This window comes from Hyla sarda, chromosome 1 (assembly GCF_029499605.1).
Source record: "Hyla sarda isolate aHylSar1 chromosome 1, aHylSar1.hap1, whole genome shotgun sequence".
In the NCBI taxonomy this organism is placed as follows: Eukaryota; Metazoa; Chordata; class Amphibia; order Anura; family Hylidae; genus Hyla; species Hyla sarda.
Genome location: NC_079189.1, coordinates 119,285,690 through 119,357,778, shown reverse-complemented (window position 1 = coordinate 119,357,778; position 72,089 = coordinate 119,285,690).

Genomic DNA, 72,089 nt, shown 5'->3' with positions numbered 1-72,089 from the left:
TAAGGCACAAACCGAAAGAACGCAAGACATATGTACCTCTTTAAAGTGGTACCTTCAGGTCTCCTGAGCTCCAATTTTTGAGAGAAATGTAGGATGAAAAGTAAGACACTGACCTATAAGTGTTCTTCTTCCCACTACATAGTGATTGGCAGCTCTACCTGTATACAAACTGCAGAAAAAGCTGTCAATTACTTTGTGTCAGCAGAAAAAGTTCAACCCTCATCTAAACAGCTTTGTAAAACTTCCAAAGAAAACGATACAATTGTGGTGTCCCGGGACTGTACATGTACTGTACCTTGAGTTATAAGTCCCCAAAGTCAGAGTTCCTCCATACTGATAGGATGCTCTTAGTGGGATAACCCCTAGTCACCGCTTCCTTCTTTAATTTTATGTGTTTGTAATATATATAATGTATAGTGTAAATATTGCTTCCAAGACCTTAGGTCACATGATTAATAATTATGTTGTTTTGCTAAGGTTAAGGACCTTCCAGGTCAGGTGCTCATATCACATGTTGTACCACAATGCTTTGTATTAGGACTGACAGGTCTGGGTGACCAATAAGCTTGAAGCCCGACCCTTTAGATATAAGGGTGCTGTTATCCAATCCTCACTCTCTTCGGTTCCGGACTAGCAGAGAGAGAGAAGCTCGGTGACTACCTGCAGGACAAATCTAGGCCTGAAGCCTGCTAACTTCAGCTGAATACAAAACCGTGAGTTCAATCTAACTCAATCCTAATCCCACATGACTGCTGGACCTAAACAATTCCCCTAAATCCAGTGGAACAGCATAAAGCAATTACTTCAAGCTTATTCCCTGCAAGGTCCCAACCAAACCTGTGAGGAACCTTAAGTACGGTCCTCTGTAAAGACTGTTACTACGTTTAACCTGCATAAAATCTGCAGTAAAGTTATCTTCAGTTTACTAAGATTCCGGTTGTGGACAATCCTTTATTCCTCCCTATTGTTCCTGGGACGGGTGGCGGTAGGATATATATATATATATATATATATATATATATATATATACATACAGAGAGGAACCCACACCCTGGCGTCACGACAGTTAAGGGTTAATCCAACACCCTTTCATCACTGCACAGCTACACACTACCCACCCTACACCCCCAAGCTACCATGTAGCTTTTTGGCATCTTACGAACAGGACACGGGTGTGTACCTACAGCTGTTGCCACCGTTTAAAGTGTACTGCCCCCATATAAAGGACTGTATTAATGTACTGTGAAAAGTCTCCGCATACTGCAAATAGGTGTGCGCACACAAATAAACGGGACTGTGCTGTGTGTAAGAAGTGCGCACAAAAAGTAAGGGGGGAGGCAAAAATGTATTTGCTGTGAAGATGTGTAAAGTGTGTAGTGAAGCCATGCTATGATCCTCTGGGCCATACAGTACTGCAGGGGTTAGCTGCTTGGCCAAAAAGCGCGCGAAGAAAGCCTGCGCTGCTCCACGACCTGCCCCTTGGCGTGGCTACCAAGTACACGTGTCGCAGCCAAAGGGGAACTTAAAGTCACTGCTGTTGTTTGCCGGGGGAACGGAAGTCGGGGCTGCACCGATGACGTCATTCCGGTCGGCAGCCATTTTGGAGTCTGCACGAGGAAGAGGACAGCACAGACATGGCGGAGAGCAGCGTTCCATGGGGTGAGAGTCCAAAGATGGCGGCGGAGCAGCGGAAAGTTGTGGCGGTCGCAGTCCAACTATTCCAAGAACTTGCCGACCGTCTGCCGCAGTTGTCGCTGAACACGGAGGGGGCCTGTGAACTACCTCCATTGCCCGACGGCGACGACGACTGGCCGGCCACCCCTCCGGGGGAATCTTCAGGGAAATCAAGAGCGGCATCACCGGTGAGACTGTCCCCTCACCACCAGACATGGGGATCCTGGGCCGAGATCCCGACAGAGGAGTCTTCCATGAGTACCCCGACGGAAGCCGCATTTTCATCCTCCTCCAGCCCAGAGCCAGAAGTACCCCTGTCCCAATTAACCCTGCCGGGTGCATAACTGCGCTCATCCCCTCTGCCTAAGTGGGTGTTTGGGGACAAACCGGATCTCATCCAGTTCATGCACAAGACTGTTCTCCGTGAACCCGGGAAGTCACTCCCACTGATTCCCACGGCACCGAAGGAGAGGGCCCGCGGGGAGGCCGAAATGGCTAAGCTTATGGGACAGCTTAAAGTTCGACATCGGGAACTCTATGCCCCTAAATTTGTTCATCTCCCCTATGAAGAAAGGGTCCGCCAGCAGCAAAATACCAAAGATCTGGAGGCCCTCTACATCCGCATGTGGGACCACCCCCGAGAAGGGGAAACCCCATTAGAGCGCCGCTGCGCCACGGTGGCTAAATTCGACAAGGCCAGGGAATATGGTACTCTCCTTGATTGCAGGACAGGGAGCACCATCCTGGTGAACAGAAGGGCCGTCCAAAGGGAGTATCTTCACAAAAAATACCACTCCCTGGAAGTTGGAGAAATAGTAGAATATTCACCGGTCCAGAGTCTAAGGGGTGAGTGGGCTGCAGCAGTCATGAGGCCAAAGAACCCCACGCACACCCCCTTCAAGTATTTCCCCTCTGATGACTGGGAGGCGGATCCACATGGACTAAGGCTGAAGAGGTCCATCTCTATTGCCTCCAACAAAAGAGATTTCCTCCCACAACGACCGGATGTCTCCATGCCTTGTAATGTGCCCAGGCCGGCTCCTACTGAGGAGGCTTGGCCTAAACTGCGGGCACCAACCACAGTGCCGTGGCCTACTCCTACTGAGGCGGTTTGGCCAGACCAGCTGGCACCAACGAGAACAGCAGCTATAGTTGGTTAATTTCATGGTAAACATAAACCCCACGGTGTCTCAGTCTACTCTGTCCAATGTTGCTTGGGACACCACCATCAACCCCGTCAAAGGGTCCTCATCTACTCCTGAGTCTCAGAGGCTCAAGAGTGTCACCAAGAGAGGAGGGCATATCAGGAGGGAGTTTATGTGAAGCCTGCTTTGATTTTTTTTTCTTGTTGTTGATGTTCAACTCTATCTTTATAGACTCATGCAACGTTGAAGAAGGTGCCTAGCAGGACTATGCTATGACAGTTCCAGTTAATAATGCAATATATAAAAATATAAAGTGAGATCCAAATGTCTTAGTATATATATATATTCCTAACAGTTTAGTCAAAGTAGAAAAAGAAAAGTAAATAATAAAAGTCAGTAAATGATAGGATGTATCTCATGTGTAATAATGTCATCCTGTTCGTGAATTCATGGACAATACAATCCTGTTCATGAGTTTACTAGCTTTTCATGTTTGTATACTAAAGTGATATAGTATCATTCTGTTGGTATAAGTATAGAATTTTTTTTTTTGAATATTCAAAGCCTGCAAGGACTTTTATCAAAAGCAAGGACTCTTTTTTTTTTGTCTGCTGATACAGCCTGACTAAAAGGACATTTCCAAATATGCCCATGACTGTTTAAAAACTTTCAGTACTTCGTCCCTCTGTCTCAGGGGACAGTCGTCAAGGTCGACTCATTTCAAGTAACGGGGTTTGTGGTGTCCCGGTACTGTACACGTACTGTACCTTGTGTTATAAGTCCCCAAAGTCAGAGTTCCTTCGTACTGATAGGATGCTCTTAGTGGGATAACCCCTAGTCACCTCTTCCTTCTTTAATTTTATGTGTTTGTAATATATATAATGTTTAGTGTAAATATTGCTTCCAGGACCTTAGGTCACATGATTAATAATTATATTGTTATGCTAAGGTTAAGGACCTTCCAGGTCAGGTGTTCATGTCCCATGTTGTACCACAATGCTTTGTATTAGGACAAGCAGAGAGAGAGGAGTTCTCTTGGGTTCCGAACTAGAAGAGAGAGAGAGGAGTTCCATGTATACCTGCAGGACAAATCTAGGCCTGAAGCCTGCTAACTTCAGCCGAATACAAAACCGTGAGTTCAATCTAACTCAATCCTAATCCTACGTGACTGCTGGACCTAAACAATTCCCCTAAATCCAGTGGAACAGTGTAAAGCAATTACTTCAAGCTTATTCCCTACATGGTCCCAACCAAACCTGTGAGGAACCTAAAGTCCAGTCCTCTGTAAAGACTGTAACTACGTTTAACCTGCATAAAATCTGCAGTAAAGTTATCTTCAGTTTACAAAGATTCCGGTTGTGGACAATCCTTTATTCCTCCCTATCGTTCCTGGGATGGGTGGCGGTAGGATATATATATATATATATACAGAGAGGAACCCGCACCCTGGCGTCACGACAGTTAAGGGTTAATCGAACACCCTTTCGTCACTGCACAGCTATACACTACCTACACCCCCAAGCTACCACACAATCACATAGAAAATCGTCAACACTAGGATAACTAAGACCTCCTTCAGTCTTTAGTGAAAAAAAAACATATTATTACAAATTTTTACTGCCTTGTAATAGCATCAGAGTGTCCTCAGTTTGTTGGTGGAACATGCATAAGTTATATCCATCTGTAACTGCATATAAAAATCATTATGTTAAAGCCTCAATGGTGTGGACCTGCTGTGCCATCTACTGGTTTGACTTTAGCCCAAACTTGGGAGAGGGGTCTTGGTATTTCCCTGGATATGGTTTCAGGATACACAGTTGAACTTCTACTGCAGGAGAGATATCAGGTCACTTGCACAAGAGTGGTCCTATTGGGTGGCTACTGACCTGGCAGGACAGAATGTGTATCCAGTGCCAGGCACTAGGGATACAGGCAGATAAGGAGAGCTGATGCTTAGCAGAGCTGAGTTTGTTGGGTGGTAGAGCATAGTAAACACAGGTGCAGCACACAGGCATGACCGATAGTATGGGTCAGTGCAGTGGAGAATCAGCAAGTTACAAAGAGGTCAGGCAGAGGCAGTATAACAGACTTAAGTAAGTTAGATCAGAGTACTTAGATCAGATCAGACACCTTTGCTATACACAAACTATACAACAGGGAATGTGTGGAGCAAGAGAAGCATGCACTGGCCCTTTAGATTACAGCCAAAGCTAGCATGTTGCCCCCTACAGGGCAGACCAGAAACTGAAACAATGGTTGAAGCAGCAGGAGAGCTTCCAGAGGAGAAAGGCTGGTGCCTACAACAAGAATGTGGAGCAGAGAATGTGCCTTGATGCCGGTGAGTGCCAGGACATATACGGTACACCAATATAACATTGGTGGTGTCCCAAGCAACATTGGACAGGGTAGACTGAGACATTGTGGGGTTTACGTTTACCATGAAATTAATGGCTGCTGTTCTCGTTGGTGCCGGCTGGTCCGGTCAAACCTCCTCAGTAGAAGTAGGCCATGGCACTGTGGTTGGTTCCCACAGGTTAGGCCAAACCTCCTCAGTAGGAGTAGGCCTGGGCACATTACAAGGCATGGAGACATCTATAGCCTGAAATCTTGATTTTATCTAATATTGTTATTCCATGAAAAATGCAATATGGGGAGATTTATCAAAACCTGTCCAGAAGTTGCCCGGTTGCCCACAGCAACCAATCAGATTGCTTCTTTCATTTTGCAGAGGCCTTTTCAAAAATGAAAGAAGAAATGTGATTGGTTGCTATGGGCAACTGGTTAGCCTTTTCTCTGCACTGGTTTTGATAAATCTCCCCTTATATTCTTTACACTTTTCTTCTACTTACGGCTCATTCACATACAGTTCCATATTATTTGTATGTTTATTTATTATTATTACGCGGGTGCCCTATTTATAAATATCAAGCATGGAACTCGAATGGTTGCATTTACAAATACATGTTCTGCTCTGCATTCTTCATGTCTGCTTTTATTCAGTTTTTCCCATAAATAAGTCAGCAAAAAAAAAGAAATGCCTACTCTTAAAACACAAACTGAACAAATATGGATGAAAAATTTACTACTTGTGACAACATATGGAAAAAAAAAAACCTGACCGGAATTATCTGTACTTAGCTCCTATTTGTACTCCTGTGTTTTCCAGAGTTCTAAAATGAAGCATTTAAAAACAGCATCACTTACAGACAGCAATAAAGTAGTTACTGTAGATGGAGATGTATAAAGCAGGCTATGGAGAGTTGGAAAAGATTTCAAAGAGGGAGAAGGCATGGGCTGTAGATAAGGGGAGAACAGATACAAGGCCATTTGCAGATGGAGAATCACACGGACTGTGTAGAGAGAAAGCAAAGCATCCACACTCACTTCTAGACTTCTGAACACACAGATCTCATATAGTGTAAAGTATGTATAATATAGAGGACACAACTATATGAGAAGGTGTGTCTGTAGAAGCAGACTGCAAACTGCCCATCAAGGGACCTGATAATGAATGAAGGAATGAAGCCTGAAAAGTGCAAAAAGTTTAGCTTACAGTAACCACTAGCATATTTGAAGTCTTTTTTTTCCATGTCAAAGCCCATGAGTCTTGTTTCCCCTACCCACACACACAGTGACTGACCATTCTCCCTGCATATAACCTCAAAGAGGACTATCCGTCAATCACTGTGTGTGGGTCAGGTTAAACAGGTCTCACAGGCTCTATCTATGTCCTGGCAGTCCGGGCATGACATAATATAGCATAGATAACTTTATTCAGATGTTCTCAATAGTACAAATATACAGTGTTTGACAGGAGACTGCACATACTCTGAAAAATGCAATAACCTGGACAGAACATTGGAATAAGATTGCAGCGTCTACATTGAAGGATGTGTTCATTAAAATGCTCGAGATTATCAACATTTTTTCATGAAGCTGGCTTATTCAGTAAGTAATTCTTTTCACTACGCATACTGTCGTATCAACATTATGGATATACAGCACAGCTCTGTTATTGCGCATAGAAATGACTAACATGAAAATCTTCACAGTAAGAGGAAGAAATAGACAAAGCACTTGCAGACATAATCTCTCCTTTTTGCAGTTCTCTTGCAACATCCAAATTACAGAGCGACTTCGGTTTAAAATATAGTACGAGAATGTCACAGGGGAGTTTTAAGTAACAAATGTACAGTATAATATAATGTGGTTGCTAGGTGGTTATCAATTGCCTCCAGTAAGTACTATATGTAGTTTATACACCTTGAAGCCACTTTATATTATATTGACCTATTTCTCAGCTAAATTCCCTTACATAGTTTTGTTATAGGAAACTCTCCCTTCCCAAACACACTTCAAAAATAATGAACAATTCTGAAAAAAGAGCAAGGCAGCTAAATGGGAATAAAAATGTTTCCAATTTCACCCTGAAAGAAAATGATAGAAAACAAACAAAGTGGTGTTCTGGCTCAGTTGACTACTCCTATATGTCTACGACAGTATAAAACATTAAAGCAGTGATTGAATTGGTAACAAAGCGTATCATTCTTTTTCTAGTGAAAAGTGATAATAACATGGGAGATATTATTCACCAGTAGATGGTAGACAGCATTACTTAGACTTCATTCACACTACAGAATTTACAAGCAGAAATTCCGGAGTAGCAGACTCCCATTGTCTACAATAGGATTATGCTGCACTGTACACACAGCAGAATTTCCTGAGGAATTTTCCACTACGGACTCCAGGGAAAGAATGATTATTTTTATTCTTTCATAGGAATCTGCTTGGAATTGGGTTATATGAAGACAATGCATGTCCAAGCAGTCCTAGCGCCAACTGATTCAGTCCGCACCTGCTGTGCTCTGAATGTCAATCCGAAATCTCACTGGGCATATATTCCATAGTGTGAACCTGGCCTTACGCTCTAGCATCTACTGATCACTACGAAAGAGGTTCTCTGGTGGAAAACAATATTTTTCATAGAACCTGGCTTCAGAAAGTTAAACAGATTTGTAAATTACTGCTATGAAATAAATCTTAATCCTTCCAGTACTCAGCAGCTGCTGTATACTACAGAGAAAGTTGAGTTGTTCTTTTTTGTCTGACCATAATGCTTTCTGCTGCCACCTCTGTCCGTGTCAGGTACTGTCCAGAGTAGGAGCAAATCCCCATAGCAAACCTCTCCTGCTCAGGACAGTTCCTGACACAGACAGAGGTGTCAGCAGAGAGCACTGTGGTCAAACTGAAAAGAACAACTCAACTTCCCCTGTAGTATACAGCAGCTGTTAAGTATTGAAAGGGTTAAGATTTTTTAATAGAAGTAATTTACAAATCTGTTTAATTTTCTGGCACCAGTTGATTTGAAGAAAAAAAAATCCAGAGTACCCCTTAAAGCACTGCTATGACAAGCCTCTTTGTGTGAAAATCCAGCAGAGATGGTAGGTGCATATGCTAAAGTGTGTGTGTGTGCTTGTCAAACAGTGGGGGAGATTTTTTAAAAACCTGTACAGAGGAAAAGGTGACTAGTTGTCTATAGCAACCAATTAATTCACTTCTTTCATTTTGAAAAGGGCCTTTGAGAAATAAAAGAAGCAATCTGATTGGTTGCTATGGGCAACTGGTCAACTTTTCATCCACAACGATTTTAATAAATTTAGACCAATATGTCAAACATTTTTCTAAATGATAGTACCACCTAATTTGATAAGTGACGGAATCCTCCATAAACAGGGATCTGCAATTGTAGGAGAGACAGAATGCATAGCAAAGTAATGATCAGAAACTTTACGGTGAGCATACTTGTAACAGAAAGCAAGGCAGAGAGAGAGAAAAGAGCCAATAAATAGAGAAAGCAGCAATATTACAGCCAAGAAACAGAAGGAACACAGTGTTGATACAACAAAATTGATTTAATAAAGACTAAATAAATCTAGTTTACTAGTGAGATATTTACTCTAAGATCTGTGATTAGAGAAACACAGCTACAGATTCCTTGTGTCACAAAATAAAGCCAAAGACAAATACTAAGTACAAAGTAGCAAAAAACAACATAAAAAACATAGGCTATGTAAAATTTATATGTTGCAGAAGATTATCTGATATTGGGAAAGTAGAAATTTTAAATAAATAATTCATAAGATTCTCTAAATATACTATATGGTAAAATGGGCAATGTATAAAATGACTTCACTACTTACTATTTGATGTTTTATAACATTAGATTAATGCAATGGCAGTATAATTCCTTATTCTAAACCATTTCTGATTTAGACACATGCAAGTGTCCCATAGTTCCAGCCACAGTGGCAAATATGCTCTTAGAAGCTCTGGGGCATCAATGCAAAATCTTTTTCAGAGTACTGCAATGTGTAGCATTGAGTTTTTGTATTGCTGACCACATACAAACTCTGATGAGGCTTTTGGTGATCACACAGCCAAATCTCAGTAGATTGTCAATTAAAATGCTGGCCTTGAGAATTCTCATGACAAAGTGCTCCTGCTGATCATAGGGAAAGATTACCCTAGATATTAAATCAGCGATATAGTTAAGCCTTCTATAGCCCTAGTACTGCAAAAAACTAAGTCTTCTGAGCACTAATAATGTGTCCTGTCAGTAAACAGAGCCCAATGGTTCTATACGACCATATATTTAAACAGAGGACCTGACATTATGAAATGTGCTTTGAGACTGTACCGGGTATTTTCATTGTGCACTATGTCAGTCAAAAAGTGGAACCACTACAAGAAGCTTCACTTGCCATAAATTAAACCTAATGTATGGAGTTCACTCACATTTTTCAAGTTGACTATATTTACATCATTTTACTAAGAATGGCTTTTGTTACCACATGTTTCTGTCTTCTAAGGATTTTTTTTGGAAGCCAAAAAAAAAACTCATGATTTTTTCATTCCTGTTCCAATATTCCTATTTTCCCTTCTATACAGTCTGGCATTTCATACTGTAATATTATTATTATTATTGCTAATTATTATTACTAATAATTATTAAATCATATCCCTTGTTTTTATAGGAACAACACAGCATTATTCAAAGGGTACAAATACAGACATTACAGAATAACATAGTCACATTAAAGAATAACATACTCATGTCAATCCAAACAAGAGACTCCTATAAATAAGGTAGTGGTGGGGTGACACCCTGGTCAAGGTGTCTCCAACTGTCGGTGTCACTCGCTGTTTCTGAAAGTGACACGGACGATCGGACGCACCTGCAGAATGCACCCATCCCCAACTAAAATTAGTTTAATATAACATACCCGCTGATAGCCGGACTCCGGAGGCCTAAACAGCCAAGGGGTTAACCCAGCGCTGGGCTACATCAACGTTGTCTAACATGATGTGATGTCGGTAGCACAGCATGGGTGGAGTGTGACGGAGTTGCGCTGACTTCCCCTATGTCAGCACAGCAAGGAAGCTTCCTGGGCTCCAGCATGTGTAGCAGTGAGTGAGTCTGAGGGCTGTGTTATGAGGCACAGTATGGTTGAGGCTGGGGGGTGATGAGGAATAGTATGAGGGGGTTGGGGGTTGATGAGGTACAGTATGAAGAGGTTAGGGGGTGATGAGGTACAGCATGGTGGGGGATGGGGATGTAATGAGGCACAGTGGTGGGGGTTTGGGGATGATGGAGGCATAGTATGGTGGGGTTTGAGGGGTTGTTGAGGCACAGTATGGGGGGGTGATGAGGCACAATATGGTGGGGTTTTGGGGGGTGATGAGGCATAGTATGTGGGGGTTGGGGGGTGATGAGGCAAAGTTTATATTGTGAAGTCTAAGGGACAATATTTTAGTTTATATGGGGACACTATTGTATAATTAATTTATGGGGCACAGTTTGTTTTGTATTCCAGAGGTATAATATTTATTTAAGGGACTATATGTGGTGAGACAGTTTTGTAGGCTACAGCATGTTAGGGTATTATATCTACAGTCTGTGGCAGTATCTGAGGATACAGTGTGGGATGGAGTTATATTCAGAGGGTGCAGTGTGTGGTATTATTATATTCAGAGGATAAAGTGTGTGGTATTATTATATTCAGAGGGTGCGGTGTGTGGTAGTATTATATTCAGAGGGTGTGGTGTTTGGTATTATTATATTCAGAGGGTGCAGTGTGTGGTATTATTATATTCAGAGAGTGCAGTGTGTGGTAGTATTATATTCAGAGAGTGCAGTGTGTGGTAGTATTATACTCAGAGGGTGCAGTGTGGGGTATTATTATATTAAGAGGGTGCAGTTTGGGATAGTATTATATTTAGAGGGTGCAGTGTAGCGTATTATTATATTCATAGTGTGCAGTGTGCGCAATTTTTATTAGAGATTAGCAAATTTTTAAAAAAGTTGCCGGCAGCATGAGGAGACCATTCAGTGCCCTAATTACACAGCGTGGAGGTGGTGGCAGCATGAGAAGACCATTTAGTGGTCGCCCCCTCTCATAGACTTGCATAGCAGGGGTGTGGGGTGACGTCACACAGGGGGTGGAGTCGTGACTTCATGATACTCCGGCCCCGTGTTTGCCACCCGGCTGTTTGTGAGCTGGCACTGGGGTGTGCAGCTCAAACAGGTGGGTGGCGAATACAAGATTGCGGGGGTCTTCAGCCACGGTAAGACATCTTATCCCCTATCCCCCTATCCTTTGGATAGAGGATAAAATGTCTCAGGGCCGGAGTACCCCTTTAAGACTTTAACAGGAACAAAATGTTACTCCACTTAGATGTACGCACAGGTTACACTTAATAGAGGACAATACGCTTTTAGTGCTCTGCTCACCCTAACTGGCTGGCTACTATTATGACTGCTTTTCAGTTGTTGTACACACCAGTGCTGCAGCACACAGTCGCTGTTTACTACACCAAAAATTGCACTTTCTCTCTCAATCTCACTCCCTTCCCTATCAGTGCTTCTAGGCTGGATTTGGTCATGAGGCGAATCGCTGCTGTAAAAAATATTTTCTCTGCAACACACTGCTCTCTGTCCCACTCTCTCTGCAATAGAATGTTGATGTGACTGGGAGGTGAATCGCTGCTGTAAAAATGTTTTTCTGTGCAACACACACTGCTCTCTGTCCCTCTCTCTCTGCAATAGAACGCTGATGTTCCTGGTAGGTGAATCACTGCTGTAAAAATGCTTTTTTGTGCAACACACACTGCTGCCTGTCCCTCTCTCTGTGAAATAGAAGGCTGATGTGACTGGCCGCAAGATTGCTGCCGATTATATAGGGCTGTGACATCACAGGGGTGAAGAAAGCAACAGAAACAGGAACCTTCTATGCGGGCACTGCTCTAAGTTCCAATAATACCAACTCGGATGCTGAAGATTATTAAAATAGCCTAGAACATTGTGTTTATTTGTAGGAAAATTTGTAGTAGTATTTGTAGTACAATTCAATTACGCGTTTCAGAGGTTCAGTCCTCCTTCCTCAGATTGGCATATGCCAATCTGAGGAAGGAGGACTGAGCCTCCAAAACGAGTCATTGGATTTTACTACCAATAAACACAGTGCTACTAGGCACTTTTACTATTCTTCAGCATCCGGCTTTATATTTGTGGTGTCCCGATACCGTACATTGTACCGTACCTTTTGTGCTATGTCCCCAAAGTCAGAGTTCCTGCGTACCGGTAGGATCCTCCTAGTGGGATAATCCCTGGTCACCTCTTCCTTCTTTGATTTTGTGCGTTTGGTGTATATGATTTGTATATAATTCATATGTATGCATAGTACTTCCAGGACCTTAGGTCACATGACTACTAAGCCTAATGTTAGGTTAAGCTTAAGGACCTTTCAGGTCACTTGAGTGGGTCACATGATATACCACAATGCTTTGTGAAGGGCCTGACAGTTGGTGGAACCAATAAGCTATGAGCCTTCCCCTTGCCATATTAGGGTGCTGTATCCAATCCTCGCTCTCTTGTACTTCTCTTTCCCTTGGGATATGACAGCGAGCGGAGCTCTGCACAAGTCTAAAGACAAATCTAGGCCTGAAGCCTATTCCTTCAGCATCTCACTAAACTCAATTCAGCTAAATCTACGTGACTACTGAACCTAAAACCAAACCCTAAATTCAGTGGAACAGCGTAAAGCAAACCTCAGAGCTTATTTCCCTACAATGTCCCAACCAACTGTGAGGAACGTAAAGTATGGTCCTCTGTAAAGACTGTTACTACTGTTAACCTGCATAAACGTTGCAGTAAAGCTATTTCCAGTTTACTAAACCTCCAGTTGTGTACAATCCTTTATTCCTCCCTATCGTTCCAGGGACGCGTGGCGGTTGGATATATATATATATATATGTATATATATATATATATATAGAGAGAGAGAGAGAGAGAGAGAGAGAGAGAGAGGAAGCCATACCCTGGCGTCATGACAGTTAAGGGTTAATCCAACACTCTTTCATCACTGCACAGCTACAACATTCCTACCCTACATCCCCACAAGCTCACGACATAGCTTTTTGGTGTCTCACGAACAGGATACGGGTGTGTGCCTACAGCTGTTGCCACCATTAACAGAGTACTCCCCCCATGTTATGAACTGTATTAATGTACTGTGAATCACATTCAAGTGTACGGGACTATGCTTATAATACGGTGTGCAAGAAGTGCGCACAAAAAGTAAGGGGGGAGGCGAAAATGTATTTGCTTATGAGATGTGTAAAGTGCGTAGTGAAGCCATGCTATGATCCTCTGGGCCATACAGTACTGCAGGGGTTAACTGCTTGCCAGAAAAGCGCACAAAGAAAGCCTGCACTGCACCATGACCCGCCCCTGGGCGTGGCTACCAAGTTAATGTGTCGCAGCCAAAGGGGAACTTAAATTCACTGCTGTTGTTTGCCGGGGGAACAGTAAGTCGGGGCTGCACCGATGACGTCCTTCCGGTCGGCAGTCATTTTGGAGAAGCCCAGGATAAAAGGAGCACTGCACAGCAACCTCTTCAGTCTGCACGAGGAAGAAAAGTAGAGTACAGACATGGCGGAAAGCAGTGTTCCTCGTGGCGAAGGTACCAAGATGGCGCCGGAGCAGCGGAAAGTTGTGGCGGTCGCAGTCCAACTGTTCCAAGAATTAGCCGACCATCTGCAGCAGTTGTTGCTGAAAACGGAGGGGGCCTATGACCTGCCCCCGCTGCCTGACGACGACGACTGGCCGGCAACCCTGAGGGAAGCTCAAGAGACATCCGGAGCGGCATCACCGGTGAGATTGTCCCCTCACTACCGGACATGGGGGTCCTGGACCGAGATCCCGAGTCTTCCGTGAGTACCCCGGCGGAAGCCGCATTTTCATCCTCCTCCAGCCCAGAGCCCGAAGTACCCCTGTCCCAGCTAACCATGCCAAGTGCATGACCGCGCTCACCCCCTCTGCCTAAATGGGTATTTGGGGACAAACCAGGGTTGATCAAGTTCATGCACGAGACTGTCCTCCCTGAACCTGGGAAGCCACTCCCACCGGTCCCTACAGCACAAAGGGAGAGGGCCCGCAGGGAGGCCTAGATGGCTAAGCTTATGGAACAGCTTCAAGCTCCACATAGGGCACTCTATGCTCCTAAATAAGGCCATCTGCCTTATAAAGAGAGGGTCCGTCAACAGCAAAACACCAAGGACCTGGAGGCCCTCTACATCGGTATGTGGGACTACGCCCGAGAAGGGGAAACACCGTTAGAGTGCCTCCGCGCTACGGTGGCCAAATTTGACAAGGCCAGGGGATACGGTACTCTTCTTGATTGCAGGACGGGGAGTACCATCCTGGTGAACAGAAGGGCCGTCCATAGGGAGCATCTTCCAAAGAAATACCACTCACTGGAAGTTGGAGAGATTGTTGAATATACACCGGTCTAGAGTTTAAGGGGTGAGAACCCCACACAGATCCCATTCAAGTATTTCCTCGCCAATCACTGGGAGGCGGATCCAAATGGACTGAGGCCGAAGAGGTCCATCCCTATTGCCTCCAACGAAAGAAATTTCCTCCCACAACAACCGGATGTCTCCATGCCTTGTAATGTACCCAGGCCTACTCCATTGAGGAGGTTTGGCCTAAACTGTGGGTACCAACCACAGTGCCGCGGCCTACTCCTACTGAGGAGGTTTGGCCAGACCAACTGGCACCAACGAGAATAACAGCTATCAATTTTATGGTGAATGTAAACCCCACGGTGTCCCAGTCCACCCTGTCTAATGTTGCTTGGGACACCACCATCAACCCCGTAATGGGGTCCTCAGCTCATCCTGACTCCCAGAGGTGCAAGAGTGTCACCCAGAGGGGAGGGCGTGTCAGGAAGGGGTTTATGTTAAGACTGATCTAATGTTTTCTGTTCAGCTTTGTCCCTCCAGACTGCAAAGTTGAAGAAGCACCTAGCAGGACTGTGCTAAGGCTGTTCTAGTTAATTATGCAACCATCAAGCTTGTGCCTGTCCTTTGGACAAGAGACTCCTGGTCATTAGGAGATTCGTAAGTGTGTGCCCGGCTAAATGTACCAATTTTATTGGACTCCTAGCACAGGTTGATCCTTGTGCGTCTGTTTACATGTACATAACTCCAAAGTAATATATTATTTTCTTACATTGCTCCTTTGCACTTCTATCAGGTAAATGCACTTGGAAATTGTACTTGCTAATAAATGTGTGTCCAAATGTTAAACCATGTAAATGGTTGATGTACTGTTACGCCGAGCGCTCCGGGTCCCTGCTCCTCCCCGAAGCGCTCGCAGCGTTTCTCTCTCTGCAGCGCCCCTGTCAGACCCGCTGACCGGGAGCGCTGCACTGACATTGCTGGCGGGGATGCAATTCGCATAGCGGGACGCGCCCGCTCGCGAATCGCATCCCAAGTCACTTACCTGTCCCGGTCCCCTCCTGTCACGACCTGGCGCGTGCCAGCTCTCTAAGATTTAACCCCTTAAGGACGCAGGACGTAAATGTACGTCCTGGTGAGGTGGTACTTAACGCACCAGGACGTACATTTACGTCCTAAGCATAACCGCGGGCATCGGAGCGATGCCCGTGTCATGCGCGGCTGATCCCGGCTGCTGATCGCAGCCAGGGACCCGCCGGCAATGGCCGACACCCACGATCTCGCGGGCGTCCACCATTAACCCCTCAGGTGCCGGGATCAATACAGATCCCGGCATCTGCGGCAGTTCGCGATGTAAATGAACGATCGGATCGCCCGCAGCGCTGCTGCGGGGATCCGATCATTCAGAACGCCGGACGGAGGTCCCCTCTCCTTCCTCCGTCCGGCTCCCGGCGTCTCCTGCTCTGGTCTGTGATCGAGCAGACCAGAGCAGAAGATGAACGATAACACTGATCTGTTCTATGTCCTATACATAGAACAGATCAGTATTAGCAATCATGGTATTGCTATGAATAGTCCCCTATGGGGACTATTCAAGTGTAAAAAAAATGTAAAAAAATGTAAAAGTAAAAGTAAAAATAAAGTGAAAAATCGTACGGTGAACGGCGTGAACGAAAAAAATAAAAAAAAGTCCAAAATTCCTACTTTTTTAATACATTTTATTAAATTTTTTTTAATAAAAAATTTATTAAAAGTTTTTTAGATGCAAATGTGGTATCAAAAAAAAGTACAGATCATGGCGCAAAAAATGAGCCCCCATACCGCCACTTATACGGAAAAATAAAAAAGTTAGAGGTCATCAAAATAAAGGGATTATAAACGTACTAATTTGGTTAAAAAGTTTGTGATATTTTTTAAGCGCAACAATAATATAAAAATATATAATAATGGGTATAATTTTAATCGTATTGACCCTAAGAATAAAGAACACATGTCATTTTTACCATAAATTGTACGGCGTGTAAACAAAACCTTCCAAAATTAGCAAAATTGCGTTTTTCGTTTTAATTTCCCCACAAAAATAGTGTTTTTTGGTTGCGCCATACGTTTTATGATATAATGAGTTATGTCATTACAAAGGACAACTGGTCGCGCAAAAAACAAGCCCTCATACTAGTCTGTGGATGAAAATATAAAAGAGTTATGATTTTTAGAAGGCGAGGAGGAAAAAATGAAAACGTAAAAATTAAATTGTCTGAGTCCTTAAGGCCAAAATGGGCTGAGTCCTTAAGGGGTTAAAGGGCCAGTGCACCAATGATTGGTGCCTGGCCCAATCAGTCCAATTAGCTTCCACCTGCTCCCTCTCCATATAACCTCACTTCCCCTTCCCTTCCTTGCCGGATCTTGTTGCCTTTGTGCCTGGAGAAAGCGTCTATTGTGTTTGCCATTACTGTGTTCCTTACCTCTTGCTATCACCATTTACTACGAACCTTGCCGCCTGCCCCGACCTTCTGCTAAGTCTGACCTTGCCTCTGCCTAGTCCTTCTGTCCCACGCCTTCTCAGCAATCAGCGAGGTTGAGCCGTTGCCGGTGGATACGACCTGGTTGCTACCGCCGCAGCAAGAACATCCTGCTTTGCGGCGGGCTCTGGTGAAAACCAGTAGCAACCTAGAACCGGTCCACCGACACGGTCCACGCCAATCCCTCGCTGACACAGAGGATCCACATCCAGCTAGCCGAATCATAACAGTTGATCCGGCCATTGATCCCGCTGAGGTCCCGCTGCCAGTTGTCGCTGACCTTACCACGGTGGTCGCCCAGCAGTCGCAACAGATTGAGCAACTTGGACAACAGTTCGCCCAACAAGGACAGCAGCTGTCGCAGTTGACCGCCATGCTACAGCAACTTCTGCCACAGCTACAGCAACAACCATCTCCTCCGCCAGCTCCTGTACCTCCTCCGCAGCGAGTGCCCGCTCCTGGCCTCCGCTTGTCCCTGCCGGACAAATTTGATGGGGACTCTAGACTTTGCCGTGGTTTCCTGTCACAATGTTCCCTACATTTGGAGATGTTGTCGGACCATTTTCCTACAGAACGGTCGAAGGTGGCTTTCGTGGTCAGTCTCCTGTCTGGGAAGGCTCTGTCATGGGCCACACCGCTCTGGGACCACAATGATCCTGTCACTGCCTCCGTACAGTCCTTTTTCGCTGAGATTCGAAGTGTCTTCGAGGAACCAGCCCGAGCTTCCTCTGCCGAGACTTCCCTGCTCAACCTGGTCCAGGGTAATTCTTCAGTAGGCGAGTACGCCATCCAATTTCGTACTCTCTCCTCCAAATTATCTTGGAATAACGAGGCCCTCTGCTCGACCTTTAAAAAAGGCCTATCCAGTAACATCAAAGATGTGCTGGCCGCACGAGAAATTCCTGCCAACCTGCATGAACTCATCCATTTGGCCACCCGCATTGACATGCGTTTTTCTGAAAGACACCAGGAGCTCCGCCAGGAAAAAGACCTTGATCTCTGGGCACCTCTCTCACAGTATCCTATGCAATCTACCCCTGTGCCTCCCGCCGAGGAGGCTATGCAAGTGGATCGGTCTCGCCTGACCCATGAAGAGAGGACTCGCCGCAGAGATAAAAATCTATGTTTGTACTGCTCTAGTACCGAACATTTCTTGGTGGATTGCCCTATTCGTCCTCCACGTCTGGGAAACACACGCACCAAGCTCACGTGGGAGTGGCGTCTCTTGGTCTGAAGTATGCTTCTCCACGTCTCACTGTGCCCGTACCGATTTCTCCTTCTGCCAACTCCTCCTTCTCAGCTGTGGCCTTCTTGGACTCTGGTTCTTTGGGAAATTTCATTTTGGCCTCTTTTGTTAATAAGTTCAACATCCCTGTGACCCGTCTCTCCAAGCCGCTCTACATTTCCTCGGTCAACGGAGTGAAATTGGACTGCACTGTGCGTTATCGCACAGAACCCCTGCTCATGAGCATTGGACGGCATCACGAAAAAATTGAACTTTTTGTTTTGCCCAACTGCACCTCTGAAGTCCTCCTTGGTCTGCCATGGCTCCAACGCCACTCTCCTACCCTTGATTGGACCACCGGGGAGATCAAGAGCTGGGGTGCTTCTTGCCACAAAAAATGCCTCACATCTGCTCTCAGTCCTGCCAGTCAAACCCCTATTTCTCCTCCTATACCTGGTCTCCCTAAGGCCTCTCAGGACTATGCCGTGCCTCCTCATAGCCCCCGTCTTGGTAACACTCTGCCCCGTGCCAAGCCTCACCCTCTGCCCCCCTCCCCATTCCCACTCCTTCTGAACTGTCTGCCGTTCATGATCTTACCCAGGACTTCATTGTCCCCCAGAAGGAGACTCTACAATCGCTCCCAATGTCCTCGTCCCATGTGGAGCGACATCCGGACAAAAAGAGGGGGAGACCTAAGGGGGGGGGTACTGTTACGCCGAGCGCTCCGGGTCCCTGCTCCTCCCCGGAGCGCTCGCGGCGTTTCTCTCTCTGCAGCGCCCAGGTATGACCCACTGACCGGGAGCGCTGCACTGACATTGCTGGCGGGGATGCGATTCGCATAGCGGGACGCGCCCGCTCGCGAATCGCATCCCAAGTCACTCACCTGTCCCGGTCCCCGGCTGTCACGTCCTGGCGCACGCGGCTCCGCTCCTCAGGGCGCGCGTGCGCCAGCTCTCTAAGATTTAAAGGGCCAGGGCACCAATGATTGGTGCCTGGCCCAATCAGTCCAATTAGCTTCCACCTGCTCCCTCTCCATATAACCTCACTTCCCCTTCCCTTCCTTGCCGGATCTTGTTGCCTTTGTGCCTGGAGAAAGCGTCTATTGTGTTTGCCATTACTGTGTTCCTTACCTCTTGCTATCACCATTTACTACGAACCTTGCCGCCTGCCCCGACCTTCTGCTACGTCTGACCTTGCCTCTGCCTAGTCCTTCTGTCCCACGCCTTCTCAGCAGTCAGCGAGGTTGAGCCGTTGCCGGTGGATACGACCTGGTTGCTACCGCCGCAGCAAGACCATCCCGCTTTGCGGCGGGCTCTGGTGAAAACCAGTAGCAACCTAGAACCGGTCCACCGACACGGTCCACGCCAATCCCTCGCTGACACAGAGGATCCACATCCAGCTAGCCGAATCATAACATGTACAGGGATTTCAACTCTGTACACGTGTACACAAAATGTTAAAGGTGTTCTAGTAGCTGTATTCAGGTGACTCTCTCAGCTCCACTGAGAGTAACCAGTAATGTCACTCATCGCTAACACCTACTCAGGGTAATCTACCCCTCAGATATCAAGATTGACTTCCCAGTAATTTCATGTACACATGGTACATAACTTCACTTCTTTAGTGTACTTACCTCATGCTCATTGCAGTACACAAAACTAATATCTCACACTTTAAACAACTTAAAAAAAAAATTAAAATAAAAAACTTTAGGAACTGTCACATATCATTACCCAGTCCATACCACTGTTTGTACGCTAATTTGTTCTCTGTTCTCTCTACGTGTTCGGGATGCTCTTCATGGCCAGAAGGTGCTCCTGTAAGACTAAGTGAACACACGTATTCAATAAAGGTAACCTAGGTAAGGTTTATCTTAATGGAGCTCTAGAGATAACTGCGTGTAGCCAATGGACCCTAGTAGCTAGGTATTGGTCAGACAGCCTCAGGCAAGCCAGTACATTATCAGTGTTTGTAACAGGTAACTAATGTGGTATAAATAAAAAGGTAAAGTGAGATTTCTAATGTTTTAGTATGTAATCACTCTCAGTCTGTCGTACATACTTTTAACAGTTCAAGTCAGTCAGGAAAAGAAAAACAAAAGAGAAAGAAAGAAAAATAATGTAAATAGATACTAGGATGTATTTCTTGCATAATAATGTCATCCTGTTCCTAAATTCATGGACAATAAATTTTTGTTCGTGAGTTTATCAGTACCAATGTCTGTACATTAAAGCGCAACTGTCATGGAAATTATACCCCCCAGTCTAATAACATAATAGTATAGATGATGATACGTGTAATGCAGCTGTACTTTTGGCTGCTGTTTATCACTCTTTATCAGCCAGTAAATAGTTTTATCGTGGGGTCAGCAACAGTCGGATAGGCGTGGCTGGGGATCGTAATGCCCCACCTCCGCCACGCCTATCCCCTGTAAGTGAGCGTTGGACCACTGTGTGATTGACACACAGGTCCCCACCCCCCGATGTCCATGATGTACGGGCCGGCGTGACTCCACTGAGCCTATACATATAATGTGCACCTTTTTTGTTATATGAAATACAGTGCCCGTACTCATCTTCTTTCTTCTCATGGTGCCGGAGACACGCTGCTTCTGCTTTCACTATAGGCAGTGAGCTCGCTCCCTGCCTCTAGCACTGCACCTGCGCACTGAGCTGGCGGCAGACAACGGGAGCGAGCTCTCTGCCTATAGTGAAAGCAGAAGCAGCGCGTCTCCTGTTGGTATAAAAATGAAAAAAATAATAATAAGTTTATTCAGAGCTTGCAAGGACATTTTGCATGCGCAAAGACTCTCTTATTGTGTGTTAATACAGCCTGACAAAAGGACATTTTGAAATTATGTCCAGGTCTGTTTCAGAACTTTCAGTACTTCGTCCCTCTGCCTTAGGGGATGGTCGTCGAGGTCGACTTATCTCAAGTAAAGGGGTTTGTGGTGTCCCGATACCGTACATTGTACCGTACCTTTTGTGCTAAGTCCCCAAAGTCAGAGTTCCTGCATACTGGTAGGATCCCCCTAGTGGGATAACCCCTGGTAACCTCTTCCTTCTTTGAATTTGTGTGTTTGGTGTATATGATTTTTATATAATGTATATATATATATATATATATATATATATATATATATATAGTACTTCCAGGACCTTAGGTCACATGACTACTAAGCCTATTGTTAGGTTAAGTTTAAGGACCTTTCAGGTCATGTGAGTGGGTCACATGATGTACCACAATGCTTTGTGAAGGGACTGACAGTTGGTGGAACCAATAAGCTATGAGCCTGTCCCTTGCCATATAAGGGCACTATATCCAATCCTCTTGTAGTTCTCTTTCCCTTGGGATATGACAGCGAGCGGAGCTCTGCGCAAGTCTAAAGACAAATCTAGGCCTGAAGCCTATTCCTTCAGCATCTTACTAACCGTGAGACTACTAAACTCAATTCAGCTAAATCTACGTGACTACTGAACCTAAAACCAAACCCTAAATTCAGTGGAACAGCGTAAAGCAAGCCTCAGAGATTATTTCCCTTCAAGGTCCCAACCAGAGTTGCCAGCAGCATGAGTAGGCACTAGGTCTTATCAATCCCTAAGATTAAAAGATGAATTTAGAAATTTAAACAGAAGATTTTGCATAGCAGGTGGAACCTATGATAAAATTTGAATTTCCCAGACCCAGGCCAAGCAGCGGCATCAGTAAACCATATATTGCCTGAATGACACAGCCTGGAGTTGGCTGATGCACGAGTACACACCAGGGCTTCACAATCCCCCCCAAAAAACACCACAATTTTTGAAATTTTTGAAAAAGATTTTGGATAGCGGGTGCTACCTATGAGAAAATTTGAAATTCCCAGACCCAGGCCCAGCAGTGCCATCAGTAAACCATATATTGCCTGAATAACACAGCCTGGAGTTGGCTGATGCACGAGTACACACCAGGGCTTCACAATCCCCCCCAAAAAACACAACAATTTTAGAAATTTTTAAAAAAGATTTTGGATAGTGGGTGCTACCTATGAGAAAATTTGAAATTCCCAGACCCAGGGCCAGCAGCGCCATCAGTAAACCATATATTGCCTGAATGACACAGCCTGGAGTTGGCTGATGCATGAGGAGACCATTGAAATGTCTGATTTTTTTATTTGAAATTTAAATCAAACTTTGAGTGTCCCGGACCCCAGCGTGTGGGTAGGAAGGACCAAATCCAACAAGCCCCCACAGCAGCATCAGTAAACCATATATTGCAAGAATGACACAGCCTGGAGTTGGCTGATACACGAGTACACAGCAGGGCTTTACAATCCCCACCAACAAACACAATATTTTTAGATATTTTTGAAAAAGATTTTGGATAGCGGGTGCTACCTATGAGAAAATTTGAAATTCCCAGACCCAGGCCCAGCAGTGCGATCAGTAAACCATATATTGCCTGAATGACACAGCCTGGAATTGGCTGATGCATGAGGAGACCATTGAAATGTCTGATTTTTTAATTTGAAATTTAAATAAAACTTTCAGTGTCCTGGACCCCAGCGTGTGGGTACAAAGGACCAAATCCAACAAACCCCCACAGGGCTCATGTGGCCGTGAGATGTAGGCACAATGTCTCCATTGCCCTGACAGGCCCTTTTTTTTTTTTTTTTTTTGTACCTTTGTTTAAGAACAAGTGCATATCCAAGAGTCCAGAAGACTCTAAAATCCAGGACAGTGGACCACAAAAAGACATTCTTCTATAAAGTAATGTTTTCTGAAATAAAGAAGCAGAGTTCATCCATCTCCGTATTATTTTTAACAATTTTAATTAAAAAAAATCACACACAACAAGCGTTCAATGGTGTAATGGTTATTATTCTGGAAAATTCAAGTTTAATAATAAGAAAATTATCAGAACATTTGAAAAAAACAGAACCCAAGAGTGTTTAATAACCCCATACATTGTACCATAAATGTTGAAATTTTAATTAAGCATGTTTGTATCTATTTCACAAATCCTAAAATTAAAGGCCCAAGCCCAGAAGCATCATGAAAGCAAGTAGTTCCTGAAAGACACAGGAGCAGTCAGGAGGAGTCAGCAGTACCCAAGAGGCTTTCATAACCCCTTACATTGCACGATAAATCGCGAGATCGAGCAATAACAGGTGTGTGATGCCCTCAGATGTCCTGGGCTGCACACGCGCTACACTGATTGGACCATGTGCCTCTCCGTCACTGACAAGTGTGGATAACCCGCTAAACCCTGTTCATGATAGGGATCGGGGATTTCAATTATTTGCCATGAAAGTTGAATTCCAACTAAGTGCGGGTTCATTAAATCCCTGCCCTTTGTACACACCGCCTGTCTCTACTACCAATTAGATGGTTAAGTGAGGTGCTCGGATCAGCCCCCGCGGTGTAGGCGATGGCCCTGGTAGAGCACCGAGAATTTAAAGGTCATTGTTGAAATTAGCATTAAGCATGTATTAGCTTCTGATAAACTTCCAAAAATTAAAGGCCCAAGGCCAGAAGCATCAGTGAGGGAAGAAGTTCCTGAAAGACACAGGATGAGTCAGGAGCAAGCATTTGCAGTACCCAAGAGGGTTTCATAACCCCTTTACTAAAGATCAATGTTGAAATTTGCATTAAGCATGTATTTAGCTACTGCTAAACATCCAAAAACTAAAGGCCCAAGGCCAGAAGCGTCAGTGAGGCAATTAGTTCCTGAAAGACACAGGATGAGTCAGGAGCAGGCATTCACAGTACCCAAGAGGGTTTCATAACCCCTTACATGTAAAGTTCAATGTTGACATTTGCATTAAGCATGTATTTAGCTACTGCTAAACATCCAAAAATGAAAGGCCCAAGGCCCGAAGCCTCTGTGAGGCAAGTAGTTCCTGAAAGACACAGGATGATCCAGGAGCAGGCATTCGCAGTACCCAAGAGGATTTCATTACCCCTTACGTTTAAAGATCAATGTGGACATTTGCAACAAGCATGTATTTAGCTACTGCTAAACATAAAAAAAATTAAAGGCCCAAGGACAGAAGCGTCAGTGAGGCAAGTAGTTCCTGAAAGACACAGGATGAGTCAGGAGCAGGCATTCGCAGTACCCAAGAGGGTTTCATAACCCCTTACATGTAAAGATCAATGTTGAAATTTGCATTATGCATGTATTTAGCTACTGCTAAACATCCAAGAATTAAAGGCCCAAGGCCAGAAGCGTCAGTGAGGCAAGTAGTTCCTGAAAGACACAGGGTGAGCCAGGAGCAGGCATTCGCAGTACCCAAGAGGGTTTCATAACCCCTTACATGTAAAGATCAATGTTGAAGTTTGCATTAAGCATAAATTTATCTACTGCTAAACATCCAAAAATTAAAGGCCCAAGGCCAGAAGCGTCAGTGAGGCAAGTAGTTCCTGAAAGACACAGGATGAGTCAGGAGAAGGCATTTGCAGTACCAAAGAGGGTTTCATAACCCTAATTGATAACCCAAGAGGGTTTCATAACCATAATTGGGAAGTGTTGGTGTAGCAGCATGGTCAATCTACTCTGAGGCATATGGCATTGGTGGCTGGAAATCCATGCTGATCCATCCCTGATTCATCTTGCAAACGTCAGTCTCTCTACATTTTTAGTGGACAGACGAGTTCGCCTTGGGGTGTCTATGGCCCCGACCGCACTAAACACCCGCTCTGCTGGCACACTACTGGCCGGGCAGGACAGCTTTTCCAGGGCAAACTCTGCTAGTTGCGGCCATGAATCAAGTTTTGCTGCTCAGAAGTCCAGAGGATCTTCAATGTTTGTTGGCATGGCCATGTCAAGGTATGCCACCACATGCTGGTTCAGGTCCTGCTCCATGTCTTCCTGCTGCTGATGAGTTGCTTCACTATGCGGGTGAAGAAAACTACTCATCAGCGACTGTAGACTCAGGCTGCTGCTGATTGAGCTGGTACTGATCCTGCCACCCCTCCCCTCCCCAGCAGCCATGGCAGTGGAAGGTGAGTGCAGAGGGCCACCTGAGTCAGACCTGCGAGTAGATGGACCATGTCGCTGATAGGCATTGGCCAACTGTCTAGGTAAGATATTTCTGTAGTAGGTCAGTTTGTTCTCCCTCTCAGTGGGTGTAAAAAAGGCCCCCATTCTGGAACGGAGCCCCCATTCTGGAACGGTCCAATAAGGTGGAGATCCAGAAGTCATCCCGCTGATGAATTTTGACAATTCGGGGGTCACTACGCAAGCAACTGAGCATGCATCGTGCCATTTGCACCAGTGACTCGGAGGGACTACCTGCCTCCATCTCCACTGCATACTGCCATGGTGTGTTTGGGTCCTCTGTCTCGCCTTCCTCATAACCCTCCAGCTCCTCTGGCTGCTCCTGCTCCTCCTCTCCTGTCCGATGACTAGAAACATCGGCCATCTCATCCAACCTAAACTGTGCTCCACTCTGCCCCTCATCCTCCTCCTTCAGTTCAGCCCCCACAGGGCTCATGTAGCCTTGAGATGTAGGCGCAACGTCTCCATTGCTGTGACCAGCCATCGTTTCAATCATTTGTTGTAGGAAATGTAGGAGTGGCGTAATCCAGGTGACTTACAAATAATGTGGCTTCCTCAAAGGGCCTCAGCAAACGGCAGGTGTCACGTATGAGCTGCCACTGATTCACATTGAAGTTACAAAGGGGAGTACTCCTATCTGCTTGGATCATCAAGAAATCGGTGATGGCTTTTTTTTTGTTTGTATAGTCTGTCCAACATATGGAGGGTGGAATTCCAACGTGTGGCAATGTCACAAATAAGACTATGTTGTGGGATACCGTTGTGACGCTGCAGCTCAAGGAAGGTGTGCTTTGGCGGTGTACGAGTGGCTGAAGTACATGCACAGTTTCCTTGCCATTTTCAGGATGTTTTTCAAATGGGGTGAAGACTTGAGGAAGGGCTTGACAACCAGATTCAACACGTGTGTCATGCAGAGCGCATGTTTCACACTTCCTTGTCGCAGCGTGGAAACGATGTTCTTCCCGTTGTCGGTCACCATGGTTCACATTTCCAGATTTCGTAGAGTAAGCCATACTCGGATTTCTTTACGAACGAATATTAGCAGTTCTTCCCCTGTGTGACTCCGTTCGCCAAGGCAAACCATGTGAAGAACAGCTTGACACCGTCGTGCCCTACACACATGGTACAATGAAGGGCCACCGAGATTTCTACATGCAGTGGAGGCCGAGGACACGGAGGAGGATGAGGAGGTAGAGTCGCACACTGACACAGGACCAACTGCCTGAGAGTTTTTTTGTAAAACACCAGCCGGTGAATACTATTGCTTGGACTTTCACAGTATGTAGGCCCTTGACAGATTAACAGGTGCAAAATTGTACAATACTTGGATGTACATATGCGGTATGCACTGATGAGGGCAGAAATATGTGCAACTATACGCAGAAAAAAATCGGTATTTTTGTAAAACATCAGCCGGTGAATACTATTGTTTGGACTTTTACAGTATGTAGGCCATTGACGGATTAACAGGTACAGAATGGTACAATACTTGGATGGATGTATGCAGCATGCACTGATGAGGGCAGTTAAATGCTCAACTATACGCAGAAAAAAATCAGTATTTTTGTAAAACACCAGCCGGTGAATACTATTGTTTGGACTTTGACGGTTTGGAGAACCTTGACAGATTAATAGGTACTAAAAGGTACAATACTTGGATGTACCTATGCAGTATGCACTGATGAGGGCAGTAATATGCCTAACTATATGCAGAAAAAAATCTGTATTTTTGTAAAACACCAGCCGGTGAATACTATTGTTTGGACTTTCACAGTATGTAGGCCCTTGACAGATTAACAGGTACAAAATGGTACAATACTTGGATGGATGCATGCGGTATGAAGTGATGAGGGCAGTAATATGCGCAACCATACGCAGAAAAAAATCTGTATTTTTGTAAAACACCAGCTGGTGAATACTATTGTTTTGACTTTCACAGTATGTAGGCCCTTGACAGATTAACAGGTACAATAAAGTACAATACTTGGATGTACGTATGCGGTATGCACTGATGAGGGCAGAAATATGCGCAACAATACGCAGTAAAAAAATCTGTATTTTTTTAAAACACCAGCCGGTGAATACTATTGTTTGGACTTTAACGGTATGTAGGCCCTTGACAGATTAACAGGTACAAAATGGTATAATACTTGGATGTACGTATGCGGTATGAAGTGATGAGGGCAGTAATATGCGCAACCATACGCAGAAAAAAATCTGTATTTTTGAAAAACACCAGCAGGTGAATACTTATGCCAGGAGTCAGGACTTTCCCTTTATCTAGACTTGTTACAGATACAGAATAGTAGACTGCTTTGATGTAGGCATGTGGTATCCACGTATGAGGGCAGACAAATGCACTACAGTCTGCTGAAAAATAGCTTATTTGTGAACATCAGCAGGAACCAACAGTGCAGCACCACAAAAAAAAAAAAAAAGAAACAGGGATTACATTCTAAATTGCACTCTGTCACACAATTCTGAGCAGCAGATGATTTGTGGAACAAAAAAACACTGAATTGCAATGAAAAATTAGGAGATACGATGGTTCATAAAGTTCAGGCAGCTTGTTGATCTGTATGAGGCAGCTGACAGCTATCTGCCCCTCTCTGATGCAATGCTCAATAACGTGAATATGAGATTTATATATCAAAGATCCTTCTCAGTGAGAACACCAAAGCACTGCACTGCTGTCTTTCCCCAATGCTGATGTAACTAGCAGTTGCAGTGGTACGCTGTGGTATAAGCTTTTCACACACACGCAGTCCCGTCCTCTCTATCTCTGAGTGCATGCATGAAATGAAGAGAGGCCAGATGGCTGACGATTATATAGGGCTGTGACATCACAGGGGTCAATTAATGCTGATAGGCTGCATCTCACATGTGATTCAGGGTCATCCCGCCTACCTTAATTCCCGCCAGTTTCCTGCCCTCCCATAATCCCCTGCCCCATGCACTGACATGTGGATCCGCCATTTTAGGTCTCCTTTAGCCTGAAACGCTGAAAAATGGAGTTTAATGAAGCAATTTGCGCAATCGAATGGTGGCAATATTCGCATTCTTTGCAAATAAAATTTTTCATGAAAATCGTAACGAATTCGGGTTTGTCAGCTTCGATTCGCTCATCTCTAAATACAATGCCCATGTTTTAGTACATCCTCCCATCCAGAACCCTGAAGAAAAGAATAGAAGGGCATTTCTATAACATAAAACGCGGATACAAAAATCACATTATAAACAGTACCACAACTGTCACCTAAGAGGTACCACCTTTGCGTCTCTCCGAACAGTAAATCCAGACTGGAGGGGTAGCAATTTCATCGCCAAAATGTCTAGAGCAGAGTCCAAAATGATATATCAAATGGAAACGTTGGCTCTGAAAGGTCTCAATGCAGAACTTGAAATTTTGGGTTTATATGGCAGGAGACAGACCTCCCCAGCACAAGGAGTTAGAGCCAGACTGTAATCAGTGCCTAAACCACTCCTGCACGCAAGTCTACCCTCCTCTATTTATTCCCGCTCTTTAAAAGAGTTCTACAAAAGTTCCCATAAGGACCCCCAAAAATAATTCACACAAAACTTTCTTGTATCTCTGGCATATATCTAGTGCAGACATCATTCCAACACTATAGTCTATTTACTGTTTTTATTTTTTATTTACTTTTTTAAATTTTTATTTTTAATTTCAATTTTTATTTCCAATATACTCTATATTCTACAACCTTATATCCATCGCACTCCTCCAAAATGAGTATTATACTACTCATTTATTTACAATGCAACAGACACAGAAAAAACTAGTGGCACCAGTACCTTATTATGCAGCTCCACGAGATGGACCATATAGGTGTGTGGGAAACCAGCCAGAAATAGTCAGAAAACGGTGGTGCTAGGACAATGAAAACTTAGTAAATACAATGCAGTAATAAGAAAAACTGGTGTCTTGCACTCACAGTATAGATTCTGGATCTTCATCTCCCATCTCGGGCTGCTAAACCGACATCAGAGATAAAGTGGCGTGGGGCGCCGGTTTTTCTTATTACTACTCATTTCTTTACCGTATCTACTGTATATGTGTTTAATATATTAGACCGTACACCAATAATTTGAACACACATTATAATCTGTATCACAAACCACATTAGTAGTTTTTCTTCATGCCAATTATATTTTGTCCCATTTTGCTTACTTTATTTTTATTTATTATATTTCTTTTTAATATAATGATCATTATAAGACCTCAGAGTATCCATGTTAAATTTCTACTTATTGTATTTAATTTATCCATTTTCATACTGCATCTCATATTATCATGTGTATATACAAAGTTCAATCTCCCTGGGCCATTTCTGTTTTTTTGGTCCAGTTCGGATTTTTTGTAGAGCTTGATTAGCAATCAATCACACACTTGCAGACTGAGAATGGGCTTTCAAACTATATCCGCAACTAATGAAAAAGAAACTAAGGAAGTCTCGAAACGCATCTAGCCAGGTTACTCAGTATTTCACCATATCAGGAGTACATAGCCACTTATAGCTATGAAGAATTTCCATTTAAGTCGGAGAGCGATCATCATCTGTAAACGTCATGATCTACTTCCAGCGACAGACCTCCACCACCTGACCTCTCCCTCGCTAGGCCCACCATAATCTTACCCCCACCAGCTGGACAGTGAGGAGGAGACCGGCTTGAGCTTACGATGGTTAAATGTGAGAGCTATGTGGGATCTCCATTGGGTGAGCAGCGCGAACAGTGCACACCTATTACATTAACTGTATGCATAGCATAACTTTTATTCCACACTTGTAAAGATCAATGCATCTGGTGAACAGCGCAAGAATAACTGTATGTACAGCATAACTTTTCTTCCATATGCACAAGGAAGCTTTCTCTCCATACTCATAAGGAACGGCGCATAGCGCCGATGCAATAATCTCTACAGGAGACAGGAATTTACTGTCCTTTTACTCCACAGCATTTCTGGAGTTGGCATACAATTCCATATGACTTTCTTTATTAGTGTTCACATATGTCATTAAGCAATGGAAGCCATCTTCCATTTTTGCAGACACCAGGACTTATATCGTGTCAGCAAATTGTTTACCCAGAAGGAGCTATATTTTATAAGTTATAATTATCATCCTGAATGTTGGAACAACAAAAGAGGTTTATATACTACATATTTTTACATATTTTACCTGTATATTTAAATATGCTAACCCCCAGTAGCCACATATAACGACAAAACAAATGTCGTACACATGGTATACTAACAACTCCACAATATATACTCATTCCGGCAAACACGTACAACTCCACAGTATACGGGCTCATAGCCAGCGGTGTGCACATTTTGCACTATATCTTGTAGATTTTATTTTAAAACTTTTATATTACAGTGCTATGTGGGTGATCTGCATCGGCCCTGCAGACACCACACATAAATCACTGATGTATGTGCAGTTTTTTATGAAATATAAATAATTTTAAACTAATTTCTTTAGCACTCATTGCCCTAACCATTCTCGCACACATTTGCATACATTTACAGGATTTGGCTTGAGAATAGTAATACCCTTTTTTTTCTCCTACAATTCATGAGGTTGTTTTAAGTACACTACTTTATACCTGCACTCGCTAAAAACCTGCTTTCAATATCTGTTGAGTCACACCCTTTCCCCGTTTATAGTTTATATTCTTAGCTGGATGGATGACCAATGCAGGAACCGTACCATCAGGGAGGCATCTGTATAGCATCTGGAGAGCCTAGCTGCTGCATTTAGGATGGACCAGAGAGGGAAAAGTTTAGAGAAGGAAAGACAAGGTAGTAACGAGCTACAGTAAACAAGGGAGAATTAGATTAACCAGGGGTTTTTCTGTTTTTGCACTTTCATTTTTTCCTCCTTACCTTTAAAAATCATAACTCTTTAAATTTTGCACCTAAAAATCCATATGATGGCTTTTTTTTTGTGCCACCAATTCTAATTTGTAATGACATCAGTCATTTTACCCAAAAATCTACGATGAAATGGAAAGAAAAACACTGTGCGACAAAATTGAAGAAAAAACACAATTGTGTAACTTTTGGGGGCTTATGTTTCTACGCAGTACATCTTTCTGTCAAAATGACACCTTTTCATTATTCTTTAGGTCCATACAATAAAAATAATACCCTACTTATGTAGGTTTGATTTTGTCGTACGTCTGGAAAAAATCATAACTACCGTATATACTCGAGTATAAGCCGAGTTTTTCAGCACGATTTTTCGTGCTGAAAACCCCCCCCTCGGCTTATACTCGAGTGAACTCTCCGCCCTCAGTGGTCTTCAACCTGCGGACCTCCAGATGTTTCAAAACTACAACTCCCAGCAAGCCCAGGCAGCCATCGGCTGTCCTGGCTTGCTGGGAGTTGTAGTTTTGAAACCTCTGGAGGTCCGCAGGTTGAAGACCACTGCAGCCTTCGACATCATCCAGCCCCCCTCTCACCCCCTTTAGTTCTGTACTCACCTCCGCTCGGCGGGACGTTAGGGTGCGCTGGTCCGGTGCTGCAGGAGTGTCCGGTGGGGAGTTCGTCCAGTGGGACAGTGGTTCCAGGCTGCCATCTTCACCAGGGGGCCTCTTCTCCGCACTTCGGGCCCGGAATAGAGGCGTTGCCTTGACGACGACGCAGTTGGACGTTGGCAATGAACGTCCCTCTGCGACGTCGTCAAGGCAACATGACTATTCCGGGGCCGGGCCCGAAGCACGGAGAAGAGGCCCCCCGATGAAGATGGCAGCCCGGAACCACTATCCCACCGGACGACCTCCCCACCGGACAGTCCTGCAGCACCGGACCAGCGCACCCTAACGTCCCGCCGAGCGGAGGTGAGTACAGAACTAAAGGGGGTGAGAGGGGGGGCTGGATGATGTCGAAGGCCGCAGTGGTCTTCAACCTGCGGACCTCCAGAGGTTTCAAAATTACAACTCCCAGCAAGCCCGGACAGCCGATGGCTGCCCGGGCTTGCTGGGAGTTGTAGTTTTGAAACATCTGGAGGTCCGCAGGTTGAAGACCACTGTATCAGACATTGACAAGCGGTGATGATGAAGGTGGGGGGGGGGGCTGATGACATGTGGTGATGATGACATGTGGTGATGATGAAGGGGGGGTGTGGTACGATGACAAGGGGATGATGAAGGGGGGTGTGGGATTATGACAAGGGGATGATGAAGGGGGGTGGGGATGATGACAAGGGGATGATGACAAGGGATGATGACAAGGAGATGATGAAGGGGGGTGTGGGATGATGACAAGGGGATGATGAAGGGGGGGGTGATGACAGGCGGTGATGATGAGGGGGGGGATGATGACAGGCGGTGATGATGAAGGGGGGATGATGACAGGCGGTGATGATGAAGGGGGGATGATGACAGGGTGATGATGATGAGGGTGTTAATGACGGGGGTCTGGATGATGACAGGGGGGATGATGTATTTCCCACCCTAGGCTTATACTCGAGTCAATAACTTTTCCTGGGATTTTGGGGTGAAATTAGGGGCCTCGGCTTATATTCGGGTCGGCTTATACTCGAGTATATACGGTACATTGATCGATGATTCTGCTGCTTGACTACTCATGAGTGCTTCTCAGGCACTGAGCAGTCATTCGGCGATCGGACACCAGGAAGCAGGTAAGGGGACCCTCCTTGTGTCCTACAGCTGTTCGGGATTTCACGACTTTACTGCGGTGGTCCTGAACAGCCCACTGAGCTAGCTGGGGGTAGTTTAGTTTCACTTTAGACGCCGCAATCAACTTTGAACGCTGCATCTAAAGGGTTAATAGCGTGCGGCACCACGATCAGTGCTGCATACTATTAGCCACAGGTCCCGGCCGGGCCCGACCCACTATGACGCAAAGCCTCGCCGTTGCCCCGCAGTATAGAAAGGGAGTGGACTCAGGGCATACAGGTACACCCTGTGTCCTTAAGGGGTTAAGAACAACAATAAGAGTTTAAAGAGTACATATTATCAACTAAACTTTCCCTCATCCCCCTCCCCATCTTTCCCTATCTCTTACTATATATATCCTAGTGTTTATTTCAATGGTAAACCCCCTATAAATACCTTTTTATCTTCATCTTCGGTAGCTCAATTAGGAGCTTGTGAGAGGGGAGGAAGTGGGCGTTCCAGGCAGGCCCGACGCCATGTGAAGCCTTTGCCGGTCTGGCGGCTTCCTCCTTTCTTCCTTCTATCTAAACAATCCTTCTATCTTCATGAGCTGCGCTCCACTGAATCTCGGGCAGCACGCACCGGCTCTCCTGGTCAGCATGAGGAGCCTGAAGACGCCGCTGGCCAGCAGAGTCAGGAGCGCCCCCTGCGTGGATGCGGGCACAGCGATCACTCCCGCATGTCTGATTGACAGGCGGGGAGCTGCGCTGAGTGTGAGATTTTGGACTCAGCCGCCAGGGTGGCGTGAGTCCGAAATCACTAAAAAAGGGACTCCAAGGGAGACCCCTAGTGGCAAGAATCTCAAACACAATAAAACACTATAAAGTATACATTTTTTTTATAATAGAACCCAATTACAAAATATATATATATATATATATATATATATATATATATATGAATATTAAACTATAACATATAAAAAAATTGATGAGAGGTACTCTTTAAAGGACAAGTATCATGGTAAAAAAATTGAAAATGCCCTAAGTTACCGGATATGTTTTAGATTGTGGTGGGTCCGAGCACTGTGGCCTCTCGCGATCTCCAGTTTGAAGCCAAGGCTCTCCTTCACAGTGGCGCGTCATGACCCCCGCTCAAAGCGGGGCTGCCATGCTTCCTCTATATAGCTCTATGGGAGAGCCAAAGATTGCCAAGTGGCTCTCCCATAGAGCTATATGAAGGGGATGTGGCGGCCCCCGCTTCGGGCAGGGGTCGTGACGCACCACTATGAAGGAGAGCTGGGGTTCCAAACCGGAGATTACGGGGGGGGGGGGGGGGCACAGGGCTCAGACCCTCGCGATTTAAAACGTATCCCCTGTCCTTCAAAGAGGGGATACGTTTTTTTTATTTTTTTTACCATGAAACTTGTCCTTTAAGAAAATGGGGGATTCTGGAGATGTTTTTGCAGTGCAGGTGGCATGAGCTTATTTGTAATTGAATATAGGGAGGGAAGGACAGAGTCTAGCATGACCTCAAGAAAGCAAGTGTGTTGCCGAGGAGGTATGATAGTACCACATATTAAGATTAAAAAGCAGGTTTAGGCAGGATAATATACAGAGGAAACACAAGAACTTTAGTTTTAGAAATATTTAGTTTCAGATGTACAGAGGACATTTTGTTTGAGACTGGCATGGCCCACTTGTATCCCCCTACCCAGTTTGACTGATACCTGATAAAAAAAAGTAAATGGGCTGGGATCTTGTTGTTCTGGGTAACACTGCCTTGGCACTTTACCCTCATTTCCATGATAGCAAAAAAAAGGCTTATATGTCTGGAGGGGAGTACTGAAATAAATCAGGTATACCCCATAAATTATGACTTGCCCTATCTAGTTAGTGACAAGGAATTTGGTTTTCTCCTATGCCACAAATGGTGCATGTCTTCAATAAACTTAATGTACTGCCATGACCTTTTGATAGACATTTTTCTTGTCCATATCTTTTATCTGCAATTTGGAATTCTCATGAATTTCCCTTAGTTAAGCTCCCCATACAGATTTCTGTAAAAAGCATACGTGTAGTTCAGTTAATAATGGTGTTACTGGAAACCAACAGGTATTTAAAAAGGATATGAATAAGGAGACAGTAATAAAGCGTTTGGTTCAGAGAGATCATATTCCAGATCATACATCAGACATAATTAGTTTAATGGCACAAGCCTGGGAGAAATTGTTAACAAGGTTATTAATAAAGTGCATAAGAAGCTCAAGAATGGTTCACTTTGTTCAAAACATTTCTGAATATGCTTTACAGTATAACAATTTTTATAATCCTACAACCAATCGCCAATACAATCTATGCTACCCACATAAATATATATTCCTACAAAAAATGGTAGACTGAAAAACCTATACAGAAAAGATATCTTTTTTTGAAGATCACAGAAAAGACAATAAAAGCACATTAAAAAGCACAGAACGACGCAGAAAGAAGTACCCACAGGTAAGTGGCAAAAAAATGCTGGGCAGAGAAAAGAAAATTTTCTCCCGGGATGCCAGATAAATTATAAAAGATGTAATATAAATCTTACAGGCACAAAAAAGGTAAGTACCATTAGGGGGTATTTATTGCAACAAGGTCCCAGCAAAGAAAGTGCTGCAGTGCATGTGAACATCACAGTAAAGAACATTTATCATACCTCAGGACCTATTGCACATACCCTAGGGCCCTAAACCGGTCTCTATGCTATGTGTACTACATAGCATAGAGAGATGTATTAACAAGTGGAAAACTGGCAAAAATTACCCCTGCTCAAACAAAACAGCCCCCCCCCCCAGAGTTGCACCAAATACCTGTGGGTCACACAGAACCTTTCCCTAAAACGCGTTTGGCGTTACGCTTGATCACAGGGTCACGGTGTCAAGTGAGGTGACTGTACCTGGAATATAGAGGGGTCCGTATTGCTTTACACTATAACAAGTACGTTTACTGGATGAGGCCACTATCATGAAACAATATTGTAATGAAGGGGCCTGCAATAATTTTAAGGTAGAGAATACATATGAAATATCCACATCAAGACCAGGGCCCTAGCAGAACATTTCCCAAAGCATCACATTGGCTCTGCTGGCTTCCTTATTACCATAGTACATACTGGTGCAAGCCCTCCCCAGGCAAGTGATGCACATGCACATTTATCAGACCAGCCCACCTTCTTCAATTACTCTATGGTCTAGTTCTGATCTCATGCTCACATTGTAGGTGCTATTGGTGGTAGACAAGGTTATCATGGGCTTCCTGACTGGCCTGTAGCTTCACTGCCCCATATGTAACCATAAGGAAGAAGAAGAAAAAAAACAACTTACAAAAAAGCACAGAGGAACACATTAATCCTGTTCTCTGGTGAAGCCTGCAGTCTAACCAATCCATAGTCCATCAACACCAGAAGGTTAGTAAAAAAAAAAATAGCTACCTATTAAATATATTAGCTCGCAGATGCATATCTATATAACAGCAAATACATGTTTCAAGACAATTGCAGGTTCCAAATCAATGCACTTTTATAACAATGCACAATGTACATCAAATAGCATAGCATCACTTAGCATAGCATCCCATAGCATATCATAGCATCACATAGCGTAAGCACTAGACTCCACTCAACCTATACCTAACAGCAGTCATTACAAAACAAAACCCACATAATAAAATAACAGTAAAGGTGCATGCACACCACGATTTGTACATCTGGCAGCCAGATGCCTCAGGAGACTTTCAAAACTCCTTCCTACCTTATCCCTGACGGATCAGTACCCTACCTGATTTCTTTCAATGAGCCAAACTGAGTCAGCCAGAAAATCCAGTTGGCCATTTTCAGACTATATCCAGCTCTTTACTCACACTAAAAACAATAGAAGATTACGGTTTTCAGTCTGGGTCAAAAGACAGATGTGACTGCTGGATGCATAAATGCATGGGTGCCCAAATCGTGGTGTACATGCACCCTTACATGGACATAGAAAGGCCAAGAAAGGTATCAGATATACTCACTTTTTCAATAAGTTTCCTAATAATAATATTAATATTATTATTGTTATTATTATGATTATTGTTATTATTATTACAAATAATAATAATAATAATAATAATAATAATTTACATACCGTAAATACATTCCCATGCCTTACCAGTATTATGTTGTTTCCCATATTGTATGTGGAAGGGATGATTGGTGAAGAATAAAGTAATGTTTTGAATGTGTTCATGGTAGATGTTTATGTAAATGCATGAATAAATCCAATATGTTTAAATCTGTAAATACGGCAATACAACCCATGCATTTACCAGGATGTTTTTAATATCATTTGCAATACATTGGTTCACAACCCGCAAACTAAGAATCGCTGAGCATGTTATAACCTATTCTTATTTTGTTAATATAATCTATATTTGGGGTGCCTTGGTTCATGGGGGAGAAACATGGGAGTGTCATGAGTGTTCTCCAGGTAATATGTATTAAGTTATACACCCAAAGAGTCCTTAAATATGCATAGACATGCATTTTTGATCTAGGTTTTACTTATATTGTAACACCTGCACTTCGGCCGGACACGCCTGCCATGAGCACTCTTTGCTTATGTACCCGCTGCCGGCGGGGCTGGGATTCACATTGCGGGATGCGCCCGCATGTGAATCCCAGCCCGTCACTAACCTCCCTCATCTTCCACCTCTCCGTGCTCTCGCAGCTCTGGCTCATGTGGCCCCGCCTGCTATGGCACACACACTGGAGCTCTTTTACTTAAAGGGCCAGTGCTCTATTAATCAAGTGTCTACACCTGTCCCCTGTCCTTAAATATCAGCTCCTCAGTTTCCCTGCCGGATCTTTGGTTACCTTGTCTCGTAGTGAAAGTCCTGTGTCTCTGTTACCCTGTACCGGTTCCTTGCAACTTTACCTACTGCCATCTTGCATGTCCTGCCAGTCTCCTTCTGTGCCACGCCACCTCCCAGTTACCTGTGTGGATGAGTCGTGCCAGGGGTAGCGACCTGGGTGCCACCTGCATCAGCAAGACCATCCCGCTTTGCGGCGGGCTCTGGTGAAAACCAACGGCACCTTAGATTCTGCTCCCTGGCACGGCTCACGTCATCATCCACACAGGCCCAGAGGATCCACCACCTGCCGTGACCAGTTACATATATTAGATGTGACTTACTGTGTATATTCTTTACTTAACCTTTTCTGGATGCAGGGTGTATAGATACGCCCTGCATTCCGAGTCCTTAAGGACGCAGGGCGTATCCATACGCCCGTGGGAATTCCGGTCCCCACCGCTAGCCGGTTGGGGACCGGAGCCGGATGCCTGCTGAAATCGTTCAGCAGGCATCGCGGCATATCGCCCAGGGGGGTCATTATGTCCCCCCATGTCGGCGAGGGCCACAGATCGCTGGACAATTCAGCCCAGCGATCTGCGGCGATTCTGGGTCAATCGGGTCTCCAGTGACCCGGTTACCCGGAATTACTGTCTGCAGCCATAGCCAGCAGGGGTGAGGTGGCTGCCACCTCACGATCGCCCTGATTCGTCGGCCGACCAATCAGGGCACCTGCTGCGGGTGTCACTCCCGCATCCCGCTCCGCCCCTCTTCCGGAGGACGTGAGCGGGTGCGGGACGTGGACCCCGGCAGCTGGGGACCCCGATCCCCGGCGTCCCTGTTGGGATCGGGGCCCCAGGAGCGGCGGCGGAGGGACTTATAGTTTTGCAACAGCTGGAGGCACATTTTTTCTATGGAAAAGTGTACCTTCTTCTGTTGTATAACTACAACTCCCAGCTTGCACAAACAGCTAAAGTACATGCTGGGATTTGTAGTGGTGCATCTGCTGGTTGCATAACTACAACTTCCAGCATGCCCGTTGGCTGTCGGTGACTGCTGAAAGTTGTAGTTTTGCAACAGCTGAAGGCTGTTGTGCAACTCAGTTTTTTCTTTACCTAACTCAGTGTTTCACGACCGGTGTGCCTCCAGATGTTTCAAACTACAACTCCCAGCATGCACCGTATATGCTGGGAGTTGTAGTTTTGCAACAGCTGGAGGCACACTGGTTGTGAAACACTGAATTAGGTCACAAACTCAGTGATACATACCAGTGTGCCTACAGCTGTTGCAAAACTAAAACTCTCAGCATGTACAGTCTGTCAACGCATACTGGGAGTTGTAGTTTTGCAACAGCTGGATGTTCCCCCCCTCCCCAATGTGAACGTACAGGGTACACTCACATGGGCGGAGGTTTACAGTAAGTATCTGGCTGCAAGTTTGAGCTGCAGCAAATTTTCTGCCGCAGCTCAAACTGCCAGCGAGAAACTACTGTGAACCCCCGCCCGTGTCACTGTACCCTAAAAACACTACACTATACTAACACAAAATAAAATAAAAAGTAAAAAACACTACATATACACATACCCCTACACAGCCCCCCTCCCCAATAAAAATGAAAAACGTCTAGTACGCCACCCGTTTCCAAAACGGAGCCTCCAGCTGTTGCAAAACAACTACTCCCAGTATTACCAGACAGCCACTGACTGTCCAGGCATGCTAGAAGTTTTACAACAGCTGGAGGCACCCTGTTTGTGAATCACTGGCGTAGAATACCCCTATGTCCACCACTATGCAAGTCCCTAATTTAGGCCTCAAATGGGCATGGCACTCTCACTTTGGAGCCCTGTTGTATTTCAAGGCAACAGTTTAGGGTCACATATGGGGTATCGCCGTACTCGGGAGAAATTGTGTTACAAATTTTGGGGGGTATTTTCATCTTTTACCCTTTTTAAAAATGTAATTTTTTTTTTTTTTTTTACATATGCAAAAGTCGTGAAACACCTGTGGGGTATAAAGGTTCACTTAACCCCTTGTTACGTTCCCCGAGGGGTCTAGTTTCCAAAATAGTATGCCATGTGTTTTTATTTATTTTTTTGCTCTCCTGGCACCATAGGGGCTTCCTAAATGCAGCATGCCCCCAGAGCAAAATTTGCTTTCAAAAAGCCAAATGTGACTACTCCTCTTCTGAGACCTGTAGTGCGCCAGCAGAGCACTTTTCACCCCCATATGGGGTGTTTTCTGAATCGGGAGATATTGGGCTTCAAATTTTGGGGGGTATTTTCTGCCATTACCCTTTTTAAAAATGTAAAATTTTTGGGAAAACAAGCATTTTAGGTAATTTTTTTTTTTTTTTTACATTTGCAAAAGTCATGAAACACCTGTGGGGTATTAAGGCTCACTTTATCCCTTGTTATGTTCCCCAGGGGTCTAGTTTCCAAAATGGTATGCCATGTGTTTTTTTTTTTTTGCTGTTTTGACATGCTAGGGGCTTCCTAAAGGTGACATGCCCCCCAAGAACCATTTCAGAAACATTTTCTCACCAAAATCCCCCTGCAACTTTTTCCCTTCTGAGCCCTCTTCTGTGCCTGCCGAACACTTTACATAGACATATAAGGTATGTGCTTACTCGTGAGAACATGCTAGTGTAAAAAATGAAGATTGTGAATTTTCTCCTTCACTTTGCTGCTATTTCTGTGAAACACCTAAAGGGTTAAAACACTGACTGAATGTCATTTTGAATACTTTGAGGGGGTGCAGTTTTTATAATGGGGTCATTTATGGGGTATTTCTAATATGAAGACCCTTCAAATCCACTTCAAAACTGAACTGGTCCCTGAAAAATATTGAGTTTGAAAATTTTGTGAAAAAATGGAAAATTGCTGCTGAACTTTGAAGCCCTCTGGTGTCTTCCAAAAGTAAAAACTCATAAATTTTATGATGCAAACATAAAGTAGACATATTGTATATGTGAACAAAAAAAATTATTTTGAATATCCATTTTCCTTACAAGTAGAGAGCTTCAAAGTTAGAAAAATGCTAAATTTTCATTTTTTTCATCAAATTTTGGGATTTTTCACCAAGAAAGGATACAACTTACCATAAAATTTTACCACTATGTTAAAGTAGAATTTGTCACAAAAAAAAAAAAAAAAAAAACAATCTCGGAATCAGAATGATAAGTAAAAGCATTCCAGAGTTATTAATGTTTAAAGTGACAGTGGTCAGAATTGCAAAAAACGGCCGAGTCCTTAAGGTGAAAAAGGGCTAAGTCCTTAAGGGGTTAAGCTATATATGTGGTTTCCTAGCACAGGATGTCATCCTGTCAGCTAAAGATTGTCTCGGGCATCACTGTTGTCTTGGGCTCACTGCTCCATAGTCTAGTTTGTTATCCTGTAATGTATTCCTATCATGGTATGCCTTAATGATGTACTGTCTTTTTAAGGGATTGCTGCAGAGTTACCCAGGTGACCCTGATGCCCCAATGGGAGCCCCCAACATTATAGTGTAGGGAGGAGGAGTTTATAAGTTCTAAGAGTTAGTAGTCTAGCCTTAGTCTGAGCTTAGTCTCAGTCTAGTGGGGAGCAGTTCAGAATACAGTGTGGAGAAGTGTGTGAAGAAGTCAGAGGTGGCCTAAGGAAGAAAAATCTAAAATCTGCAGCCATGCCAATCTCTGGAAAACTCCAATGCTCAAGTGAACATCAAAGCCTGGCGGTCAGCACAACATTTTATGGAAAAATGATCTTCAGTCAATCAACACCAAGTCTCTAAATTCAGTGTGGGCTGTCATTTATCTAAAATCTGCATTCTTCAGCAACTACAAGTCCCAGCAAGGTGATGTTCTTTCATATATAGCATTCATTCAGCAATTAATACTATAATAGTTTATTTGTGGTATCTGGCCAGATGGGCTAGCCTTTATTACCAAAGGGATCTTATTTTCTTCAACAGTAACCCCTGAAATGTAGGTTTAGACTTAACAAGTCAGATCATTAGGTGGTCATTGACAGAAAATGACTGGTTGGCAATCAGAAGCTGATAAAGGTAACACAGCAACCAAAGGTTAGAATAAGAAGGTCAGCGTGGAATGACAGATCCAGATGCCATAATAGAGGCAGAATCAAAAGCGAAAATACAAGACCAAACTAGGACACAATAGACGGCAAGGGCCAGGAGCACTGGTATTGAATGTGTCTTGCTATTCCAATCCATATCTATAGGACAGACATAGATAGCCAAGCACTATTTTTCCTGTGTATATCTGTCCCAAGAACATTGAAACGAGTTGCGTGACCCCAGCTTGATTCTCTAAAATGGGGGGCTTGGAAACCTTGCTTTAGTGATCTTGAGGTCCCTGCGGTCATACATTGATGTTTTTCATGAAAAAACACCTTCAAATTCTAACGTCTGGGTTAAACCATTTACAGCAGCAGGCTTTACAAGCTGTAAGTTATTGTGAAAAGGTAAATATGAAGCAGGAAATGTTGAAAACAAGCTGTTTCGGGGACATGAGACTCAGATTGATGCATGCTGCACTAAAGCAACATGTTCAGTAGAAGGCAAATCAATTGCCACAATAAGGATTATAGATTTCTTGAAAGTGTGTTGAGAATACATTGACCTTTTCATTCCCTGTGCGCTCATGTTGAAAAAAATATTACTTTAACTAAAGTAGTTTCTGAATTTCAAAAGACATTTTTAATGTATTGTTTTAATTCAAATGTGTATTTGCATTAGTCGAGTGTAATATTCATCCAAGTTTCTGAACTCAGTAAACTGCATGAATATTAGTTTGGAGAATTCCAAAGCGGCTGTGTAATGTTATGCAAGAGATTATTCTCCTATTTCATTTAAAGAAGACCTGATATGTGCTCCTAAAAAACTGGGTTTTAACAAGTCTAGTATATTTTATACTATTGAAGCATGCTAAAATAGTTATGCCCCTTCTGGTGGGGTCTAAATAAGAATATATAGAATTTTTCTCAATGCCAGAAACAATTCAAGAAAGAATGAGACACTGCATAAGTCTCTCCTATTGGCATAGGTAGTGCACATAAAGCCTTCAATAGAGGAATTGCTAACAAAACACCCTCCTTTGAAAATAAAGGGAGCATGTATGTATATAGAAACTTAAATGGGCACAGTCAGATATAAAAACCTTTTTATATGTTGTACATCTTGGCAAAACAATATTTTTGTAATATACATCTATAAAAAAAAAAAAAAAAAAAAAAAAAAAATATATATATATATATATATATATATATATATATATATATATTACATTTTATTAATAAAAACTGCCTCAGAAAATCCCGCCACTAGGGGCCCCCATACCTCCTGGGACACTCATGGGTCCTACTGCAGCATGAGCATGACCAAGGGTCATGGACACAAGATGGCTGATTGATAAGGCTGAAGGAGAAATACAGCCAGCAGCAACACTACTGTAACACAGAGTTTTACCAAACATGTGCCTCCAGCTGTTGCAAAACTACAACTCCAAGCATGCCTGGACAGTCAAAGGATGCCTGGGCATGATGGGAGTTGTAGTTTTGCAAAAGCTTTGTCCCAGCATTACAGGACTGCCAAAGGAAGACACACATTAATGACATAGGAAGATGTTATACACTCACAATATTGGCCCATATTTATCAATCAGCCTGAAACCCTAATTGTCTGTTTTTCTTATAGCAACCAATAACAGCTCAACTTCCACTTTAGCAAAGCTTGTTAAGATATGAAAGTTGAGCTGTGATTGGTTGCTGTGGGAAAAACCAAACAATTAGGATTTCACACTGATTGATAAATCTCCCTCATTGTCTTTGGTGGTAGAGTACTGGCAATCCCCCATAATCTTTGTGTGTGTGTCTGTGTGTGTTTGTGTGTGTGTTTGTGTGTGTCTGTGTGTATATCATGAAACCAGAGAGGAAAGGCTCCTCCAAGAGCAGTGAGTCAGCAGAGTGAGGGGGGGAGTAATCACAGTGCAGGCAAGAGAAGGACACGCCCCCTCCCTTTGACACAATTGAAAAAACATTGAGCAGGTTGAATATGCTACTTTTTAGTGAATTATAGGTGATATAGACAAAAAAATTACATGCTCAGTAAAAAAGAAAAATAACTGGGAAAAAAAAAACAATGGATATTAAGAGACATAAACAGGTGTTTTAACAGATAAAAATGGATGTTAACGGTCCGCTATTTTATATGTAGGTTTATAAAATCATTTACCATTTTACTTCTGTTGACATCAGTTTCATATCCATTATGAGCGACCTCCATTATTTGTCGATAACGGACATATCATAAAGGATTTCAACAATGCTGATGTGAATATAGACTAAATTATAATTGGATAGATCTAAATTAGCCCTTAAAGGGGTACTCCGGCACTTAGACATCTTATCCCCTATCCCAAGATTAGGGGATAAGATGCCTGATCGCAGGGGTCCTGCCGCTTGGGACCTCCATGATCTTGCACACCGCACCCCGTTAAAATCAGTCCCCGGAGTGTGTTCGTCCATAGGCTTGCATTGAGGGGGTGGAGCCTTAATGTCACAACGGTCCAGCCCCTTGATCGACAGTTATCGTGCGTGTTCGCTCCGGGGACTGATTTTAACGGGGTGCTGCGTGCAAGATCACGGGGGTCCCCAGCGGCGGGACCCCCGGGATCAGGCATCTTATCTCCTATCCTTTGGATAGGGGAAAAGATGTCTAAGCGCCGAAGTACCCCTTTAAAAGAGGCATATGTAATGTATTATTATATGGACAACAGAGCAATTTTGGCCAGGAGAACTAAAAAGCAGCTTGCCAAATCTCAATTGTAATTCATCAATTGTCTTTTGAAAGGTTAATTATGTCATCCAAATGAATGAAAAATAAATAAACATTTTTTTAACCATTAGTCTGCTAACTTTGCAACATATTCAAGTACCCTCCAGAGATATGTATAGGAAAGAATAGTTACTCTACCAAAGCCAAGCATAGACCTGAAGTTACCTAGCACCTTTAGATCTACAATATATAGGTCTTAAATAGCAATATTAACTTATAGTATAAGCAATTCCTAGCAACAAGATTAAGTAAAATCCAGTATAATTCAAAAAGATCAAGTAAGGTTTGTTAATGGCAGACAACTCCAGTACCAGCCCAGAACCCCGATAGTATTTGTGTATTTTATAGAAGAAATCTGTTTCGTTTAGCTTATATGGCTTAATTCAGTCTGCTATCATGGCACTTCAGCAAAGGTGCTAGTGTCCAATGCAATGTTCTAATTATTCTTTATTGGGACATGACAAGGCTGCACATTGTCCCATTTTTATTTTTCCAGATAATGGAAGCCTTGGTCACTTTTATGGGTCCTCTACTGGATTCTTGGGAATCTTGATTGGCCCATATAGACTAAAGATTGGACTATATAAAGATTACAGGATCTTAACTTTCTAAGAAGTTTTCCACGATAAATAAATCATTAAATAAATAAAAACTTAGCTGATTTCTTAAAAAAAAAAAAAAAAAAAATAGAACCATATCTGAAAATGTGTATGGTATTGCAGCTCAGTTCCATTTAATTGATTGGACCTTGGACAGGTGTGGTGTGTTTTACGGGGGAAAAATATCTGTTTTTCTGTTCCTGAATGTCCCCTTTAACTTGTCTAGCTACCCACATACCCAAAGTGCTTCATCTGCTAAAATAAGGGAAAGATAAGACACAACAATGTCTTATGTTATAGAGTTAAATATCAATGTCACTGTTAAGGACATTTGGGGCCATTTTTCATTGTAGGTGTGGGTGAAACATTTTTTACAGTTTTTTGTGTGCTGGGAATATATAAGTGCACTAAATTTATTAAATAAACGCAGATCATTTGATAAATTTTGTGCAGATACACATTTCCTTCAGTTTCTCTGGTTTATTTGTTGCACTCAATTTTGCCTTTTTTCCTGCTGCTTAAAAATTTGCGACTTTTCTACACATACACCAAAGAGCTATGCTAGGTCTTGGCTGGTATTTTTGCGACTTTTTGGAAGTGTTTGTGCAAAAATGTGCGACTTTTCACAAAAGTGGCAGTTGATAAATACATGATCACTGCATAGTAAAAAAGATAAATGGTGTACTGCAAGTCAACATTAAGAAAAATATTTTTTTCAAAAGTCGCAAAAGTCACACTCATTAAATATTAAAACTTTAGTGTAATTTTATGGAACGTTTGACATATTATGCAGACATGTGAAAAGTTTTTATTGGCCTTAGTGCTGAGACTCCAACTGATCGCTAGATATCACCTAGTGAAGCGCATGGAATCTATGACTAAGGCGCTATTGCTGAAATGTGTCAGTTCCAATACCATTGATACTAAGTGGATGTAAGCCTTTTCATGTTAATGCAGTAAAGTAGAAGTGTCAAAGAATCCCTTCTGTGCTGGACTTTCCAGTTATTCATAGTATTTACAGCTGACAATCATTCATACATTCACCCAGAATTACCTTTGGCTGCAGTGAGACCCAGTTCTATATTAATTCAAGGCAAGGTATCCATTTGTGCTTTGGGTTGTCATTAAAGGGGTTGTCCAGCGAAAACTAACTTATCCTCTATCCCCAGGATAGGGGATGAGTAGCTTACACACGATCCCTGTAACAGGACCCAAAATACAGTACTCGGGCTGAAGAGACCCGAGTACAGCACTAAGGCATCTTTGGTGCTCCCATAAAAATTAATGAGTGGGTGCAATCTACAGAATGCCCTTCTCATTGAGAGCAGTGGTCCATTACAACCACTGGGACCCCCATGATCAGCTACTTATCCCCTATCCTGTGGATAAGGGATACGTTGGTATTTGCTGGATAACCAATTTAGAAAGGTCAAATAAAAAATAAAAAAATTGGTTTGCGGTGAACAAGCAATTAAATAAGCCTCAAAATGAATATAAAACAGGCTAACAGGTTTAAAGTTCTGTATTACACTGCTAGGGTCACCTAGGAATGTATCCAATGAGTTTTTAAAGGGGTGCTTTACTGAAAAAAAAAATTTTTAAATCAACAGGTGCCAGAAAGTTACAAACAGATTTGTAAATTACTTCTATTAAAAAATCTTAATCCTTCCAGTACTTATCAGCTGCTGCATAATCCACAAGATGTCTCTGCTGACATCTCTGTCCATGTCAGGAACTGTCCAGAGCAAGATAGGTTTGCTATGGGGATTTTCTCCTACTCTGGACAGTTCCTAAAATGGACAGAGGTGTCAGCAGAGAGCACTATGGTCAGACAGAAAGGAAATTCAAAAAGAAAAGAATTTCCTGTGGAGCATACAGCAGCTGATAAGTACTGGAAGGATTAAGATTTTTTAATAGAAGTAATTTACAAATCTGTTTAATGTTTTGGCACCAGTTGATTTAAAAAAAAAAAATCCCAGCGGAGTACCCCTTTTAATTGGTTTTAAAGCTAATTTAAGGCAACATTTAGTAATCCAAGGTAATCCAACTAACATCTTGTTTATAAATGCACTTCATTAGGGGATTTTGTATGCATTTTAAGACTAAAATAAGGTGCATAAAATATTCATTTTGTTGACAGATGCCTGCTGGTATTATAATGCACATGGAGGCATCAGAAAACACAATGGATTTTTTTCAAGTGCTCCAAAAATTATCCCTTATTGCGTGTTGCAACAGTATTGGTGTCCCAAAATAGTAAAGGAGAAATTACTTTAGTAAAATAGAAAAAAAAAAAAAAAAAAAAAAAAAAAAACAAGTATCTTGAAAAAGAAAAGGAGAAATCACTTTTGTGAACATTGAAAAGCTGAAAAAAAAATCCATTTTTGGGGATCATAGCAGGTTATGTATGTGTAGGCCTAGATGGCAAGAGTAGTACATCCCTTTGGTGATGATTCATGCCAGGGCGTAATTTTGAATGTACTCCAAGTGAAGATGCTGCTTCGGCCTCTTGCAGGAGTCTAAAGACTTAGATGCAAAAAGGATGCAGTAGGGATGGGAAAAAATGCATTTAACAAAAGAAAAAAAAAATGATAACAACATTTTAATACATTTTTAATAAAGTGTGTATGTGTGTTTCACTTTTTTTTCTCTATGTTTTACATTTTTTTTAGGTAGTACTACTACTCCCAGCATGGAACAGACTGTTTCATGATGTGAGTATTAGTACCTGTACTAATAGACATATCGCCCCCGGGTGTCACTCCTGACACCTGATGCAATCATCCATAATATAGCAGAGATGCGGAGCGGCTCAATACAGCACTCGCATCTTTACTCTGTACTCCAGCCTGTGATGTGAATAGAAAATCACATCACTCATTCATATTTTCCACCCGGAGTGGGGATTGGCCAGATGGTTGCAGCCAATCCCCCCTCTCAGAGGGAAATATGAATCAGTGATGTTCTATTCATATCACTGGCCTGTACAGAGTATAGTGCAGAGATGTGAGCGCTGTATGGAGCTGCTCTGCATCTCTGCAATAGATAGGACGATCGCATGGGGTGTCAGGAGTGAGACCTGCTGTAATCTGTCCTTAACTGCAGGTACTACTACTCCCAACATGGAGCACACTTTGCTCCATGCTGGGAGCTATAGTGCCTGCATTAATAGACAGATCACCGCGACACCTGTTGCGGTGAACCATCTGGCCAATCACAGCTCTCTGCAGGAAATATGAATAGGTGTATATATACGCCAGTGCAGGGGACCATAGAAGAGCGGCCACCCGCATCTATACAATACACAACAGACCCCAGGCTGATCTGTCAGTTAGTACAGGTACTACCAGTGGTATACTAAGGGGGGGGAAAGGGAGGGGGGTTACTCTACATATACCTATGGGGAAGGGGAGGGGGGGTTACTCTACATATACCAATGGGGAAGGGGAGGGGGGGTTTCTCTACTTATACCTATGGGGAAGGGGAGGGGGGGTTACTCTACATATATCTATGGGAAAGGGGGGGGGGTTACTCTACATATACCTATGGGGAAAGGGAGGGGGGGTTACTCTACATATACCAATGGGGGAGGGGAGGGGGGTTACTCTACATAAATAAAGGGGGGGGTGTAATTAAGGGTGTGTGTGTGTGGGGGGGGGAGGGTGCCAAACAAAGGGTCCGCCCCGGGTGCCAAATGCTCTAGGTACGCCCCTGGGTACTACTATTCCCATCATAGAACAGTGTGTTCCATGCTTTGAGTAGTAGTACTACCTAAAAAATGTAAAAAAAAAAGAATAAAAATAGAAAAACACACACACTACATTTTTATTATTATCGGCTATATTTTTTGTGCCCTGCCCACACACAAAAATTGATCCCTGTTTAAAAATTTATAAAAATGTTGTTACAAAAAAGAAAAATTTTGTTAAGTACAATTTTTTCCATCAATATTGTATTTTTTTTTATTATTATTTTTTTTAAAGATACCCTACTAAATTTTATTAAAAAAAGGTATCTCCATCACTTTTTTCGATAGCTAAAGTCCAAAAAAGAATAAAATACGCCAGCAAAAATGCCAAAGTTAAAACCCACATGGCATTTTTCTTTTTTTGTTTTTTTACTCCCATAGACTTCTATGGGAGAAAAACGCAACAATTTCAAGGAAAAAAACGCCAAAGGCTCAAATTGCTGCAATTTTGCAAAACCTAAAGGAGCTGAAAAAGAGTGAAAAAAAACGCCAAAAGGATGTAAAAAAAACGCAAACTGAGAAACGCAAAGTGGAAAAAGAATTTTGCGTTTGCGAAAAAACGCCATGCGGCAGAATTGGTGTTTTTCTTGGCGTTTTCCCCCCAAAAAAGTGGAATTCCAGCCATAGTGGTAATTCCTAAACCTAATAAGGACCCATGCATATTTTTTATTATAGACCCATATCCGTATTCATCCATATTAATATTAACACTTATCTCTATCTTGGTCCACACAGTCAACTCATGTCTGCCACATCTTATTTAAGCGCATACTTTGTAGCCACATCAAATCCAATTCTGTTTCTAATTCCATACATACAAATTAGACATTTTGTGCTAGTAAAAGATTAACCCCTTCCCGACCTATGACATACCTGTACGTCATGGGTGGCAAGGTGTTCCCGACCCATGACATACAGGTACGTCATGAACATTTTCGCATCCCGCAGCGCCTGGAAAGATGGTGGCTATCACTGATAGCCAGCCATCTTACCATACCAAGTGTCCCTGACCCGTCCCCCGGCGTCACTTACCTGTCCGAGCGTTGTCCCGAGCGGTCCCGGCGCGAGCGACGTCCTCCAGGCGGTCCCGGCGGCGCTGTGTCCCGGAGGTGAGTTTCCGGCAGCAGTGCGGCATCTTCATTGGAAGCAGTGAGATCGCCGTAAAGCGATCTCACTGCTGCCTCTAGGAGTTTCAAAACTGAAACTCCCAGCATGCCCAGACAGCCTTCGGCTATCTGGGCATGCTGGGAGTTGTAGTTTTGCAACATCTGGAGGTCCTCAGTTTGTATAATGGTCTCCAATCTGTGCTCTTCCAGATGTTGCAAAACTACAAATCTCAGCATGCTCAGTCTGTCCAGGGATGCTGGGAGTTGTAGTTCTCTAACATCTGGAAGAGCACAGATTGGAGACCATTATACAGTGGTCTCCAAACTGTGGACCTCCAGATGTTGCAAAACTACAACTCCCAGCATGCCCAGACTGCCCAAGCATGCTGGAAGTTGTAGTTCGGCAACATCTGATCCTTCAGATATTGCCGAACTACAACTTCCAGCATGCCTGGGCAGTCTGGGCATGCTGGGAGTTGTAGTTTTGCAACAACTGGAGGCACACTAGTTGGGAAACATTGTCCGTTTCCTACCTCAGTGCCTCCAGCTGTTGCAATTGTTGCAAAACTATAACTCTCAGCATGCACTGACAGACCATGCATGCTGGGAGTTGTAGTTTTGCAACAGCTGGAGGCACACTGGTTTGGAAACACTAAGTTTGGTTGCAAAACACTTGAAAGTTTATTACTTAACTTAGTGTTTCCAAACCAGTGTTCCTCCAGCTGTTGCAAAACTACAACTCCCAGCATGCACGGACAGCCAAAGGGCATGCTCGGAGTTTGCAACAGCTGGATGTTTGCCCCCTCCCCCCAATGTGAATGTACAGGGTACACTCACATGGGCGGAGGTTTACAGTGAGTGCTGCAAGTTTGAGGTGGTGCAAATTTTGCGCTGCAGCTCAAACTTCCAGCGGCAAACTTGCTGTGAACCTCTGCCCATGTGACTATACCCTAAAAACACTACACTACACTAACACTAACACTAACCTAAAATAAAAAGTGAAAAACACTACATATGCACATATCCCTACACAGCCCCCCCTCCCCAAAAAAATGAAAAACGTCTGGTACGCTACTGTTTCCAAAACGGAGCCTCCAGCTGTTGCAAAATAATAACTCCCAGTATTGCCGGACAGCCATTGACTGTCCAGGCATGCTGGGAGTTTTGCAACAGCTGGAGGCACCTTGTTTGGGAATTATTGGCATAGAATACCCCTATGTCCACCCCTATGCAAATCCCTAATTCAGGCCTCAAATGCGCATGGCGCTCTCTCACTTTGGAGCCCTGTCGTATTTTAGGGCAACAGCCTTACAAAATTTGCGGGGCTTTTTCTTCTTTAACCCCTTATGAAAAGGAGAAGTTGGGGTCTACACCAGCATGTTAGTGTAAAAAAATAAATTTTTTACACTGACATGCTGGTGTTGCCCTATACTTTTTATTTTCACAAGAGGTAAAAGGGAAAAAAGACCCTCTTAATTTGTAATGCAATTTCTCCCGACTACGGAGATACCCCGTATGTGAGTGCAAACTGCTTTGGGGGCACACAACAAGGCCCAGAAGGGAGAGTGCACCATGTACATTTGAGGCGATTTGCACAGGGGTGGCTGATTGTTACAGCAGTTCTGACAAACGCAAAACAATAAATATCCATATGTGACCCCATTTTGGAAACTACACCCCTCACGGAATGTAATAAGGGGTGCAGTGAGCATTTACACCCCACTGGTGTATGACAGATTTTTGGAACAGTGGTCTGTGAAAATGAAAAATACATTTTTTGATTTGCACAGTCCACTGTTTCAAATATCTGTCAAACGCCAGTGGGGTGTAAATGCTCACTGCACCCCTTATTAAATTCCATGAGGGGTATAGTTTCCAAAATGGGGTCACATGTGGGGGGGGTCCACTGTTCTGGCACCATAGGGGCTTCCTAAATGGGACATGCCCCCCAAAAACCCTTTCAGAAAAACTCACTCTCCAAAATCCCATTGTCGCTCCTTCCCTTCTGAGCCCTCTACTGCGCCTGCCGAATACTTTACATACGCATATGAGGTATTTCCTTACTCTAGAGAAATTGGGTTACAAATTTTAGGGTGATTTCTCTCCTTTTACCCCTTGTAAAAATTCAAAAATTGGGTCTACAAGAAAATGCGAGTGTAAAAAATGAAGATTTAGAATTTTCTCCTTCACTTTGCTGCTATTCCTGTGAAACACCTAAAGGGTTAAAACACTTACTGAATGTCATTTTGAATACTTTGAGGGGTGCAGTTTTTATAATGGGGTCATTTATGGGGTATTTCTAATATGAAGACCCTTAAAATCCACTTCCAACCTGAACTGGGCCCTGAAAAATTACGATTTTGAAAATCTTGAATAAAATTGGAAAATTGCTGCGGAACTTTGAAGCCCTCTGGTGTCTTTCAAAAGTAAAAACTTGTCAATTTGTTTATGCAAACACAAAGTAGACATATTGTATATGTGAATCAATATGTAATTTATTTGGAATATCCATTTTCCTTTCAAGCAGAGACTTTCAAAGTTAGAAAAATGCTAAATTTTCAAAATTTTCATGACATTTTTAGATTTTTTTACCAAGAAAGGATGCAAATATCAGTGAAATTTTACCAATAACATAAAGTAGAATATGTCACAAAAAAACAATCTCGGAATCAGAATGATAAGTAAAAGCATTCCAGAGTTATTAATGTTTAAAGTGACAGTGGTCAGATTTTCAAAAAATGCCCAGGTCATGAAGGTGAAAATGGGCTGGGTCATGAAGGGGTTAAAGGGGTATTACGGTGGAAAACTTTTTCTTTTTTAATCAACTGGTGGCAGAAAGTTTAGCAGATTTGTCTATTACTTCTATTAAAAAATCTTAATTCTTCCAGTACTTATTAGCTGCTGAATGCTACAGAAGAAATTATTTTCTTTTTGGAACACAGAGCTCTCTGCTGACCTCATGACCACAGTGCTCTCTGCTTTTTAGGAATTGACCAGAGAAGCATATGTTTTCTATGGGGATTTTCTCCTACTCTGAACAGTTCTTAAAATGACAGAGATGTCAGCAGAGAACACTGTGGACATGATGTCAGCAGAGAGCACTGTGTTCCAAAAAGAAAAGAATTTATTCTGTAGCATTCAGCAGCTAATAAGTACTGGAAGAATTAAGATTTTTTATAGAAGTCATTTACAAATCTGTTTAACTTTCTGGCCCCAGTTGATAAAAAAAAAAAAAGTTTTCCACCGGAGTACCCCTTTAAACATTATAATAAATAATAAAACTGAAATTGTAACCTAAAATGCCCATGTAAACTATTGTGCTCTAAGGGCGTCACAATATTTTTGTTGTACAGAGAATCTAACAGTGAAATATTAGGCTCTATTATTGTTCTGGATTATATCAAAAAGTGCTAAATTAAGATGGGGTTAAAAGACAAATTTATGCAGGATTTTCATATCATATCTGTTTCTGTTTTCATAATGCTGTTTGATGAAATAAGTTACAGCCATGCAGAACAATGGAATAACTGCAGTAGAATGTGTTTCAGGGTATGCGTGTCCTGATTTCAGAGAAGACATAAATATCTCAGCATAATTATTAGAATCTCTATCATCTATCAGACAGATGGGAAAGGCTTTTGTGCTAGATAACTGACCCTCTGATGCACTGTTTTTCTTTTTTTTTTCTTTAAATAGAGTTATATCCATACATTCCGCATACCCATATACTATAGCAGTAATGCAACAGCACATTGCAATGCAAGTTTTATTTCTTACCAGATAAGAACAGCTTGTGATTCTTATCTTAAAAGGGGATGTTGAGTGAAAGTTACATTTTTTTAAATGGCTGATGTGGGTCACTGCTTTGGCCCCTATTGTCTGTGTATGGAAAAAGGAGGAGACAATGCTAATCATCAGAGACTTGGGTTCTGTCAGAAAGGCAGCTGCGGGGGATAGGACAGATGAATATAAGTTATTTTTTTGAAGGCTCTGTGTTCATTAGGATGGGCACTGTTGCCATTGTTTACATAGCTCCATACACCTGCTCTCCGTACATGTACATGCAACCTTGTTCCAGTCAAATGAGAGTTGTCCCTGATGAATCTGATATTGATGGCCTATTCTAAGAGAGAACAATCAATATTGTAATAAACCTCTTTAACCACTTAAGCACTTAGGAGGTACCTGTACGTCCTGAGTACCACTAATGGGGTTTAAACCGTTCTCACTAGTGGAGAACGGGTTAAAACCCACGGGTCCCGGTTGCTACAGGAAGCCAGGACCCACGGCTAATGCCGGCCACCGCCGATTGGGCAGATGCCTGGCATTAACCCTTTAGACACTGCGATCACGGTGTCTAAAGTGAAAGTAAAACTATCCCAGCAGCTCAGTGGAGCAGATCGGGACTATTGCGATAGAATCGCAATGTCCCTATCAGCTTGCTGGATGACGGGAGGGTCCTCACCTGCCTCCTGGTCATCTGATCGACGATCTACTGCTCCATGCCTGCTCAGCAGGCTGGAGCAGCAGAGCGCCGATAACACTGATCAATGCAATGCTCTGGCATAGCATTGATAAGTGTATGCAATCAAAAGATTGCATGGTATGGCCTCCTAAGGGCTAAAAAAATAAAGTAAGTAAAAAGTGGTAAAAAAAATAAGAGAATAAAAGTGAATAAGCCCCCCTAATAAGCCCCCCAATAAACGTTTAAATCACCCCCTTTTCCCATTTTTAAATAAAATAATGTAATGAAAAAAAAAACATATGTGAAACTGCTGCATGCATAAATGTCAGAACTATTAAAATATAAGGTTAGCTAAACCGCACGGTCAATGGCGTATACATAGAAACAGTCCAAAATTGTGCATTTTTGGTCACTTCATATACCATAACCATATTAATAAAAAGCTATCAAAAAGTCCCATCAAAACAAAAAGGGAACCGATAAAAACTGCAGACAATGGCACAAAACCTGAGCCCTCATATAGCCCCGTACGTGGAAAAATAAAAGTTATAGGGGTCAGAATTTGACAATTTCTTTTGTTTCGCCGCAGATTATGTTTTAAAATAAGTAATGTCAATGCAAAGTACAATTGGTGACTCAAAAAAACAAGCCTTATATGGGTCTGTAGGTGCTAAATTTAACACGTTATGATTTTTAGAAGATGAGGAGGAAAAAACTAAAGTGCAAGTACGAAAATTGTTTTGAGTCCTTAAGGTGAAAAGTGGTCCTTAAGGGGTTAAACATTTCTGTGTTAAATATTAAAGAAATGAAAAAAAAAATAAATAGAGTTTTGCTAAAGCCCCTCCTTCATTATAACATCAGGTAGGCCCATATATTTTTATATATATTTATTTTTTCGTCAGGAGATCATTTTATGCTCTAAATGTAATGTATCTAGCCGATCTAAAAAGAAAGGTTTGGTGAAGGAAGTCAATTTTTTCTCTGTTGGGTCAAACCCTATATTTGTTAACCTGGTGAACTAAGCTTAATACACAGAAGATAAGTATAAGCTATTTTAGATGGGGAAACTAGAAATTTCTGAATAACACAAAAAACTTGTTGAGATCCAACATGATGGCTTCTTCTTTACCCCAACATCTATATCTTTAGGGGGAAGTCAGTAGATCCTCATTAACATTACATTGTCCGAACCAGCTTACGTTTAGAGCTTTTTCAGATTTTATTTTATATGTATGTTTGTATATTTTTCTTTAATGTAATTTACATATTCAATATCATATGGTATAATAGGTACTCCATCTGTAGATGAAGACATCTTTCCCATTGAAGTGGTTATCACACGGCCACTATGTGATAGACAAGATCTTGTGTTACTTTAAGTGGAAAATGTTTCCACAAAATGTTAAAATTCAACACTTAACACCCTCAGCTGCATGTATTGATTCAATTGACGTCTGACTTTCATCTGCATAAGTATACATCAATGACATGCAGCATCAATACATTTCTGATGACACAGCAATACTTGTGCCTTCTTTTAATAACCATTATTAAATCTAACAATATAGCACAGACAACAATATAGCAGTTGACATTTTGACATTTCTTCTATTTCTGTAATCTTTAGTGGTAATTGTACTACATTGATAATCATCTACATTGCAAAAAGATTAAGTTTATTCTAAGTACAGAAGCACATGTGTTTTCATGTGTTAACAGCGATTCAGTTACTTACAACCAAATCCCAATTGAGAAACTATAGTAAGTCTAAAATTTGGATAGTTTAGAAGAAAAGAAGGTAGTTGTTTAATTGTTGAAACTAGACAAGTTTAAAGGGGTACTCCACTGGCCAGCATTCGGAACTTAACGTTCCAAACACTGTTTTCGTGCTGCGGGGGTCGGCCACGCCCTTCGTGATGTCACGGCCATGCCCCTCAATGCAAGTCTATGGGAGGGGGCGTGGCGACTGTTACACCCCCTCCCATAAACTTGCATTGAGGGGGTGGCCAGGACGTCATGAGGGACATGGCCGACCCCCGCAGCGCCAAAACAGTATTCGGAACATTCAGTTCCAAACGCTGGCCAGTGGAGTACCTCTTTAAAGAGGTTTCCAGGCTTAAAACTATTGATGGCTTATCCACGGGATAGGCCAACAAAAGTTTATTGACAGTGTACAGGAAATAAACAGCGTACAAGAGCCAAAAGGATTTGCTTCTTATACTGTTTGTAGTGGTGGTGAAGAGTAACTTCACAGAAGCTCCCATTAAAATGAATAGGAGCTACTCTAAAGCACCCAGCATCACTACTACAAATAATATGTGGAGCAGAGGCTTCTGGCTAGCATACAGTTTATCTTTGGCACTGGAAGCCAAGTGTTCTCACCCCGCCCATCAACTATTGATGGCCTATCCTGTTGATAAGCCATCAACAGTTTTAAGCCTAAAAACATTTTAATGCTAAATGTTTAAAGTGTACCTGTCAATAAAAAGAAAACTTCTAATAGGCCATAGGGACATGCAATAAGTTTTGATCAGTTGCAACCATGTGCATTTCTCATCACTCTGTGTCTCTGCTCTGTGCAAGCTCCATAGACTTACATCATGAGTCCATACCTCAGTCCCTAGCATCAACCAACGTGTAGCCATTCCATTGCTACTCCCGCCATATTCTCTGTATTTTCATGTCTATTATCATTATAACTATTAAATATGAAAACAGATATACAGGGATGAGATTGTCTCCACTTTTAATTGTTGAAAAACAACAAAACATTAATGGATCTCTAAACAAAATAAAATAAATGCACAGGGGGCATTGCTAGACGCGCTGGAGAAAAGTCGCAACCTGTGAGAGCTCCCGCCGGACCGGAGGAGTAGCAGGCATTTTGTCTGGTCATGGGAGGCAGATCAAGAAATAAAAAGAAGCACCAGGCTCCCCAGACTTTAAAGGGCGTACACTTGGCCATATATCCCGCTTCTTCCGTCCACTCACAGCCGAACATACAGCTCTGTGCGCAACGTGGCCTGCTGCCACAGCCTCAGTGGAGTCATCCCATGTGACTAGTGCCGCGGCCTCTCCAGTTACCCAGCTCATGGCCGACACCGCTGCACGAGCCGTGACCTCTCTGCCATCGGACCTAAACCTGTGGTCGACCACGGTGTTAGGTCTGGTGGAAAACCACACATGGGGCAAAAATGAGCCTACTGGAGTCAGCATTTCACTCCGGTCGGCTCATTTAAATGAATTACATACGGGTGGCATGCACCCGGTTTTAGCTTCCTCCAGCTGTATGCGGTCCCATATGGCTGAAAATGTGATGTGAATCCAGCCTTATCCCTGACATTTTGGGTGCATTCCGACGCTATGAAGCTACCCTCTATAATCTACACAAACCATCTTCCCTTTCATCGCCAAATTCTTCTCAGCCCTCACTGACACAATATATTGCAGAAACGGCTTTGCCATGCCTCTCTCCCGAGACCATTACTTCCCTAGAGGCTCGGTTCTCCCCTGAGGAATTAGAGATTGCCATCTCTTCCATGCCTGCTGGCAAAAGCCCAGGACCTGATGGCTACTCTGCTAAATTTTAAAAAGTCCTCAGGTCTGAACTGATTCCACCCCTTCTCACCGCTTTTAATGACATGTCAGATAGTTCTCCCCTACCCCAATCCTTTCGACATGCATTTATTACTGTAATCCCAAAGCCTGGGAAAGACCCGCTTCTCTGCCCTAGCTACCGACCAATATCTTTAATCAATACCGACACCAAGCTCTTTACCAAACTTATTGCAAATAGACTAACCCAACACATGACATCCCTCGTCCACCCAGATCCACTTGGTTTTATCCGCAGCCGGTAAGCTAGAGAAAATACCTTTCGTGCTTTCTCAACGGTGCATTATGCCCGTCGACATCACATCCCACTCTTCCTGCTCTCCCTGGATGTGGAGAAGGCTTTTGATTGGGTGAACTGGGAATTTTTAGCTGCCACTCTGAAACAAATTGACATTGGCCCTCGGATGTTTCAAAATACAGTGACCCCCCGACATGCGATGGCCCCGAGATATGAACAAATCGACATAAAATTGCCTCTCAGAGGCCATCGCATGTCGATGTCAGCATCGACATACGATGCTTTTTTATGTCGGGGCCATCGCATTAAGTGCTATCCGGCAGCGCAAAATGCTTAAGCTGCTGCCGGATAGCAGCTTAATGTTCCCCTTGTGGTGCGGTAAGTATTACTTACCCCCTCCACGATGCTCCGGGGTGCCCTTCAGATCCAGCGCTGGTCCTCCGGTGTCTTCTCGGCCCTCTCCGGTGACGTCAATACGAAGCTGCGTACGCCGTCCCGTCATCCAATAGGAGCGGCGTATGCAGCGGCGTATTGATGTCGCTACATAGGCCCAGTAAGGCCTTGCAGAAGACAGCGGAGGACCGGAGAAGACAGCAGAGGACCGGAGAAGACCAGGAGAGCCCAGCAGAGGACCGGAGAAGACCAGGAGAGCCCAGTGGAGGCCCGGGGACACCATCAGGAGCAGCGGGACGCGGTCCGGAGCGGCAGGGACAGGTGAGTACAGCTTCCTATACTTGACATTGCATTAATCCCTCAACATACGATGGATTCGTCAAACGATGGGTCGTTTGGAACGAATTACCATCGTATGTTGAGGGACCACTGTATAATGACATTGCATTTGAATCCCCAAGCCCAAATTCGTATAAACGGTCAGTTGTCTTCCCCCTTCGACATATGCAATGGTACGAGGCAGGGATTTCCCCTGTCCCCTCTTCTCTATGTTCTCTGCATGGAACATCTGCTCATTGCTCTCCGTCAGAATCCTGACATCAAGGGGCTCTTTGTATCTCTCCATCATTAAAAATGCTCTGCATTCACAGATTATGTTATTTTGTACTTCTCCTCGCCCATCACTATTCTCCCTTCACTGCTGTCTACTACTACTACCATACCATCGAAGTCCAAACAATAGTATCCACTGGCTGGTATTTTACAAAAATACAGATTTTTTTCTGCATATAGTTAGGCATATTACTGTCCTCATCAGTGCATACCGCATATGTACATCCAAGTACTGTACCATTTAGTACCTGTTAACCTGTCAAGGTGCTCCATACCGTCAAAGTCAAAACAATAGTATCCACCGGCTGGTGTTTTACAAAAATACAGATTTTTTTCTGCATATAGTTAGGCATATTACTGCCCTCATCAGTGCATACTGCATAGGTACATCCAAGTATTGTACCTTTTAGTACCTATTAATCTGTCAAGGTTCTCCAAACCGTCAAAGTCCAAACAATAGTATTCACCGGCTGGTGTTTTACAAAAATACAGAGTTTTTTCTGCGTATAGTTACGCATATTACTGCCCTCATCAGTGCATACCGCATAGGTACATCCAAGTATTGTACCATTTAGTACCTGTTAAGCTGTCAAAGTGCTCCATACCATCACAGTCCAAACAATAGTATTCACCGGCTGGTGTTTTACAAAAATACCGATTTTTTTCTGCGTATAGTTAGGCATATTACTGCCCTCATCAGTGCATACCGCATAGGTACATCCAAGTATTGTACCATTTAGTACCTGTTAATCTGTCAAGGGCCTACATACTGTGAAAGGACAGATGTAAGTTATCACCTGCTGCTGTTCTAGACAAATACTGTTTAAAGAGTAGTGTAGCGTATTGTAATACCCTCATAAATACACTAAGTATTTCAGGCAGAGAAGTGCCAGGACGTGCACAGAGGAGTGGCAGAGGCCTAAATACTTCAGGCAGAGTTGGCAGCAGACTTGGGGCGAGTGGCAGCAGGAGTCGCAGCGAGAGGCCTGAGCTCCCGTTATCAGCAAGCGGTTGTGTCTCCACCAGCAACCTATCTGCTGTCGTCAATTGGTTAACACGCTCATCCACATCATCACAAGTGACATCTGACACCCCCAGTCAACAGTCGGTGGGTTCCTCAGATACAACCCTCAGTTGGCATGGCCCAGGAGCAGTCCCTGTCCTCCAATTGCCTTTGTCCTATGCTGTTCCCTCTCCTAAAGAAGTATCTTATGCTGTGGGTTCAGCTCCACTATTTACTGAGGACGATCTAATAGAGGACAGTCAGCAGCTAATGGACAGCCAAGAAGGGGAGGAGACATGCGCCGCTTGCTCCGCTAGGTGGCCAAGTAGTGATGCGGAGAGTGACGTGGGTGGCGGTGTTGCAAGGGTTTAGGGTCCTGAAACAGACGATGGTTGCACACACCTGTGGATGATGATGAAGCCGACCGCAATTGGGAGCCGGGTGCAGAAGGGGCTTCATCATCATCAGGAGAAGAGAATTGCAGGTTGCCCTTGAGGCAGCAAGGCGGTAGCACGGTTGACAGTCAGCGTGGTGGCAGTAGTGGAAATTCAGGAGCCAAACGTCTCCCCCGGGGGAGACCACCTGCTTCGGGGCAGCCTACCTTTCCGGGAGGTAGTGGAACAGGGGTTCCTGGAGACGGCACCAGTAGCAGTCAATTAGTGCGGACTGCGGGTGGGAAAATCAGCAACTCGGTGGTGTGGAAGTTTTTCATAAGGCATTCGGAGGAGGTTCAAGTAGCCACATGCAAGATCTGTCGGCAGAAGGTGAAGCGTGGCCAGGGTCCCAATGTCGGCACCACGGCACTGCGTCAACACATGCCTTGCCACCATAAAGCGGCCTGGGAGAACCGTGGCTTCGACGTAGTGGTCCAGCCTGCTGCATCACCCAGTGGTCAACTGCTCCCTCCTTCATTCAGCCAAGGCTCCACCACCTCAGCCGAAGGGAGCTGTGTGTCAAACCCTCCTTCTGTCGCTCCTGCTTCTCCCGCTTTTAGTCAGCCATTCCGCCAACAATCCATCGGCGAAGCCATGACCATGAGACAACAGTATGCACCCACTCATCCATCGGCGCAGAAGTTGAATGTGCTCCTGTCCAAGTTGCTGGTGTTGCAGTCCCTCCTTTTTCAAGTGGTGGACTCTGCACCTTTCAGAGAATTGATGGCTTGTGCCGAGCCGAGGTGGAGAGTCCCAAGCCATCATTTCTTTGCGAAGAAGGCAGTACCAGCCCTGCATAAGTTTGTCCAAGAGAAGGTGGGCCAGTCCTTGAGCCCGTCGGTGTGTTCAAAAGTGCACGGCATCGCTGACGTGTGGAGCTGTAACTACGAGCAGGGACAATACTTGTCTTTTACGGCCCACTGGGTAAATGTGGTTCCTGCACAGCTACAACAGCAACTTGGACAGATCACACTGCTTCCTCCTCCATGTTCTCGCTCCCAGACAGTTGGTCCTGTTACAGTGTGTGATGCCGCCTCCTCATCCTCCACCATGTCTAAATCTCGGTGGCCCTTCATCGTACCATGTGTGTAGGGCACGGCGTTGTCAAGCTGTTCTTCACATGGTTTGCCTTGGCGAACGGAGTCACACAGGGGAGGAACTGCTAAAGTTCATTCGTAAAGAAATCCGAATATGGCTTACTTCACGAAATCTGAAATGGGAACCATGGTGACCGACAACGGGAAGAACATCGTGTCCGCACTGCGACAAGGAACTACGTAGTCACATCATCGGCCACATGGTCAAACCAATCGCAGGTCTGACTCGGGGGGCCCTCTGCGCTCACCTTCCACTGCCATGGCTGCTGGGGAGGGGTGGCAGAAGCAGTACCAGCTCAATCAGCAGCAGCCTGAGTCTACAGTCGCCAGTCGCTGATGAGTAGCTTTCTTCACCCGCATAGTGAAGCAACTCATCAGCAGCAGGTAGACATGGAGCATTACCTGAACTAGCCGGTGGTGGCATACCTTGACATGGCCATGCCAACAACCATTGAAGATCCGCTGGACTTCTGGGCAGCCAAACTTGATTTATGGCCACAACTAGCAGAGTTTGCCCTGGAAAAGCTGTCCTGCCCGGCCAGTAGTGTGCCATCAGAGCGGGTGTTTAGTGCAGCCGGGGCCATAGTCATCCCAAGGCGAACTCATCTGTCCACTAAAAATGTGGAGAGACTGACGTTTGTGAAGATGAATCAGGGATGGATCAGCCAGGATTTCCAGCCACCAATGCCAGAGTAGATTGACCATGATACTACACCAACATTTCCCAATTATGGTTGGTTATGAAACCCTCTTGGGTTATCAATTAGGGTTATGAAACCCTCTTTGGTACTGCAATTGCCTGCTCCTGGCTCATCCTGTGTCTTTCAGGAACTACTTGCCTCACTGATGCTTCTGGCCTTGGGCCTTTAATTTTTTGAAGTTTAGCAGTAGCTAAATACATGCTTAATGCAAATGTCAACATTGATCTTTAAATGTAAGGGGTTATGAAACCCTCTTGGGTACTGCGAATGCCTGCTCCGGACCTATTCTGTGTCTTTCAGGAACTACTTGCCTCCCTGATGCCTCATGCCTTGGACCTTCAATTTTTGGATGTTTAGCAGTTGCTAAATACATGCTTAATGCAAATTTCAACATTGATCTTTAAATATAAGGGGTTGGTTATGAAACCCTCTTGGGTACTGCTCCTGACTGCTCCTGACTCATTCTGTGTCTTTCGAGAACTACTTGCCTCCCTGATGCCTCAGGCCTTGGGCCTTTAATTTTTGGATGTTTAGCAGTAGCTAAATACATGCTTAATGCAAATTTCAACATTGATCTTTAAATGTAAGGGGTTGGTTATGAAACCCTCTTGGGTACTGTGAATGACTGCTCCTGACTCATCCTGTGTCTTTCAGGAACTACTTGCCTCCCTGATGCCTCAGGCCTTGGGCCTTCAATATTTGGAAGTTTAGCAGTAGCTAATACATGCTTAATGCAAATTTCAAGAATGATCTTTAAATTCTCGGCGCTCTGCTAGGGCCTTCTCCTATCCTGCCGGGGCCGATCCGAGGACCTCACTAAACCATCCAGAGACATGCGGTGTGTACAAAGGGCAGGGACTTAATGAACCTGAGCTTATGACCCACGCTTAGTTGTGATTCTTCTTTCCTGGCAAATAATTGTAATCCCTGATCCCTATTGCGAACGGGGTCCAGCGGGTTACCCACACCTGTCAGTGAAAGATAGACACACGCTTGTCCGTTCAGTGTAGCGCGCGTGCAGCCCCGGACATCTGAGGGCATAACACACCTGTTATTGCTCGATCTCGCGAGTGATCATGCAATGTATGGGGTTATTAAAGCCTCTTGGGTACTGCTGATGCCTACTCCTGACTGCTCCTGTGTCTTTCAGGAACTACTTGACTTCATGATGCTTCTGGGCTTGGGCCTTTAATTTTAGGATTTTTGAAATACATGCATACAAGCTTAATTTAAATTTCAACATTTATGGTGCAATGTATGGGGTTATTAAACACTCTTGGGTAGTGTTTTTTTAAAATTTTCTGATGATTATCACAGTAATAAACTTGAATTTTTCACAATAATAACCATTACACCATTGAACAATTGTTGCGTGTGATTTTTTAAGTAACATTTTCAAAAAAAATATGCAGATGGATGAACTCTGCTTCTTTATTTCATAAAAAATTATTTTATAGAAGAATGTCTTTTGGTGGTCCACCGTCCTGCATTATAGAGTCTTCTGGACTCTTGGATATGCGCTTGTTCTTAAACAAAGGTACAAAAAACAAAAATGGCCGGTCAGGGCTATGGAGACGTTGCGCCTACATCTTACGGCCACATGAGCCCTGTGGGTGCTTGTGAGATTAGGTCCTTTGAACCCACACGGCAGGGTCTAGGAAACAAATTTTGATTTAAATTTCAAATAAAAAAATCACACATTTCAATGGTCTCCTCATGCTGCAGCCAACTCCAGGCTGCGTCATTCTGGTAATATATAGAGAGCACTCGCTGTCCTAAATTTTCATTAAAATTTTTTGTCAAAAATGTTTGTCTTTTTTTTAGGGATTGTGAAGCTTTGGTGCGTACTCATGCATCAGCCAACTCCAGCCTGTGTCATTCAGGCAATATATTGTTTACTGATGGTGCTGCTGGGCCTGGGTCTGGGAATTAAAAAATTTCTCATTGGTAGCAGCCGCTATCCAAAAGTCTTCTTCATAAGTTTCTACAATTGTTGTTTTTTTGGAGGGATTGTGAAGCCCTAGTGTGTACTCATGCATCAGCCAACTCCCGGCTGTGTCATTAAGGCAATATATAGGTAGCACCTGCTGTCCTAAATATTCTTAATTTTTTTTTTTTTAAATGGTTGTTTTTTCTTTGGGATTCTGAAGCCCTGGTGTGTACCCAATGCTGCTTCCTGCTACACTCTGTTATCCCGTTGGTCTTGTGACAGTGTGCTACTCCGCCTCCACATCCTCCACTGTGTCTTAAGCCTCCACTTCCCAGACAAGTCTCAGTGGCCCTTTAGCATACCATGTGTGCAGGTCACGGTGGTGTCACGCTGTTCTTCACATGGTTTGCCTTGGCGAGAAGTCTTGGAAACAATGGCCGGTCAGAGCAATGGAGACGTTGCGCCTAAATCTCATGGCCACATGAGCCCTGTGGGGGCTTGTTGGATTTGGTCCTTCGTACCCACATGCTGGGGTCCGGGACACGCAAAGGTTGTTTTAAATTTCAAATCAAAAAATGATGTTGCTGCTGGACCTGGGTCTGGGAATTTAAAATTTTCTCATAGGTAGCACCCGCTATCCAAAATCTTTTTCCAAAATTTCTAAAATTGTGGTGTTTATTGGGGGGGATGTTGAAGCCCTGGTGGGAACTCGTGCATCAGCCAACTCCAGGCTGTCATTCAGGCAATATATGGGTTACTGATGCCGCTGTGGGGCCTGGGTCTGGGAATTTCAAATTTTCTCATAGGTAGCACCTGCTATCCAAAATCTATTTAAAAAATTTCTAAAATTGTGGTGTTTTTTGGGGGGATTGTGAAGCCCTGCTGTGTGCTCGTGCATCAGCCAACTCCAGGCTGTGTCATTCAGGCAATATATGGGTTACTCATGTCGCTGTGGGGCCTGGGTCTGGGAATTTCAAATTTTCTCATAGGCAGCACCTGCTATCCAAAATCTTTTTCAAAAATTTCTAAAATTGTGATGTTTTTTGGGGGGGATTGTGAAGCCCTGCTGTGTACTTGTGCATCAGCCAACTCCAGGCTGTGTCATTCAGGCAATATATGGGTTACTGATGCCGTTGTGGGGCCTGGGTCTGGGAATTTCAAATTTTCTCATAGGCAGCACCCGCTATCCAAAATCTTTTTAAAAAAATTCTAAAATTGTGGTGTTTTTTGGGGGGGATTGTGAAGTGCTGCTGTGTACTTGTGCATTAGCCAGGCTGTGTCATTCAGCCACTATATGGTGTCCTCATGCTTCAGCCTCATCCAAGCTGTGTCCTTCAGCCACTATATCGTGTCCTCATGCTGCCAACACCTCCACGCTATGTCATTCAGTCACTATATGGTCTCCTGACACTGATGCCACCACCAGGCTCTGTAATTGTGCTGCTGTGCGGCAGTGATTCTAAAAGCGATGCCGGTAATCTGCATGTTATTCTGAATAATAGTATTATTTCACTAACCCAGCACACTCCATATGTGTTTTAGAACACAGCAAAGTGTTCTATACCCCTATAGAGGCTGTATGTAGGCTAGAAATAGCCTTTTTTTAATATAGATTTGCCGCGAAAAAATTCGGATCGAAACAAACTTTTTCGGAAAATTCGACAGAATCAAATTTTTGAAAAGTTCGCTCATCTCTAATTATAATCCCTAAGTATTCATCTTATTCCACCCAATTATCCTATTACATCGAAGTGGCTTGCAGAACTTGTCCGGTTAGCGAGGTAAGACTCTTTCTCTGCCTATCTGACTTTGACTTTCTCCCCCCCCCCTTTCTCTTCCTCTCTGACTTTCCCTAAATTCCTGTTTCTTCTACTACTGATTCTCTCTCTTTCATTCCCGTTCCTCTCAGTATTTCCATTTTCCTACTACATATTGTAGAGTAGCGCTGTTCAATACTTTAGCCTATGTGTTGCCGTATTTGCTTCTTGGTGTATTCACCATTTAGTTTATTCTCTACCATGGCTTAGTAATCATAACTCAGTTATTTATAACAGAAACAGAATTTTTCTCGATGCATACTATTGATGGGAGCTACCTCCCACAGGATTTTGTTTACTTTTTTTTTTCTTTGTATCATTGCAAACCTCTAATAAAGTGCAGGTTAACATGTCTGAAATGCAAAGACACCAACACAAAAAATACAGCAGCACTCTGCATGATACAGTAAGATCATAATGTGCACTAATAGCCCATAAATTAAATGTAGCAATAATGCTATTCAAAATGTTCTGTATATTCAGTGTTTATATATGTAAGTGTTGCATATTGCTGCTGTAATCTTTGTGTTTTTGCAATTTCTCTGCAACCACGACAGTGTGCACTTGTTCATCTATTTCATTTTGTTCGGTGGTGCTGACCTTTTTTTTTTTTAATTTTTTGTAATTCAACAATTATCAGCTCATTCAGGAGAACTGGAACTGGCTGAATGTCACCCCTGCACTTCTGCTGCATATTTAGTAGTTACAATTCTGGCAGGTGTGGGAATACTAAGCCTGGCGCTTGTGTTAAAAGTTCAAAAACTGAGTTCCAAAGATCAGAACAATTTAAAAATAGAGGATCAATATCATAGTAAAATCTCTTCATAATTGATACAGGAAAAGATTTTCTGACCAATTTCTTCGCATTTAAACATGTGGCTGCTTTAACCAGACAGATTATAATCTTTTAGCAAAAACTAAATAAACATACTTACTTTTTGTGTTGTTGATATCATTGTGAAACATGTTCTAAAGAAGACAGAATAAAAAAAATAATAAAGTGTTTTTTGTTAGAAGTTGTTCATCTATAACCCCTTAGGGACTATTTTCCCCTTAAGGACTCAGCAAATTTTCGTTTTTGCATTTTCGTTTTTTCCTCCTTCCCTTCTAAAAATCAGAACGCTTTAAATTTTATAAGGGGTTATTTTTTGCGCCACCATTTGTACTTTGTACTGACATCACTTATTTTATAATATAACCTGTGGCGAAACCCAAAAAAATTATTTGTGGGGTGAAATGAAAAAAAAAAAGCCATTTTGTGAATTTTGGGTCCTCCCATTTCTACGCAGAACACTTTTCGGTAAAAATGAAACCTTATCTTTATTCTGTAGGTCCATACGGTTACAAGAGTACCCAATTTATATAGGTTTTATTTTATTTTAATACTTTAAAAAAATTATAAACTACATGCACCAAAATTAGTATATATAAAATTGTCATCTTCTGACCCCTATCACTTTTTTATTTTTCTGTGTACGGGGCGGTATGAGGGCAATTTTTTTGCGCTGTCGTCTGTTTTATCGGTACCATTTTTGTTTTGATGGGACTTTTTGATAGCTTTTTATTCATATTTTTATGGTATATGAAGTGACCAAAAATGCACAATTTTGGATTTGGTATTTTTTTACGTGTACACCATCGACCGTGTGGTTTAGCTAACCTTATATTTTAATAGTTCGGACATTTACTCACGCGGCGCTACCACATATGATTATTTTTATTCTTTATTGCATTATTTTATTAAAACATGTTACACTTTTTTTTACTAGTCCTACAACAGGCAATCTTCTGATTGCATACACTGTTTAATGCTATGTCATTGCATAGCATTGATCAGTGTAACCGTCACTCTGCTGCTGTAGCCTGCTATGCAGGCATGGAGTGGTAGATCTCTGATCAGACAACGAGGAGGCAGATGAGGACCCTCCCGTCGTCCAGTAAGCTGATCGGAACATCGCGACTTTCAGTTAAGATGCCGCAATCAACTTTGAATGCAGCATCTAAAGGGTTAATGTCGGGCATCGGTCTAATCGTCGGTGCCCGGCATTAGCCATGGGTCCTGGCTACCCGTAGCAACTGGTACCAACGGGGTTTAACCCGTTATCCGCTAGTGAGAACGGTTTAAACCCCATTAACGGGATCAGGGCGTACAGATACGTCCTCAGTCCTCAAGGACTTGGAAATGGAGGCGTACATGTACACCCTGCGTCTGTATGGAGTTAAACAAACATTTTATATTTACTGTATACCACTGTATAACTGTTTACTACCCAGATAGAAGATGGAAAGTTTAGGATAGCTTAAACTGGGATTTAGATTGTAAGTACCAATGGAGACATAGGCCGATGTGAGCTATGACAATCTCTGTACAGTGCTGCAGAATATGATAAATAAATGCAAAGATATAATTCTCTTGTGGTCTCTATAGTTGTCTATAGCCCTGTGAGTGAACTAGGCATGAATATTGGGCTCAGGCCAGAAAGTTCCTGGAAGGAAAATGTGGTTAGAGAGGAATACCTCTTCCCAATAGACTAAGGTGCAACTGGCCCACTGCAAGCTCCAAGATGAAAGTAACCTCTGGTAAGTTATATAGTTTGTTTGAGGGTAGGAGCAGCATCTTGAGTTGAGTTTGCTATCATTTGAGTACCAGATGTTTAAGCGTCTGCTGCAACCTTGTGCCATGTATGCTGTGCCTTTAGCCCCTTAACCCCTTCCCGCAGAATGGCATATATAAACGCCGGGTTGTGCAGTGCGTTCGCGCATCCCGGCGTTTATATATGCCATTCAGTTAACCCGGCGATGCGCAGCATCGCACGGGTTAACTGGCAGAAGTCCCGCTATTTCCAGCAGGGGACAACTTCTGCTTCACCCCCCAGGACCATCCATTGATGGTCCTGGTCAGCGATCACTGTGATTGGTCCCTGTGGACCAATCACAGTGATCTGGGGTGAAAGTTCAGATCCCCTGCACTGCCCGCCCCTGGAAGTCGGGCAGAACGGGGGACGATGGCTGCGGGGGCTCGCAGGGACCTGCGGCATAGGGGGGGGGAACACCAGGGGACCGGCGGACTTACCTGGCGGGACCGAGGAGCAGCGGCCGGACCGGCCACGTGGACGAGCAGCGACGGGACCGGCAGGTAAGTACGTAGTCCTCAGAAGCAGCAGTGAAGATCTTCACTGCTGCTTCTAGGAGTCTGAAAACTACAACTCCCAGCATGCCTAGACAGCCTTTGGCTGTCTGGGCATGCTGGGAGTTGTAGTTTTGCAACATCTGGAGGGCCCCAGTTTGGAGACCATTGTATAATGGTCTCCAATCTGTGCTCTTCCAGCTGTTGCAAAACTACAACTCCCAGCATGCACTGACTGTCCAGGCATGCTGGGAGTTTTAGTTCAGCAACATGTGGCCCTTCAGATGTTGCCGAACTACAACTCCCAGCATGCCCTTCAGCTGTCTGAGCATGCTGGGAGTTGTAGTTTTGCAACAACTGGAGACACACTGGTTGGGAAACATTGTTTCTAACTCAGTGTTTCCTAACCTGTGTGCCTCCAGCTGTTGTAAAACTATAACTCCCAGCATGCACTAACAGACCATGCATGCTGGGAGTTGTAGTTTTGCAACAGCTGGAGGGCCCCAGTTTGGAGACCATTGTATAATGGTCTCCAATCTGTGCTCTTCCAGCTGTTGCAAAACTACAACTCCCAGTATGCACTGACTGTTCAGGCATGCTGGGAGTTTTAGTTCAGCAACATCTGGCCCTTCAGATGTTGCCGAACTACAACTCCCAGCATGCCCTTCAGCTGTCTGGGCATGCTGGGAGTTGTAGTTTGGCAACAACTGGAGACACACTGGTTGGGAAAAATTGTCTGTTTCTAACTCAGTGTTTCCTAACCTGTGTGCCTCCAGCTGTTGCAAAACTATAACTCCCAGCATGCACTAACAGACCATGCATGCTGGGAGTTGTGGTTTTGCAACAGCTGGTGCACCCCCCCCCCCCCCTGTGAATGTACAGGGTACATTCACATGGGCAAGGCTTTTACAGTGGGTTTCTCGCATCTTGAGATGCAGCAAATTTTGTGCTGGGAAACTCGCTGTAATCCCCCGCCCATGTGACTGTACCCTAAAAACACTACACTACACTAACACAAAATAAAATAAAAAGTTAAAAACACTACATATACACATACCCCTACACAGCCCCCCTCCCCCAATAAGAACGTCCGGTACACCACTGTTTCCAAAGCAGAGCCTCCAGCTGTTGAAAAACAACAACTCCCAGTATTGCCGGACAGCCGTTGACTGTCCACGCATGCTGGGAGTTTTGCAACAGCTGGAGGCACCCTGTTTGGGAATCACTGGCGTAGAATACCCCTATGTCCACCCCTATGCAAATCCCTAATTTAGGCCTCAAATGCACATGGCGCTCTCACTTTGGAGCCCTGTCGTATTTCAGGGCAACAGTTTAGGGCCATATATGGGGTATTGTCGTACTCGGGAGAAATTGCGTTACAAGGTTTGGGGGGCTTTTTCTTTTTTCTTCTTTAACCCTTCATGAAAAGGAAAAGTTGGGGTCTACACCAGAATGTTAGTGTAAAAAAATTCAATTTTTTACACTAACATGCTGATGTTGCCCTATACTTTACATTTTCACAAGAGGTAAAAGGGAAAAAAAGCCCCCCAAAATTTGTAACGCAATTTCTCCCGACTACAGAGATACCCCATATGTGAGCGCAAAGTGCTCTGGGGGCGCACAACAAGGCCCAGAAGGGAGAGTGCACCATGTACATTTGAGGTGATTTGCACAGGGGTGGCTGATTGTTACAGCGGTTTTGACAAACGCAAAAAAAACAAAACCCCACATGTGACCCCATTTTGGAAACGACACCCCTCATGGAATGTATTGAGGGGTGCAGTGAGAATTTACCCCCCACAGGTGTCTGACGGATCTTTGGAACAGTGGTCCGTGAAAATGAAAACTTGTACAGCCCACTGTTCCAAAGATCTGTCAGACACCAGTGGGTTGTAAATGCTCACTGTACCCCTTGTTACGTTCCTCAAGGGGTCTCGTTTCCAAAATGGTATGCCATGTGTTTTTTTTTTTTTTGCTGTTCTGGCACCATAGGGGCTTCCTAAATGCGACATGCTCCCCGAGCAAAATTTGCTCTCAAAAAGCCATAATGACTCCTTCTCTTCTGAGCATTGTAGTTCGCTCATAGTGCACTTCAGGTCAACTTATGGGGTACCTCCATACTCAGAAGAGATGGGGTTACAAATTTTGGGGGGTATTTTCTGCTATTAACCCTTGCAAAAATGTGAAATTTGGGGGGGAAACACACATTTTAATGAAAAATTTTTTTTTTTTTTACATATGCAAAAGTCGTGAAACACCTGTGGGGTATTAAGGCTCACTTTATTCCTTGTTATGTTCCTCAAGGGGTCTAATTTCCAAAATGGTATGCCATGTGAGGGTTTTTTGCTGTTCTGGCACCATAGGGGCTTCCTAAATGCAACATGCCCCCCAAAAACCATTTCAGAAAAACGTACTCTCCAAAATCCCCTTATCGCTCTTTCCCTTATGAACCCTCTACTGC